The sequence below is a fragment of the Humulus lupulus genome, chromosome 1, assembly GCF_963169125.1.
Source record: "Humulus lupulus chromosome 1, drHumLupu1.1, whole genome shotgun sequence".
In the NCBI taxonomy this organism is placed as follows: domain Eukaryota; kingdom Viridiplantae; phylum Streptophyta; class Magnoliopsida; order Rosales; family Cannabaceae; genus Humulus; species Humulus lupulus.
Genome location: NC_084793.1, coordinates 306181510 through 306247581, shown reverse-complemented (window position 1 = coordinate 306247581; position 66072 = coordinate 306181510). Strand labels below are relative to the sequence as shown.

At 36.1% G+C, this 66072-nt stretch overlaps 4 protein-coding genes across 5 annotated transcripts; 1 reads left to right on the top strand and 3 right to left on the bottom strand.

Moving 5' to 3' along the window:
* The first annotated feature begins 7393 nt into the window (after nt 1-7393).
* Nucleotides 7394-10483, top strand: LOC133812687 (uncharacterized). Its single transcript, XM_062246484.1, has 7 exons — nt 7394-8033; nt 8161-8303; nt 8439-8710; nt 8838-8992; nt 9308-9570; nt 9653-9715; nt 9840-10483. The coding sequence occupies exons 1-7, from the start codon at nt 7775-7777 to the stop codon at nt 10095-10097; spliced, it is 1413 nt and encodes a 470-aa protein (XP_062102468.1). The 5' UTR covers nt 7394-7774; the 3' UTR covers nt 10098-10483.
* A 208-nt stretch (nt 10484-10691) lies between these two features.
* Nucleotides 10692-12006, bottom strand: LOC133812688 (uncharacterized). Its single transcript, XM_062246485.1, has 3 exons — nt 11862-12006; nt 11351-11574; nt 10692-11091 (listed from the first exon to the last, which is right to left on the bottom strand). Exons 2-3 carry the CDS (start codon nt 11516-11518, stop codon nt 10888-10890), a joined length of 372 nt encoding a protein of 123 aa, XP_062102469.1. The 5' UTR covers nt 11519-11574; nt 11862-12006; the 3' UTR covers nt 10692-10887.
* A 17929-nt stretch (nt 12007-29935) lies between these two features.
* LOC133812686 (dehydrin DHN2-like) lies at nt 29936-30804 on the bottom strand. The gene is made up of 2 exons (XM_062246483.1): nt 30506-30804; nt 29936-30428 (listed from the first exon to the last, which is right to left on the bottom strand). The coding sequence occupies exons 1-2, from the start codon at nt 30734-30736 to the stop codon at nt 30201-30203; spliced, it is 459 nt and encodes a 152-aa protein (XP_062102467.1). The 5' UTR covers nt 30737-30804; the 3' UTR covers nt 29936-30200.
* Nucleotides 29936-61204, bottom strand: LOC133812685 (dehydrin Rab18-like). Of its 2 annotated transcripts, XR_009884012.1 has the most exons (3): nt 60898-61198; nt 60526-60820; nt 29936-30175 (listed from the first exon to the last, which is right to left on the bottom strand). XR_009884012.1 is itself a non-coding variant. In XM_062246482.1 (2 exons), exons 1-2 carry the CDS (start codon nt 61129-61131, stop codon nt 60593-60595), a joined length of 462 nt encoding a protein of 153 aa, XP_062102466.1. In that variant the 5' UTR covers nt 61132-61204; the 3' UTR covers nt 60299-60592. The 2 variants fall into 2 exon arrangements, 1 of the variants encoding a protein (XP_062102466.1); XM_062246482.1 differs by lacking the exon at nt 29936-30175 and having other exon boundaries at nt 60299-60820; nt 60898-61204.
* Between the last annotated feature and the right edge of the window lie 4868 nt (nt 61205-66072).

Below are 66072 nucleotides of genomic sequence, written 5' to 3'. Positions count from 1 at the left end.
ATTTGAGTGTACATATCATTACTCTATTAGTATCCATGGAACCATATTAGAAGTCATAGCCACCAATCACTAAGGCAATTGGAAGAAATGAATATATTTTTTTTGAAGTTTTTAGGTCATTGGCAAAAGATTAATTCCATCATCAATGGCCTGAAAATTCACCATTGGTGCTCCAGCACTGTCTAGTACTTATCAATATATCTACCATATCACTTGGCTATGGGATAGGTAGCTCATGTGAAAAACAACCTCTAGAGTGCCACAACTGCCATGAAATAATAGAAAGAAAAACTCCTCTATGGAAAGAGACTGAGACATTTGTGTGAAAAGAATAATATCAGAGTTGTCCTCATCCTGAATTTTTTCTTTCAGCAAAGTCACTTCTTTTTCAAATCGACCCATTTGTCTGACATTTCCACTATGCATGATAAACATCTTCATGCATAAAGTGTTTGAATAAAACACCTATAACAATAGATATTCCTAGAAACATTCAAGTAAAATAAAACATTAATTGTTAGTGGGAATCTTCAAATGATTCACTTTCCACATAAAGTGTTTGAATTTTGGAGTGACTCTCATGTGTTCTATTAATACTTCTACCAATCTTTTGTGGTCCTCATCTTGGAGGCCTCTTCAAATTCTCTTTCCCAAAGGGCAACTAATTTGTAACCACCCTTTGACATTAAATTTTCTATCTTTGGTAAAATATCAAACTATTCTATCTTGGTGATCAAAGGAGGCTCAGAATAAGGTCGAATTATTTTCATTAAGGTCATGTGTTAGATGGTGAGATTATATCAGTTTTATAGTGTAATTTTGTTATAAAATTAGAGAGAATATTAAAAAAACTAACCCAATAACCTAAATAATCCTCCTAATATGAAATAATTTAATCCTATTGAAAATTTTGGGATAATTATTTTATCCAATCTCTATCTTCATGTATTTTCATAGTAAGAAAAAAGAATAACTACTTTGCATTTAACATATTTTCTTCAATTATTATTGGAAAATGATAAACAGGTTCACTTTTCTATATTTTTTAATCCAATCTAATATCTAAATTAGATCTAAAATCATTCTGAACGAAATTATTATCCCATTACTCTAAGACCTTCTAGGAGGAAGGAAAGGAAAGGAAGTACAAAAAAATTTCAATTACACAAAACAATAAATCCATTTATCATTCAAGAAGACTAACATTCTCACCCGAACCAATCCTCCATCTCGAGTAACGAAGTATAGTCTATATTTCCCATAAAAGACTTCTCCAAACCCTTATTATAACCTAATTTAGCTTCAACTTCAAAGATATTAGATTTAGGGAAATAATTAGCTTCAACTTCAAAGATTTCAGTCTCCAAATTTGTTTAGCCAGAAGAGCCTTATTGGAAAGCTCTAAATCTCTTAAACCAATCCCACCCTCTTCTATTGGCCAACATAAAAAGACTCCATTTACACCAATGAACTTTACTTGTGGATTCACCAAAACCTGGCTATTATGATATGCAACAATTGAATAAGGCTTTTTAACAACCTAAAATACCCCATAGTATACCCAAAAATTACTTGAATAAGCCTTTGTGTCTCAGATATAAAAACTGACTTAATAAGCCTCTCGTCTAAGGAAATAATAGATTCAACAATCATTAATGGAGTTCATCTTGAAAATAAGAAAATATACTATTTTAGTACTATGTTCTTTGTCCGGAGACCAACTCAATACCATATTATTTAATTAATATCATTTTAATATCTTGGTATTTGTCTTGTAACCAAATTAGTACCATATTATTTAATTAATACTATTTTAATATCATGTTATTTGTCTTGGAACCAACTTAGTATCTATTATATTTTAATTAACACTATTTTAATATCTTGTGTATAATAATTAATAAGTTCAAGATTGTATATTTCCATCAATTTTAGTAAAAATATTTTCGATTATAATCAAAATCACCCTAATTTATTTGATTAAAACTCTTTTTACAATTACATTATATGCATAAAACAAAAAAATAAAATAACAATTAAACAATAGGGTATTAAATTCAATATATATTTTTGTTATGTTATGATACCACGTAGCTTTCAAATTGAAAATTCAAGACAATTTATTATGTAAAGAAGATGTTGTTTTCATCTAGAATTGATTCGACATCGACTTATGACATCAAACTAACATTCTTCAAATGTAAATTGAATCTAAACATAATTAAATATTTTATAATTTAGGGGTGCATGCGTGTAATATCCAACATTTTCATAATACATTTATTTATTATAAATCAGAGTTTTAATACATAAAAATGTACAAGTTTACAAATTTAAGAAATAGTAATGGAAAAATAGTGTTTAAAATATGATTTTATGTTTTTAATGAGATTAAAGAGAGATAAACTTGAGTAGTCAAGTATTGGACCCAAATGTCATATAATTTTAATTGGGGATTTTTATAAAATTAAGAAAGTTTTGCTAAAGGGCTTATTTGAAAAGAATTTTAGTATTTTGGGTCCAAGTGTAATTTTAAAAATAAATTTAAAAAAAAAAAAAAAGGCTTCAGCCTTTCTTTTTTACCCGAGCCCCTCTCTCTCTCTCTCCTCAGAAAATCTCTCTCTCTGCGTGCTACTGTTGCCGACGACGCAGGAGTACTTTCCGCCCACCACTTTTAGCCACGCGCCGGACCGTTGGATTCAGAGGCCTCCGAACTATCGTCCCACGCGGGAATCTAGAGCTCACTCGCCGATTAAACGCCTCAACCACTTGATTTAAGTTCGGCCACCCCGCGACTTCAAAGTTGCGATTCGGCCACCTCGGGCATCCGTTTGCTGATCCGTCACCACCATCGTGCTCCTCGTGTTGTGGGCTTCAAAACCCAATAACTTGTTCCTACATCTACCATAGTTGGGTGGTGGGCCCACCACGAGCCACCGTGATCCACCGTAGACCGACGGTCGAAACTTAGTGTTCGAGGTTCCGAAGTACGTTTTGAGTTTCAGAAAATCACCGTTTGACTTGTTGTGGAACCCGATCATTGTGGTATAATTTCTTTGACCTATATTGTGATTTAATTGTGATTGATTAGAGTAATTGTTATTATGTGTATTTATAGTATATAATTATATATTATTGATATATGGAATATTTTCTGTAATTTACTGGCTGTCTGGGATTATATGTATTTTTTATACAGGTTTTGATTTTGGGATTGTCCACTTTATAGCCGTTGTGCTGTCCAATTTTCTAGAAAATATTAGATATTAAATAAAGTATAAAAATACATATTTAATTGATTTTATATTAATATGGAAATTTTTATGATTAAGTAATTTTAATTATTATTGTTATTATTTTGTTAAGTAAATCAAGAATATAGTTTCATATATATATATATATATATGAAAAGTGTGATTTATAGTAAACCTATTATTTAACAATTATTCTTATATATTAATATTTTGTTAATATTTGAATATCAAAATAATATCAGTATTAGTTTCTTACAGTTATTGATATTTGTAAGACCAGTAAATTTTGGATAAAGTATATTTATTATATCACTGGAATTGATATTATGACTAATTAATAATAATATAAATATTTATATTTATATTATTATCATTATATCGATTATTACAACTTTATGTTAAAAATATGATTTCTTTTATAAAATGACTATTTGAATATATATATTCATATATGTATTGTTATTGAAGTATTTTTGTTATTAATATTGAAGTAAGTTTATTTATAGACGATAATTATTATTCTTGTTATTATTATCATAAGAGTACATTATCTTATGAGTAAGGTTTAAAGCATGATTTTATATGAAGAGTTATTTGTATTACGTTGATAATAATTATTATTATCATTCATATAGTTTATGGTATTGTTAATATACACTATCAATAGTGTATATATACGATTTTGATAGAATTTAATAAATGATGTGCCTTGAATAGGATTTGTATGGATTTGATTGATTGACTCTTGCTGAGCAATTTTAAAATAAGCTAAGGACCTAAGGTAAGTAAATCTCACCTTTTGTGCTTAAGTGTAAGATGCATGACTACATTGATTGTGTACATCTGATAAGTTAAGTATGGTATGATGATGATGCATATGATAAGTATGTGAAGAATGGTTATATGAACACCATAAGGGTGTTGTGTGATATGTAATTGATGAATTCCGTGATATGTGAAAGATGTCTTACTTGGTTAAGAATGATATGAATTATGTGCAAGTATGTGTTCTTATGTTGATGGATATGTGGATTACTTTATGTTCATGATTTGTTATATGTTATGATATATGAAGCGTTTAAGTTTTTAGGCTGGAAACCTTAGACCTGAGCTATAGCTCTACGTTAAGGTATAACAACGCCACCAACCCAAAGCTTCATGTATTATGACTAAAGATGTTTTGAGTTATATGAGATGTGATACAATGCCTTGATTGAATACCATCAACATGAATCATGAACATGAACATTGGCATTTCAGCATCAGCATGTATGCATGGCATGTACAGTTATGTGATACATTATTATGTGATATAAGACCATGCATATGAATATGAGAAAAGTTATGAAATGCCTTGAAAAGTCTTATGTAAAATTTAACATTTTAATGACACAAGACTTAAGCAAAGTGATAATAATATGTTTAAAAAGGGTGCCACTGTTTTGATGAAGCAATTAAGTAAGTTCAGCAAAGAAGACGGAGGTCTATAAGACTAATAGTGGCTGCCCACTAGTACGGGCTAGGTCAGAGTTGACCATTCAGACATGCTTGCCATGTTCCCGTCTTTCTCCTCCATATGTGTAATAAGTATGGCAGCTATGGCGACGATGAAATGAGTGTTATGATGAGCCTAGCTGAGATGATGGCTAGCCGGAGGAGAACCCATGGGATTCTATATGATATGTGTAACAAGCCCTGCAGACATTGGCCGAATCAAACAGTGTGCACAAGTGATATTGGGCCCATAAAAATGTGAAACTAAAAGAAAGAGCATAAAAGTAAAGTTTGAAAGTGCATGAGCAATAAATGAAATGCATAAGTATATAAGTCAGCATATTAGTATATGTGCACTACAAACTCACGACATTCATGTGTATGTGTATGCATGAGATTTGCTTACTGAGCGTTAGCTCATTATGTTATTTTCCAACATTTTTCCAGGTGTGGCTTTAGCTGTTGAGCAACTTGTGGAGCACAGACTCAGTAGCAATGCAATAATGGTTTAGAGTTTTCACATGGCTGTCTTAAATTTAAAGTATTCATACGTGTAATAATTTCTTCTAATAAGTTTATATAAAAGTTTTAAATTTTTTTGTATTTCTTCGTATCATTTTATTTAATTATTTTGGTCAAGTGCCTTACATACTCGTAAACCCTAGAATTACGAGTATGTGGCAGACGTACCCTACCTTAGGGACGTTATAATGCGAGTCAAGTTTTCCAGGTTTTAGACTTGAGAAAAGTGTTAATGAAACCCATCCGAAATAAATTCGAATTACCTTGGATGTGGATTTTGGGTTCCAGGAAGTTAGGTCGAGTTCAGAACAAGTTAGGACACACAAAAAAAGAACTAAAACAAAGTAAGGATAGCTCACAAAAATTTGCACAAAATAGATCCCAGCCTTTAAAAATACTCACAAATGTCATAAAACTTCATTTCAATATACAAAAAGCATAGATTCAACACACCCTCAACATACAAAGATACTAAAAAAATTAGTTGCATTAGAATTGAACATCAATACCAAAAAGGAGAAAACAAAACAAATATCCAAAACCAAAACGAGAAGAAAATAGCTCATGCCATGAGTATGGCCATCGACAACGAAAGTGAGGTTGTTGCGATTGTGTGTAGTGCTACGCTTCCCGTCCCTCATGCATGACATGACAATGCTCAATTTGCGAAGAAAAAGATGACTGCTAGTGTTGTTAGGTAAGTTTGGTTAGTTAGAGAGAAAAATCTTTGTTGTGAGAGAGAGACACGAATGACAGTGAGGTTGTGAGAGAGCTTTGTTGGCTCTTAGCTAATGAGTTTGTTCGTATGAGAATAGAAATATGAGAAGTTTGAAATTGAAATGAAAGAAGTATAATTGGGAAATTAGGGTTTTGGTAATTGGGTAAGCTTTATATTTTATTTATTTTGTAATTTTTTTAAATTATAAAAATAACTTGAAACTCGAAATCCTCAAATATATATTATGAGCTCGGTCCAAAACACATTTAGATCGGTCTAGGTGTTACCCAAATGACATGGGCTAGGTGGCACCTGCGTTTTTCGAGCATGATTCAAGCTCGGGCCTTAGGTTGGAGGCTCAATATGAAGGCCTAATTTATTTAAGAACAAAACTAAAAGTATATATATATTTATATTTAGCATTATATTGTTCAATTAATACAAATTGTTTGATAATAAATTTATGAATATATTTTAATTAAATAAATTGTGGTTGTTTTGTCATAATAAAAATGATTTCTACCAAAATTAGTGAAAAAAATATTTTTAAATTGATTTATATATTATATACAAAATAATAAATATTTTCTTTTTTAAAACTATTTTTTTATTATTTATGCTACAAACATTAAAAGTTAAGTATTTAAGTGCAATAGTTATATAAATTTAGAAATTCATATTTTCATATCCATATTTAAAAAGTTTGTTCCTCTAGACTTAAAGATATTTATGTAACAAAAAAATAAATTAAGTATTTAAGTACAATAAAAATATGAACTTAAATATTTATGGTACTAATATCTTAATTATTTAAAAATATTTTTTTTGGGTCAGAAATAGTGTACTAGGTTAGTTATAAGACAAAAAATTTAATACTAAAATAATAGTAATTAAACGATAGGATAGTAATAAAATTTTAGGACAAACAAAATAATACCCATCTAATAAATAAAAGCATCGAAAGTCACTCAAAATGTATTGAAAATTGAAAGGTTCACATTTGTCTTAAATTTGCAATTTCTTTATATTTTGATGTAAATACATATAAAATATAAATTGAAAATATACTTAATACAAATTTTTATGGAAGGTTATATAGTGAATATGAACGAGATTAAAAAAGTGAAGAAAAAATTTATATATTTTCTCAATTATAGAAAATCAATATCTATCTTAAAATGGGAGTCTAGATTTTAAATATGATCTCACAGTCACTATACATAAATAATTTTCTTCAAATTTTCCATATAAAATGAACTTCAATAAATTAATGTCAATACAAAAATCAAAATAATAATATTTTTCATATTTTTATTTAAAAAGAGAGAGAAAAAAGAGTGTTCTCGGAAAGTATTTTATTCCAGCGAAAAAAACAAAAGAAAAAAGAAAAAGTTAAAATAAAATGATTACACAAAATTGAGATCTTTTAACGAAAGAGGAATGTTCGTTCTCACAGACTGCTTCGACTGCGACTGGGGCTTCCTTTAAATCTCAAGGCAGTTGAAATCAGAACTCTTCTGGCGCATGTTCTGCTCTGTTCTATTCTATCAAAATCAAATCAAATTTCATATATTTCAATCTACCGTTAACCATATTTAATCCAAAGTTTCGATCTTTAACCCCAAAACTCATCTGAAAAGCCGTTCATTTTCAGTTTCACAACTATCTCAAACCCCCATTCAGCCAAATGTGCAAGACTCACCATTTCCACTCCCAAATCCAAGCCCTAGAATGCGGAACCTCGGTTTAGGGAGAAGCTTTGTTCCGTTTTCGATTTCTCACACACATGGCGAAGCACTCGGTTGGTTGGGTCGCCTCGCAGAAGCGGTGGCTCCTCGCGTTCCTCGTCATGCTTTCGGCCTCTACCCTGATCGCCTTCTTCATCAGAGCCGCCTTCGATACTTGCGATCGGAATCTTGACGTCGTTGACAAGAGGCCCAGTACGGTCCCCTCCTCTGGTTTAATCGTCGGAGCTACTCCAAACCCACTTAAGTTTATGAAATCTAAGCTGGTTCTATTGGTTTCGCATGAGCTATCTCTTTCTGGTAATTTCGATTCAATGACATTTTGCGTCTTGTTATTATTATGGGTTTTTCGTTGTATGATTTTTTTATTAGGAAAGGTGATGAATTTTGTATTTAAAAGAGAAATATATGTGGATTGTTCTTACAGGAGGGCCCTTATTGCTGATGGAGCTAGCATTTTTGTTAAGAAGTGTTGGTGCTGAAGTTTATTGGGTTACAATTCAAAAGCCAGTTGATACAGGTGAAGTGGTTTACAGTTTGGAGCATAAGATGTTGAATCGAGGAGTTCAGGTAACTAAAAACTAAGCCATTTCAAACCTGGTGTTTGATTTGAGGGTTTATTATGTTTTTATGTCTATGGTATTGGAAAAGAAGGATGTTACCTTGGTTGGTTTTAAATTTTTAATTATGTTATTGGTATGATAGGTGTTTTCTGCAAGGGGTCAAGAAGCTGTGGATACAGCTCTCAAAGCTGACTTAGTTGTTTTGAACACTGCTGTTTCTGGGAAATGGTTAGACTCAGTTCTCAAGGAACATGTTCGCCATGTTCTCCCAAAAGTCCTATGGTGGATCCATGAGATGCGAGGACATTACTTCAAATTAGATTATGTCAAGCACCTGCCTTTAGTTTCTGGTGCTATGATTGATTCCCATGTAACGGCAGAATATTGGGAGAACAGGACCCGAGAGCGTTTGAGGTTCGTGTAAAATAGTTTTGGACTTGGACAATCTTAGTAGTTTGGTTCATGAATTGTTTTTCTCTTACCTTGTCCTCTGTTTAATCAATGGTGGAACAATATTTGGACGATCATATTTTCCTTGCAGGATCAAAATGCCTCATACATATGTTGTTCACCTTGGAAACAGCAAGGAACTAATGGATGTTGCTGAAGATCGTGTGGCAAAAAGGGTTTTGCGTGAGCATGTCCGGGAATCTCTCGGTGTGCGAAGTGAAGATATAGTCTTTGCCATCATAAACAGTATGTATACCAAACTGACAACATTTATTTTACTTCGACATAGAACATTCTCTTCTATTACTTTGATCAAGACACTAGTTAAGTTGCTACAAAATTGGAATAATCTTGTTGGTGACATTAGTAGTTAATTTGGTTACTGTACAAGTGAACTTGAAGGCTATATAGTTTAAGTGACTCACCATGTTACTTGTATCTTTTTTCTAATAGAAAAATTCTCTGATTAGCTTCCACCGGCCGGAAGTGATATTGTGTGATGTTAAGGTATTGTGGCTGGTGTGGATTTGTCTTGTCAGTACTAATAGTACATCAATACAGGTGTTTCACGTGGAAAAGGGCAGGATCTATTTCTGCGTTCCTTCTATGAAAGTTTGCAAATGATTCAAGAGAAAAAGCTGCAGGTGCCAATGATGCATGCCGTAATTGTGGGAAGCGACATGAATGCTCAGACCAAGTTTGAATCAGAACTACGTAATTATGTAATGCAGAAGAAAATGCAAGATCGTGTTCATTTTGTGAACAAAACTCTGACTGTTGCTCCTTATTTAGCTGCAATTGATGTTCTTGTTCAAAATTCTCAGGTAGGCTGCCTATGCTTGTATCATCATTTTAGTTCTTGCAGATTCATCTTCTTATTTACTTCTTTTACTCCACAACGCGTAGGCACGAGGCGAATGTTTTGGCAGGATAACCATTGAAGCAATGGCATTTCAGCTTCCTGTACTGGTAATGGACTTGCCACTTACAGCTTTTGTCATCTCTGAAAGTAATAAATGTTAATGCGAGGTGTCTGTCAATTTTGTTAATCATTTAATTTCCTTATCCTGTTTCGAATAATCAAAATCATCAGGGAACAGCAGCAGGAGGCACTACAGAGATTGTAGTGAATGGAACAACGGGTTTTCTGCATCCTGCTGGGAAGGAAGGAGTTACTCCTCTTGCAAAAAATATAGTTAAGCTTGCTACTCATGTCGAGAGAAGGCTTACGATGGGGAAGAGAGGCTACGAAAAGGTAAAAGAGAGGTTCTTAGAGCACCACATGGCAGATAGAATTGCGACTGTTCTGAAGGAAGTCCTGCGGCGGTCAAAGAGCCACACAGATTCTTAACTCTTTTCCCTTTATACTAGTGGTGACTGGTGAATGCTACAAGTTTCATCTGAAATGTTAACTATACAGAAAAATCAGATATACCATTATGGTCCTTTCATGTTGGCTACTCTTATCGGTACTGAAAGGGTTGTACATCATGTACATATAAAGAGATAAAGATAGTAGCCTGTTGATAGAAGAGGTGATGCAACTAGAAGTAACACAAATTTTCCTTGCATAGCGTTGACTGACTAGTTAGACATTATATTTGCTCGGTAATTAGATGTTTACAAAGCATCCAAGTGACAGTTCCTTTGAACAAGTTTATATGATTTTGTTGTAATTTTTTTCTTTGTGGGATAGTTTCTTTTTTCTATGCATTGTAAGCATTTGGTTTCTCTCTCCATTTTTTTTTCCTGTTGTCACCTTAATGATAGCAAAAAGATCTAATGTAATCAGTGCGAAAGTTAAAGCCATGTCTAAGCATCTGGTTTGTTAGTATTCTGTATAGAAAATACATTGCAGTGCACACAGCTTGTTAAGTCTAGTTTAATGGTTGTAACAAAACACTCATTATGGTTTGAATTGCAGGCTAAGCTTCATAGCGTCGACTTAGATTAGAAGACATCATATAACTTTACTAGCCCTTTTGGGAAAGTTTATATGGTTTTATTATGAATGTATGCAATTATGTCCAACTGATCAAACGACAAACACGAAAATTACATCAAAGTTCAAACACTCAGCAAGTCTAATATATAATGGATGTAACAAGAGTCTTTATTGTTTGAAAAGTAGTAGACAAGTTTCAAAGAGACTTGGGTTTTGGAGGATCATTTACTGTTTTAGTGTGGTTGACGGTGGTGTTGTGTTTTGTGAACCAAGTTGTATAAAGAAACTGCTTGTGAGGTCCAACGTGGTTGCATATCTGTCTGAGCTTCTGCCTCTCTCTCATCCATCTCAACACTATCTTCATATGCCTCTTGCTCGTCAGTCCTCTCAGCCCAACTTCCTGAAACCAAGTTGGATAACAATCGTTCTAAGTGGACTCCATAATATGAGCTGAGCTAGCTAGAAGATACTTAAAGACATGAGAGTGAGACCCAGAAACGGTAAACGACACATAAATGGAGCAAAATACTTATTCCCAAGTCCAGCTATTCAGATATGTTGCAAACCGGAGAACCCACATACCAAAATCCTTACCCCATATTGAAGATTACTTTTGAAAAAGTAAAGAGACACGGTAGTTGATTAAAAAGCAAAAATACCTTAACGTGATCCCAAGTTTCTGCAATAGTGAGTGGGCCATGCTCCTTAACAATGTCGAAGATGACTCTTGTGATTGTCTGGGTCTGCTCAGGTGGTGTTTTGAGCTCGATGGGTTTCATCTTCGGCTTTGGTTTTGTGGCGAAATACCTTACCGCAGTCCCAAACATGATGCCCCCTCGTTTGTTCTCAGACGGACAGTAAAAGGGTCAATAACAAACCAAAACTAGAAAGAAGAAAAATGAGTGCTTTGATCAGTAATCACAACAATCAACTTTTAAACATGTATATATATTATGAATGTATCGTCTTCAAACTTTAACTAGGGAAAAACATTAAGTTACAAAGGTGCATATATAGAGTTGGTAAATGAAGCTTAAACATTAAATTGTGAGTCAGGCATTTCATCGAACAGGTGAAAGGGCATTATCTCCAAACGTCATTTCTCTGCAATTGAATACATGGAAGTTAGAAAATATATGAATTAGGACAAGGGAAGGGAAAGATATTTACAAGGTTGAATGGGAAGACAAAAATTGGTGGAAACTCAAGGAGACCCGAGAATTGGTAATGGAGGTGTAAACATGGTCGATTTTGACAGTAATCCAAATCAAACCAGTGTCCACTGCAAGGAGACGTGATCAGTTGGTTTTGGCAGTTTGGGCTTAATGGGCTTAATATGATTTTTTTGGGCTTTTTTCATATATACACTTATACTACCCAAAAATTACATTTATATAGTTATCCTAATTTCTAACAATTATACGACAATACTTTTTTTTTTTACAATAATACGATTTGTTCTAAAACCTCCCTTTCACTACAGCCAATATCTCTTTTAGGAGACCCATACTATCAACAACCAAAAACAAAAAATCAACAACAACCTTGAAAATCGCTGGCTAATCGCCAACCATCAAGCAAGGGAAAATCAAGAGAAATTCAGATCAAGTGAAAAATTGTTGAGGGTCTAATTTATTAATCAAATTTCGTTGCTGTCTGGTTGACTCACATAGTTTAGTGATATTTGTTCCATTACTTTTGTTGCTTTTTCGTTATTTTTTAAATTTTGAATTGAAATTCTGGGTATTATGATGAGAACATGAAGAGTGTTTTAAAATTTCAATTTAAAACACTGTTGATGTCAGGTTGTTGGCATATTGTGTTGGCGTTGTTGTCAATGATCTTGACATTCAAACTGTATAAATACCACTGTTAACATTCTAAACTAAGCAACATACATTTCAAGGAATATAATCAATGCCAATTTTGATACAAAGCAATGCATACTTGGATGATTATGATGATTTTGAAGCTAGTTAAGAATTGATACAAAAAATTGAAAATATGAAGACATTGTTGAGAAACTGTATCAGCAACTACATCGCAACCCAAAAACAATGACCATTCAACTATAGTATCAAGTGAAAGAAGGATATTCGCCACTGAAAATACTAGATGACGACAATCTCGTTTGTTCATGCAACTGAAATTCAAAGAAACAGTTTCACAAGGTATCCCTTGTGTGTGAACATAGTTGAAATTAAGGTAACACAGTCAACCATTCCCCTTTTCACCTCTAGAGAATCAATAATAACATAAAAACATGGCACGCATAATGAATTAATTCATGAATATGAAAAACAACACAACATTGATCTCAGATAAACACTATAACAACTATGGCTTACTCCAAAAAACGTATAGTCAACGCAAGATCAACACAAAATAAAAAACAAGTTAACATTGTCGTAGAAATTTGAAGAAGAATAAGAAAGAGATGGAAAGAGAGGTGTTGGGCATGAGAAACGATAAAAAAAAAAAGAATGGACAATTTATCATGAACAACATATTGAGTCATCTCATCTAAAAATGAACAACATATTGTTGCTTGAACAGTAGGATCACCATTTTTTATCATTTGCAACCTTAAAAAAAGAAACAAAACAAACTTAAAATCTGAAAGCAACTAAACAATAACAATAAAACATCTAAAACCAAATATATCTTTATAATAAAAAAAATGATATTGATATGCTGAAATGAAAAACAACAATTAAACAACATCAACAAGTAAAAAAATAATAAACAACCCAAAGTTAATTTGCATAACAACAACATTAAGACAACTAACAAACAACACAACATAAACTTAAAAGAAACAACACAAGAATCAGAGTTTTATTTGCAAATGGAGAGGTAGAACTAGAACTTGATCGAGTAGTAACCATTATGAATAATATAAGATCAAAAATTATATTGATCTCCGAAAAAAAAGAGGAAAAATGCAGAAGATGAATAGAAACTGAAATGAGTATGATGTATTGGGCAACGAGCAAGAAAAGTAAACAAAAAAATAATTAAAAGGTGTAGGAAGAAGAAGTAGGTACGTAGGGTGTCATTATCAATTGTCTTTTTTTACAATCTCACATTATTTTATTAAATTACATTCTACACATCATATAATAATAATAATAATAATAATAATAATAAAGTGTGTGTTGCTCCAACCTCCAAGAATCATAAACATTCACATAATAATAATGTTATACCCAAATTTGGTATAGCCACGTGGGAATCCGCGTAGCTAATGACATGTCAAAACAAGTGGTGAGATAGCGAGACACCTTAATCACCGTCGCTCCCCAAGAGGGTGATCCTCATCACTCCATCGACACTTAGGCAAAAATGGACTTCATCAACAAGAGTCTACTTCTCCAATTACACGAGTCAATCAGTCCTCAGTTGTATAGGCCTCGTCGCCATTGACACTAGGTCGTTGCCAATCACAAGGACAAGGGGCTCCTCGCCAATCCCCCATCGTCAACGACCCTAGCCAGTCACCAGTGGCCTTCGCAAGTGGCTGGCCCTCATTGCTCGCTGGTGGCCCTCACCACTTGAGCCTTCCTTAGCACTGAAATGTGCACATAACCTCTTCATGCAAATGACACACTGGGTTGCCATTTTTGGAGAGACACAAACCTGGCCTTCATCCGAGTGTCTTTGAAATTAGTTGAATTAGGAAACAACTTGCCACCGTCGGCTCTTCCTATCTCCGCGACTATAAATACTACAAATTGAAATGTAAAAAAGGTTGGTCATTCATCGTAAATACTATTGACTAAAGTGGCCGTAGGTCATTTTTTTGGGGGCCGAGCCACTATAGACTCGTGCCTCTTTCATTTATTACCACATTTATTTATCTGTCTTTAGTTCATCATTCACAACAAAGAATTCACTTATGATTTTATACACAAAATAACTTTTTATTTATTACTCTGTGTAAGTTTACGAAAAAATCGGTTAACAAATAATAATAATAATAATTTGTGAAATTGAAAAAAGAAACAATTGGAAAGAGATTATGATAGGAAAATTAATAAAGAGAGATGTAAGAAATAAAAAAAATTAGAATAATATATATCACATTTCGTGTCCCATGATCGTGGGTTGAGAAAGAGTAGAGTAACTCGAGAGAGATAAAGTATAGTAATTTTGAGAGTGTAAAAAAAAAGTGTAGAGAATGATAGTAAACGTCAAACACTTGGTAGTATTTTTCTAAGAAACATGCTAATTTTGGCACTTTGTTTAATATTTTTTTTAATGTTTTATTTCCAATTGAAACGTTCTTTAAACTTTTTTTTTTGTTTTTTTGTAATTTTATGCTAAGGAGAGCTTTTTTTATTTTTATTTTTTTATATATAAATAACGAACAAACATAACATTACATCCTCACACAAAATAATAACAATACTATACTACATATCACACTATAACACATATATTTTCTTAATTTGTTTAGTTAATTTATTTCTCTTATATTTTTTTTATTAATATTAGAAACATAATAAACAAATAAGTTACAATGATCCATATAAATATTTTGGAAATTTATACGACTTTTTAAATGAATTATCAAAAAATTGAAAAAAATATAATTGTGTGTGATATGAGAAAAATCACACATGGAATTGAAATATATTTTTAGGAGTGTATATAAATTGCAAGTGCCATGCATTGGGGTGTCCTCCAAGGGGTACTCAGTTTTGTACGCATGGGTGATGACTCACACACTTGACCACTGTCCGACCGAGCTGAGCTGGCGTGTGGTGTCGTATTTTAATTTTTGTTTTTTGTTGAAAAATTTATTCAATAAAATAAATACTTTTATTATTTTATTAATTAAATTAATCTTAAAAACGGTTATTTTTTTGAAACGGTTTTAATAATGGGATCCGAAATTTCCTCCACAATTCAATGGAAAAAATGTTTTTTGCCGTTTTATGAGATCAAACATTTTTTGTTGTTGTATAAGTCAGATCAAATATTTTTTTGAAAAAGAAATTTTTTTTTACTCGTTCTCAACGAATTTTCTCAGAGCTTTTTGAGGGTGTACAAGAGCGAATCTTCTCAATGGAGGGAGGAATCGTATAGAGGTTATTTTATTCTGGAGGCGGCGTGGTTGATAGACTGCAGTACACACTTAGAACAGAGCTACGAAATGTCTTAAAAAAAACAACATTGTCCGTGACTCAACCAAAAAAATTAATCGGTAATTTTGTTCCAATTTTATTTTCTATTGAGGAACTTCATCTTCAAAAAAAGACTTATCAATAAAACTATTTTATGTCTTCAACCCGGCAATAATTTTCGTATACCAGAATTCTTATTATTTATATTATGATCAAGCCAGAAAGTCATCATTTTCACCTGTTTATTTATTTATGTATTTTTTGTCTTACTTGTAGAATTGTGATAAACTCTCTCCCCCTTTTCTTCTTTTTTATCGTCTTTCTCGTTTTTTTTTAATAAGATTTCTTTTCTTTGTCTTTATTTCTATCCTGTACACACAATTAATCACTTATAATTTTGTCTTTCTCATCCTCCATTGTCTATACGATAATAATTATTTAATAATCTTACAAAATATTAATGTTAAAGAATTAGTAATTATTATTGATAAATTCTCAATACTTCATGATTGTTTAAATATACTTATATATTTAATCAATCAGTTGAAAATACTATTTTTTTTTAGAATTAGCTCAACTCAATTTTAATTCAAATTCATTTTAATAAGATAATAATATTTTTATTTCATATCAACATAATTGAAACAAATTATTTAATAATTTTTTTATCAAATTTATATAAACCCTTTTGAAATAGAATTTTATTCAAAAGCAAAATAATATTTTTTGTTTATATTTGAATAAAAAAATGAATTTTAAAATATAAAAAAAGATAAGTAATTTTAAATACATAAATTAAATTTTATATTTCTTTACAAATAAATTTTATATTTATATAATTATTATTTTCTAATAATTTAAAAAAAACTAAGAAGAAATATATATTTTTTAAATTAAATAAATATTGACGCACTAAAAAAAATTTAATGTCTAAAAATTATTAATTTAATTAATTAAAAACCTAACAAGTAATAGTATAAGTTAATTATTTTATTATATTTAATGTATCAAACATTTAAAATATAAATATTTTGGTAATATAAAAAAATAAAAATAAAAATCGTTTTTTATTACGTAATTGAGATTTTTTTGTCAATTATATTTTAAAATCTAGAAGGATTAAGTTTTTTCTTGAAAAAGTCTAGCAATGTATTTATGACTTAATTTATACATATAATTAATTGTTTTAAAATAGAAGACACGTATCTATTACTAGTATATTATACAAATGTGAATAAGCAAATTGAATGTCATCCATCTTTTTTGTCTTTTAGGCATGCCTTTCATAATAGCTAGTATTGTAATATATATGCCCTATAAAATTATGCACCAAAATACTATATCAACTCAACTAACTTGTCAGTATTTTTTAAAACAGCAGGTTCCGCTTGAAATAAATTTGATTGGTTAAATGAAACTGACACGTCAGTTAGAGTAATATTTTAGTGCGAATATCATTACACGATATATATATGATAATTATTCTATAGGGCTTTCACTTTAAGCTCTATTGGTAGGGCTTTCAGTGTTTCTCAACCCGTGAATAGTTTTCGGCGCGTTTTTTATAACCGTGTATATTGTAACTATTTAGATCATCCTGCAAATTTTCAGAAAATTCCGAATAGTTTACAGTACCGAAAACTAGGTTCAAATATGTTGTTTTCCACGCGCATAAAAAAAATTAGTCACGTGTGCAACAACATGTTTGAACTTAGTTTTCAATACTGTAAACTATTTGGAATTTTCTGAAAATTTGCAGGATGTTCTAAATAGCTACAATATACATGGTCATAAAAAAATCGTACAGAAAACTGTTTATGGATTGAGAACACTAAAAACCACACCGATAGTAACTATTTAGATCATCCTGCAAATTTTCAGAAAATTCCGAATAGTTTACAGTACCGAAAACTAGGTTCAAATATGTTGCTTTCCACGCGCATAAAAAAAATTAGTCACGTGTGCAACAACATGTTTGAACTTAGTTTTCAGTACTGTAAACTATTCGGAATTTTCTGAAAATTTGCATGATGCTCTAAATAGCTACAATATACATGGTCATAAAAAAAATCGTACCGAAAACTGTTTATGGATTGAGAACACTAAAAACCACACCAATAGGGCTTAAAGTAAAATTCTTGTAGAAAAATTCTCCTCTATATATACATATTTGTATCTCAATGTTCACATTGGTACTCCTATCTTTCCTTATTAGTGGGGATGAGCTAGGTGTCTTCTTTTATAATGATTCTCTCTAAGATGATGCTGAAAATGTGCTACCGTTAGTGGGCTGATATTGGGTTGAAGATTTCAATATGTATTGGGGTTGATCATTCACATCTTATATATTATAATATGTGTATTTATAATAACACCTAACAATTTCAAATAATATATACATATACTAGTTCTTAAAATGAATATATATATATTTGGATTATTGCACCATTAAGATTATGTAGAATCTTTGAATTAATTAGTATATGTGGTGAGTTTTAAATCACGAGAGAGGGAGAGATCGTGATTGTAACGTGAACAATATGATGAAAATTTCATCACCATTTTTTTTTTATAACGAGACATTATGCATTTGTATATATAGGGAAAATTTGATACAGGGGCTTCAAAAAAAAAAACTCCGTTGGTGGGGCTCGTGGATTTATACTCGTGAACAATTGTTGATTCAAATTTTTGTATAATTGGGTATATTGTAGTTATTTAAAACATCTTGTAAATTTTTAAATTTTTTTAAATAATTTATAGTGCCGAACATTAAGTTCAAAACAATTTATTGTACTTCGTAGCTAATTTTTTATATGCGTAGAATTCAACATGTTTGAACCTAGTTTTCAACATTATAAATTATTTGAAATTTTTTTAAAATTTATAGGATGTGCTAAATAACTATAATATACATCATAAAAAAATCACACCGAAAACTATTCATATATCGGAAATACAAAAGAGCACCACTAGCAAGGCTCTTTTTAAAGCCCCTAGAGCATAATCCCCCTATATATATTGGACAATTTTTTTATAGGAGCTTCACTTTAAGCCCTACCGATATGACTCTCAGTGTTTCTTGACTTGTGAATAGTTTTTGGCGTGATTTTTTTTTATGACCGTGTATATTGTAGCTACTTAGAGCATTTTGCAAATTTTCAGAAAATTCGGAATAATTTACAGTACCGAAAACTATGTTCAAACATGTTGTTCTCCACGCGCATAAAAAAAATTAGTCACGCATGCAACAACGTGTTTGAACCTAGTTTTCAGTACTGTAAACTATTCGGAATTTTATGAAAATTTGCAGAATGCTCTAAATAGCTACAATATACATGGTCATAAAAAAAATCGCGCCAAAAACTATTTATAGGTTGAGAACACTAAAAGCCATATTGATAGGACTTAAAGTGAAGTGCTACAATAGAATTCACTATATATTTATGTATTATATTCACTATATATTTATGTATTATATTCTTAGTTATTAAAGAGGTCGGCCCTCAAAATCCAAAATCTGTACCGACATATGTATAGGATGGGTAAAGTTAATTGTGTTCTCAAGAATTGATTACTTATGCTTTGTGGGACCCATTTGAGGCTGTCACTTATATTCTACTGCTACTACAGGGTGGTTGAGGAAAGAGGTATGTGATCTACTTCATCTCTTGGAGTAGCTCAACAAAACCCAATTTTTTTATTTTATTTTATATTTTTACATTATATTATACATCAAATTTTTTATATATTTTTTAATATTATATTTAAATAAAAATAAATAAATTATTTAATAAAAATAAAATATTTATTTCAAAATTTATACGACATTAATAAAAATAATTAATAAATTCTATAAATAAAATTAAGCAAACGTGTATATTTTAAATTACTTATATTTAGGATATATATATGTATGATATGTCTATACTGGTGCGGTGAATAAATATTGTAGTGCATGCTCTAATTCATACATGTAGATAAATTACGATTTCAAATTTTTTTATAAGACAGTATTTATTATAATTACTATCAACCTTTATACGTATTAGGAAATTTTGAAAAATTTAGATTACCGAAAATAAAATTCAAATAAAATATTGTGTGTGTGGTAGTACTGGAAGTCTGAAACTCTATTTTTGACACCTTAAATTATTCAGAATTTCTAAAATAGACATCGTCTTGTAAAAAAATCATAACTTACGTGTATATAAAAATGTATAATTTACTATGATAGGGTATAAAAAAATATCCACTACATGATGATTATCGTAAGGATGAATTAATAATGGGACATATATAAATGCTCATGTGGTAACATTGGTGATTGAACCAGTGGGTGAGATTATATATCGTGACAATTTGTATATATATATAGTTGGGAAATGTACTATCTATTAAAATAAAATCCTATATTATTATATTTTTTAGGTGGTTCAAGAGTTTAAGAGAGGTTGGCCTCAAAATCCGTACTGGTTGAGATATAGGACCTGTTAGAAATATCGACCTTGCAGCCCAATACAACCAGGCCCAATCGACTGTTGCAAAACCTGCAATCCAGGATAGTAGGAAAGAGCCGTTGGAATCCAATGATTAGGAAATAAATATCTCCCTCAATTTCTGTACCCTATAACAAACTCTGAGCTGTCAATCATGACGTGTAAATGCTCTAGAATATTCTTTATGTAATAATCCTTCTCTATAAATGCAATCTCACAATCTCAGCAATGATTTTTGAGCTGAGCTTTCATTCCTTATTCTCTGTTTTTGTTTTTTCTTATTTTGTCTTGGTATCAGAGCCAGGTTGCTTGGAGTGTGTCGTGAGCCATGGAGGGCGACGGAAATTCTGCAACCAGTGTAGAAACAACTACACCTCAGTCTACAAACCAAAACTTAGCTCCGAATATAATCGTGCCTCATTTTGGGAGCACCTTAACCAGCCCTTTGCATTGAAGCTGGATCGTAATAATTTCTCCCTATGGAAAACAATGGTTTCGGCCATTGTTCGTGGACACCGTCTAGATGGTTACCTCAAAGGAACCCTCTCTAAACCCCTTGAGTTCTTACCACCCACAACTGAGTTTAATGGCACTCCTAGCTCTGTTGTGCAGGTTAACCCAGCGTTTGAACAGTGGATCGTCAATGACCAACTTCTTCTCGGTTGGCTGTACGGGTCCATGACAGAAGGAATAGCGTCAGAAGTGATGGGCTGTGACTGCTCTGCGTCCTTGTGGAAGGCTCTTGAAGATCTTTTTGGTGCTCATTCGAAAGCGAAAATGGACGAGTACCGCACAAAGATTCAGATAGGAAGGAAAGGGCCCCTGTCTATGCCAGATTACCTTCGCCAAAAACGGCAATGGGCTGACATTCTTGCCCTTGCTGGGGAGTCGTACCCTGAAAATCAGCTGGTGGCTAATGTCCTCTCTGGTTTGGACATTGATTATCTTCCCATAGTTATCCTTATAGAATCTAAAGGCTCTACCACTTGGCAACAACTCCAAGACATGCTTCTTAGCTATGACAGCAAAATGGAGAGACTTCATTCATATTCAGGTACTACCAAAATCAATGCTCCTACAGCAAACTTTGCTAACAAGAATACATTTCCTGGATCTAGCAGGGGAATGAACAATCGAGGTGGCTCACACAACAACAATAGAGGCTCTAATCCTAGATCTAGAGGTCGTGGAGGAAGAAATGGTGGACCGCGACCAACCTGCCAGGTCTGTGGGAAGTACGGGCATTTCGCTGCCTATTGTTACAACAGATATGATGAAACATTTATGGGAAATCCACCTGGTGGTACTGGTGCTAATCAAAAAAAATCACAGACTAGCGCACCAGCCCTTACAACTTCATCTGAGTGTTTGGATCATGATGCTTGGTTTACCGATAGCGGCGCAAGCAATCACATCACTGCTGAAATCAACAAGATGAAACTGAAGGAGGACTATAATGGTAAGGAAACTGTAACTGTGGCTAATGGTAATAAGCTTCCCATCCACCATGTTGGCATTGGCTCTCTACATACTCTATCTTCATCACCATTGATTTTAAAAGAAATTTTACATGTTCCTCAGATTACTAAGAATCTGCTCAGCATCTCAAAACTTACTTCAGCTAATGATGTTTATGTTGAATTTTTCTCTGATTTGTGTTTTATAAAGGACAAGGGGACAAGGGAGGTGGTTATTGTTGATCCCAAAAGAGGGTGTTTTAATAATTAAACTCGCAAGTGCACGAATCGTTTCGGAATATAATGTTCATGTAAGTACGAGGTCGAACCCATGGGAGTTGACTAACATCAAAAGAAACTATTTCAAACAAAGCAATAATATTCTAACCTAGTTCCAAATATTTGATGAGATTTTGTTTTAGAAAAATAAAAGACAAGTAATAAAAAGATTTAAGATTAAATAGAAAAATGGTTTTCAAATGATATATGTAAAATAAGATTATTAAGATTTTAGAATCCACAAAATGCAAGTTCAATAGTATTTATAAGTATATTGATTCCCAAGTTTTGATATAGTTGAAATAAATCACACTATACTTTTTTTCAAAATATATTTTCTTATTCAAGCACAAGTTACTCTTTAAAAAATGTAGGATTTTTCTTCACTTATATAAGATATAATTTCTAAGCATTAGTTGTGTTACAATCTAATGAAACTACAAAAAATCAAAGAGATTATGTTTAGGCAAAATATGATACTTATGCTCTAAGAATTAGATGTGAACAATTTAATGAAAAATATTTAATCAAAGAATATCATATTTTTGCATAATGAAGAACTAAGTGTAATATGCTTTAACAATCAATAATAGATGAAAAATGCATATCTTTGATAGAAAAATCCATAAACAATGTTGTACAAATGGGAAATCAACATACAACAAAAAAAATACTATCTAGTTACATTTTGCTTCATCATCATCTTAATAACCTTTGAAAAAGATTAGAAGCTCATAACTAGATAAAAATTACAAAATAACATACTTGACATGCTCTTGAAAAGATGAAAATGGTAGATAGAAAATAGTGAAAAGAAGAGAGAAAAATGTGTAGAAGATGTTGAAAAATATGAAGAAGAAGAGCTGCCCAAATGGTCTTACAAGACTCTATTTATAGGCAAAATGTGGAGATTAAATTAATCAAATTAAAATAAATAAATTGATTAATTTAATTGTGTTGGGAAGTGGCAGGATAAATAGAGTAAGTGTAAGAGTATTGGAAAGATGAAATGTTTAGTTGGGTAAAAGATTAGTGAAAAGCTAGGGTAAAAAAAATGAATTAGGAATATTTATTTAGGTAAGAAAAATAGGAAAAAGTGAATTGATATTTTGGTGAAAAATATTGGGAATAAAAATGTGGTTTTTGGCATTTTGGTGGCTATTGGCAGAGTGGGTTCGGCTGAGATGGTGTTGGGCCTGGAATGGGACTGCTGGCTACTTTGTATTGCTATTGGGCCTTGGCTGTGGAGTGAAGTGCAAATGGGCCTGGAGCAATTTGGCGTGGGCCCAGGAAGGAGATGGCAGATTGATGAACTTGTTGATGCTGGGCGTTGGCTGTTTCAGGGTGAGGTGATATATGCTGAAGGCTGGGCATGTGCATATGTGCATATGCTGAAGAAGACTTAGTAATTGCTTGCTTCGGTGTGCAGGCGGATGACTTCATGAGGGAGTGGTGTTGGGCCTGAGGTGGAGGAAGCTTGGAGAAGCTGTTGGGCTTGAGCCCAAATGAAGCCTTTTTTTTTTTTATAAATGTCAACTCTTTGTCTTGCTTTCTTGAAAATGCCATATTGTCCTTCATTTTTCTTTATTTTTAAGAGCATACATTCCCTACAAAATAAATATAAAATAAATCATAATACAATATTTTCAACTCTAAAATAAATCAATTTAATTCTTTGAAAATATTAATTATAACTTAATTTATATTTTACATTTAAGTTCAATAATATAACATTTTTTTACCACTAACTTAACAATATTAATTTTAAATAATTAAACTATAATATTTTACAATAATATAACTATAAAAATACACAAAAATCTATAAAATTAAAATAATACTAATAAATTCAAAATTACTTAAAAACTCAATAAATCAATTAAGAACTCAAGAATTAAGCAACAATTAACACATAAAAAGTGGTAAAATAACTCTATTTTGTAGAGTTATCAGTTATCAAGGGGAAGCTTAAAGATGGGCTCTATCAGTTTGACATTCCAAATTCCTCTGCTGCTGCTGCTTCTCACCACACTAAACTTCAACTCAATTTCTCTTGTTTTTCTGGTCTTGTTGTGTCTTCTAATTCCAATGTAACGCAGCCTACGGCTGCTCACTCTGTTTGTTCAATCAAAGATCGATGGCATAGGAGATTAGGCCATCTGTATACTCGTGTTCTTGATGTTATTTTAAACAAAATTAATATAAGAAATGTTTCTCACAAACTAGCTTCTGTGATGCCTGTCAACTTGGCAAATCTCACTCACTTCCATTCAAAACTAACTCAAATAGAGCAACCTCACCACTTGCACTTGTACACACAGATATTTGGGGGCCATCACCTATCATGTCCAACACAAATTTTAGGTACTACATACACTTTATCGATGATTATAGCAGGTACACTTGGATTTACCCTCTAAGATCCAAGGATGCAGCCTTTGCTGCCTTCACTCAATTCAAAGCTTTAGCTGAAAAACAATTCAATTGCCACATCAAACGACTACAAACCGATTGGGGGGGGGGGGGGGGGGGGAGAATATCAAGCCTTCACTCAGTTTGTTAGTGATCATGGGATTGAGTTTACCCATTCCTATCCTCATACCTTAGCTCAGAATGGGAGGGCTGAGTGTAAACATCGCCACATTGTAGAAATGGGTCTCACCCTTCTCGCTCAAGCCAATGTACCACACAAATTCTGGTGGGATGCTTTCCAAACCTCGGTATACTTAATAAATAGATTACCAACCCCGGTCCTCAATATGAAAACACCTTTTGAAATACTCTACAAGAAACAACCAGATTACATGTTTTTAAAAATATTTGGTGTTGCATGCTTCCCTTGCTTGAGGAAATATCAAAATCACAAATTCCAATTTCACTCAACCAAGTGTGTTAACCTTGGTTATAGTGAAAGTCACAAATGGTACAAATGCTTGTCAAGCACGGGTAGACTTTATATCTCTCGGGATGTTATCTTCAATGAGGAAGAATTTCCCTTCAAACACGGTTTCTTAAACACTCATAAAACTGAAACACCAGTATCTGTTCTTGTGCCTTTCTGGTCAGCTTCCTCCATTCCTCATTCATCTCGTGATGGACCTCAAACTGTGTCTCCCCAAAGTCGAACTGATGGTACTCATCTTAGCTCACCAAACAGAACACCAGTTGCTGAATCCCCTCCGAGAGTCCATATGCATGAGGTAAGTAACACAGACCTTGATCCTGCTGATATTGATACATCTGGAAACACAGCAGATGCATCTGCTCAACAAGATCTCAATGCATCCCAATTTGATACATCTGTTAGCACTGAGACTTTGATTGTAGATAACACCAGTACTTCCAAACCTCTACAGCCAACTCATCCTATGGTGACAAGAGCTAAGGCAGGAATTTTCAAACCAAAGACATACTTAGGACACACTAAATGGCCAAGCACTTGCAAAATACCGAGTACTGTCGAAGAAGCTTTGCAACACAAAGGTTGGAGAGGTGCCATGGATACAGAAAATGCTGCTCTAATAAAAAAACAAAACCTGGGTTTTGGTACCACGAACACCTCATATGAATGTTGTTGGAAACAAGTGGGTTTATAAGGAGAAGAAAAATGCTGATGGATCATTTCAAAGGTACAAAGCGAGATTGGTTGCAAAAGGTTTTAATCAACAACCTGGATTTGACTTTGGTGAAACATTCAGCCCTGTTATAAAGGCTTCAATTGTCCGAATAGTCCTTACTATAGCAGTGTCAAGATCGTGGGAAGTACGACAACTCGACATCAATAATGCGTTTCTTAACGGACACATTGTTGAGGATGTGTACATGAATCAACCCCTGATTTTTGAAGACAAAGACAAGCCGAATCATGTGTGAAAGTTGATCAAATCTATATATGGTTTGAGGCAGGCCCCAAGGGCATGGTTCGACAAACTAAAAGAAACCTTAGTTGGCTGGAAGTTCAGAAATTCGAAAGCAGATTCTTCACTCTTCTTTCTCAAAACTGCCTCTGACATAATACTTGTGCTAATATACGTTGACGACATTATTGTTACAGGGAACAATCCAATGAAGCTTCAGAAGTTTATCGAACAACTTAATCTGAATTTTGCCCTTAAGGACCTCGGACCTCTCCACTATTTTCTGGGAATCGAAGTCCATCGTGATACAACTGGGATATACCTCAGTCAACCAAACTACATTAAAGAACTTCTCAGGAAGATGAACATGCTGGACCTTAAGTCGTGTCCCACACCAATGGCAACAGGGAAAGTTTTGTCTCTCTTTGATGGGGAACCTATGAAGAATCCTACTGAGTACAGAAGTATAATAGGGGGTTTGCAATATCTAACCAATACTCGTCCTGACATAAGTTTTGCGGTGAATAAACTTAGCCAATTCCTGAAAGCACCAACAAATGTTCACTGGAATGCTGCAAAGCGCATTCTTAGATATCTAAATGGAACCCTTCATCACGGCTTACACATCAGATACTCAGAAAGACTTCCATTGACTGGTTTTTCGGACGCTGATTGGGCCTGCTGTCCAGACGATTGCAGATCAGTTGCTGGTGTGTGCGTTTATCTCAGAGACACTCTTGTCTCGTGGTCTTCAAAGAAACAACATGTGGTTTCTCGCTCTAGCACAGAATCGGAGTATAGAGCACAGGCTCAGGTGGCTGTTGAAATTTTGTGGATACAAGGGCTACTGACTGAACTCGAACTTCCCCTGCCTTCAACTCCAATTACATGGTGCGATAATATGGGAGCCAGCGCCTTAGCTTCCAATCCTGTCTATCACGCTCGAACTAAACATATAGAACTGGATGTTCATTTTGTGAGAGATAAAGTCCTGGAGAAGACCTTGGAAATCAGATACATCCCTTCAAGTGAACAAGTGGCCGATTGTTTAACTAAAAGCCTCTCACATGGACAATTCAGGTTCTTGATCGAAAAACTTGGAGTGGTGTCCACCCCACTCAGTTTGAGAGGGGATGTTAGAAATATCGACCCTGCAGCCCAATACAATTAGGCCCAATCGACTGCTGCAAAGCCTGCAATCTAGGATAGTAGAAAAGAGCAGTTGGAATCCAATGATTAGGAAATAAATATCTCCCTCAATTTCTGTACCCTATAACAAACTCTGAGCTGTCAATCATGACGTGTAAATGCTCTAGAATATTCTTTCTGTAATAATCCTTCTCTATAAATGCAATCCCACAATCTCAGCAATGATTTTTGAGCTGAGCTTTCATTCCTTATTCTCTGTTTTTGTTTTTTCTTATTTTATCTCTGTATTTTGTCTGGACCAGTATATAGTTGAGGGTTGCTATTTGACATTTTAAGGTATTCAACAACACATGAAGTGACATCCTATGATTAGTTAGCGATACCCTATAATACTTATTAAATTTAAATATATGAGACCCGATATTTGATTGTATTAATAGCTATATGCTATCTCCTTGTACCCAACACCACAAGAAGATAACATATTGTTATTGATGCATTCTAATATTAAGTATCACTAATCAATAAGGTTCCACCTCATATAATTCACTCTATCATAATGGGTCACCAAAACCAGTGTTGTGTAGTTGTCTGGCTACACTACAAGCGTATATGTGGTGTAAAATCCTCCACCAGTACACAGTTGCATCTGATCTATACATATATAAATAAGCGATAATTAGGCAGTGTATCTTTTCAGTCTTTATCATCACTCCTACACGTACGTGTTTAATAATATATAATAGTACACACACAGTTTTGTATTTTATATATTCAGATAATTCATTAGCATTTGATTGTTACGGGGCTGATTGGTAGTTAATTCAAAAATATAGTTTTAGAAAATTATTTTTAAATCAAATGGTTTGAAAATATTGAATTTAAAAATAAATTATAAATTTTTTAGATTTAGAGTGGTTTAGTGTTTTTTAAATTTGAAATTCATGAAATACAAAGAAAACAACAAATTATTGTTTTCTCTTTTGCTGAAGGATTTTAACTCAGTTTTCAAAAATAATTTTTTTTTATTTTCTAAAACAAGTGTGCCAATCAAGTTTTCATGAGAGTTTTCATTTTTTAAGTTTTGAAAATGATAAAATCATTTTTGAATCTCTTACCAATCAAACCCGTTTCTCTAATAATTCACAAAGTACAAAGTGACGTCCCAAAAAAAGACAAGGGAGAACTACCCAACACTAGTTTTTTCTTTTATGTTTTTTTATTTTTTATTTTTTATTTTTTGCTTAACTTGGTCATCCCTACATATTTGGTAGGAGGAATTAAAAGAAGGATTAAAGTTGAATAATTAAATTTTAATTTTCATTTGTTTGATAAAAAGAAGAGAGTGATAAAAGTAAAAAGAATAGAGTGAGAAAAGTATAGGTTACCAATTCACTTTAGCCCACCAAAAATTATTCTTCTTAGAAAGGATTAAGAAAAATTAAGAAAAAGAACAATAAACAATAGAAATAAAAATAAAAATATATAGTAAATATACTATTTAATAATTATTTATTATTCTCTTCTTTATTTACTAGAAGAACTAAGAAAGAAAACAATAAAAAATAATATAATAAATGAGTATTATTCGGTACACTCCCCAAAAACGGTATATTGGTGCACTCTAGTTAGTGTTTTCAGCTCTGAAAGAATTTTGGGAAATTTTTTTTTATGACCATATAAATTGTAGTTATTTAGAGCATTCTACAGATTTTCAGAAAATTTCGAATAATTTAACGTGCTGAAAATACATTTTAAACATGTTACCTCTTACGCGTTATAAAAAAATAATCATGCGTGTAACAAGCTATTTAGTAAAGTAAAAAATCGAAACAAACTATTTTGTAAAGTCAAAAACTAGAAGAGTGTTGCTATTTGGTACTTAAGATGTCTAACACCACATAAGGTGTCGCATCATAATTAATTAGCGATACCCCATAATCCTTATTAAATTAAAATAAGTAGGACCCGATATTGAATTGCACCAATAATACTATGCTACCTACTTATGCTGTTGGGCATCAATAATGTCCCTTAGCAATTCCCAAACATTAGAAGGGTGGTGCACAATTTTTTTTTTTTGGGTGCGAATGACTACCATATAAAAAATATGTTAATAATTATTTATTATTCTCTTTTTCTTTTTTAATACACCTTTTAACTTTATAATTAGAAACCAAATCTCCATATATAGTCATATACAATTCATCTATAAAACCCTATCCCATCCTTGTTAATTTTTCCATTCTTATCAAATAAGAGGTTCAAGGACACGTATATGATTTTTAATTACATGTACCTACCAAATAGTTTACTTCCAACAAAAGTTTTAGACTTATTCTATAGACAAAATGTGAAAAAGACTTTTAGAAGAACTCGAGGATACCGACAAGTGAAAAGTTACGTACTCACACGAAACAGAATTTCGTGAAAGATAAAGATGATTAATCAACCATAAAATGGGTCCCTTTCATTCGCCTTCATTTACATCTTATATATAAATTAAGATACAGTAGTCAATTATTAAATTATACTTTTGTCTAGAGTTTTACTGTCTTCGAGAGAGAGAGAGGTCTAATCTGTTAGACGTTTTTGTTTGAAATCTGTTAGACGTTTTTGTTTGAATCTTGTGTTTTATATTGTTAGTGTCAAGTTCGGGTAATTGAGTTACTTTTCAAAAAATTTAGTTTTTATAGTGTATTATTTATCTAATTACCTTGTATTTTCTCGCATAATCTCCGAGCCAGTGAACCAGTGAGTATCATATAGGCAGAGGTACGCACCCGATGACATGTATATATAAAATTAGACCACGAAATAATTAAGCTGATTAAAAAGAAGGGAATTGAATTATAAGACCAGGCATTGCCATCATAACAATAATCAAAGCACAACATATATTACTGGAGAGAGAGAAGAGTACATATATATATACGTACTATCTATATATGCATATATTATAGTAGTACGTATGAGTACACAGATTGAAGACACGCGCTTTGATCATTTATTACAACATTGCAACACACTCTAAACTCAAGCAGAGACACACACCAACTCTGAAGTTACAGGCGCTTCAAATACCCTTCTTATATATATATTATATATATATATGTGTGTGTCTATTCTATAATTCTATTCATGGTGCCCCCTTTCCAGGCAGCTTTTCCTTGATCTTATCCATCATTCCTTTCTTCTCCTGGCTCTCAGTCTGGTGAAGAACACCCCCTGGAGCTGTGTTAGTAGCTGCAGTTGAACTTCCATAACTCGGAGCACTGCCCTGATCATGGTGCCCACCTGGCAGCTTCTCCTTTATCTTCTGTGTCAGTCCCTTCTTTCTTCTTCCTCCTTGCCCATCATCCTCAGACTACACCAAAAATCACTCACAATTAGAATCAACAATATACATTTATAGGCCAGAAAGAAAGGGTTAAAGCTACTTACTGAACTGGAGCCTGAGCTCCCAGAGCGGCGATGCGTAGTGTGTGGTTGCTGGTGTGCATCAGGACCGGTATCGAAGGTCCCGGCGCCAGTGCCGGCACTGTCGTGCTTCCCTCCGGTTCCGTGGCCGCCGGTCACGTGGCCAGTTTTAGCAATGCCGTGTTGAATCGGGTTGCCGTACTCGTCGACTTGAGGTGTCGTAGTAGCGCCAAGTTTGTTTGGGAATTGCGACATTTTTCAAGAAAGTATAGAAATGGATCTGAGAAAACTGGCTTTGTGTGGATTATGTTTTGGTTTCGAGTGAGTTGTATAAAACTGGGTTGGGGTAAGGGTTTATATATAGGCGGGTGGGACGTATACTAAAGAGCTCAACGCGTGCATGTTTCGAGCTTCTTCCACGTCCGAGTAGAAGAAAATATTGTACTGTACATCTGTGAACTGACACGTGGCGTAATGGGTGTGTCGACACGTGTTGTTTGAGGTCGGTCACGATGAGATGGGTCATTGTCTTGACATTAAAAGCTAGTGACACATCATAACCCGTTTGGATTAGCTAGTTGGAAGTGTTTTATTTAAAGATAATAATATGATCTTATAATTCATATATAAGAGGAGACAGACATATGGATGGTCAGAATTTGTCCGATTTCTATCCTCGATAGTATATGTTCTAGTATTGTTTGATTTGGGAATAACATACTCGTATATCTCATTAAGAATGATAGAGAAATTAGACAAACCTTGTAGAACTAGGTTTCTTGACATAGTTGCCTTCAGGTAAAATAGTCCTATCATCACGGATAGTACGAGGCGTACCGATCAAAATTGAGGACGTAGATCTAGAAGGAGACCTGATAGAACCAGAGATCAAAGACTTCGACATGATATTATGCATGGACGGGCTAGCAAGGCATGGTGCAAACTATCGATAGCAGACGTAAGCAAGTGATGTTCAAGACTCCTGACGATCAGAAACGATGCTATATGAGAAAAAATTTAGGACTGCATACGCTGCTTATTTCATATCTCAAAGCTCAGAGGATGATAGAAAAATGATGTCACACATTCTTAGCCAACGTTATGAATGTGGTAAAGGAAACACCACTAAAAGTTGAAGACTTCCACATTGTAAAGGAATTCCCAGAGGTATTTCCTCGCAACTAGCAGGATTGCCGCCGACACGGGAGATAGACTTCACAATCGAACTAGTACCGGGCACTGAGCCATTCACTATGGGGAGCACCGATTCTATTTGTGAAGAAGAATGATGGAAGTATGCATATGTGTATAGATTATCGCGAGCTGAATAAGGTGACAATTAAGAATAAGTACCCGCTACCCCGGATTGACTAAATGTTTGATCAACTCTGAGGAGCGACCGTGTTTTCAAAGATTGATCTACGGTTTGGGTATCATCAGCTCAAGGTACGGGAAGAGGATATTCCCAAGACGGCTTTTAGAACTCGTTATGGGCATTACGAGTTTCTAGTTGTGTCTTTTGGTCTTGTCAACACTCCATCCGCGTTTATGGATTTAATGAATAGGGTCTTTATGGATTATTTGGACGAATTCGTCGTAGTGTTCATTGACGATATCTTGGTGTACTCAAAGGAAGAAGTCGAACATGAGGAACATTTAAGGTTGATCTTGTTACGACTAAAGGAGCATCAACTTTACGCCAAGTTCAAAAAGTGCGAAATTTGGCTTTCGCAAGTAACGTTCCTCGGGCACATAGTATCCAAGGAAGGAGTTGCAGTAGACCTATCTAAGGTAGATGCTGTAATGGATTGGCTAAGACCAAAGAACGCGTCTAAGGTAAGAAGTTTTCTGGGACTAGCAGGTTATTATTGGAGGTTCGTAAAAGACTTTTCTAAGATAGCCACTCCGTTTACCAACCTAACCCGGAAACAGCAAAGGTTCAACTAAATTGATAAGTGTGAAGAGAGTTTCCAGTTGCTTAAGGATATGCTCAACACCAGTACTTTATGTACCGACACCCAATGATAAGTTTGTAGTCTATTGCGATGCGTCAAAGCAAGGATTGGGTTGTGTGCTGATGCAGAATGATAAGGTGATAGCCTAAGCCTCAAGACAAACGTAGTTGTTGATACGCTAACTAGGAAGAATTACAGAAGTCTAGCATCATTAGCTGGAATAGAAAAGCCGCTACAGCATGAGCTGATCAATGCTGGAATAGAAGTAGTCATTGGTAACCTGACGAACTGGTCCATCCAATCAAGCCTGTTAGAAGATATACGGAATGAGCAATTGCATGATGACACGTTAGTAACACATATGGATGCAGTTAGAAAAGGGAAGGCCAAAATTTTCTCAATATCAAGTCAAGGGTTATTAAGATATAAGGATCGGGTATGCGTGCTAAACGATCAAGGGATTAAGATGACGATTTTAGAAGAAGTGCACAATACACCATACTTAGTTCACCCAGGGTCGACCAAGATGACTCACGACCTTAAAGTGTTATATTGGTGGCTAGGAATGAAGAAAGATATAGCAGAGTATGTGTCTAAATGCTTGGCATGTGTCTAAATGCTTGGTATGCCGGCAAGTGAAAGCAAAACATCAGCAACCTGTAGGATTATTGCAACCACTTAGCATTCCAAAATGGAAATGAGATGATATAGCCATAGATTTCGTGATGGGTTTGCCACGAACAAGTAAGCAGCATGATTCGGCTTGGATAGTAATAGATAGATTAACCAAGTCAATTCATTTCCTGTCTGTTAAGACTTCGTACACAGCAGATCAAGACGCAGGCGTTTAAGTCCAAGAAATAGTACAACTGCATAGAATCTCTAAGACAATAGTATTCGATAGAGGATCGGTGTTTACATCGAGATCTTGGAGTAAGTATTTGTTGCTGATAGAATTCTCCTACAACAATAGCTACCAGTCAACAATCAGGATGGCACCCTACAAGCTACTTTATGGAAGAAAGGTCGATCGCCGTTGCATTAGGACGAGGTAGGAGAAAGGAAACTACTTGGACCTAAAGCTGTTAGAGGAGCTCAGGATGTAGTAGTGCTGATTATAAAGCGTATGCTCGCTGCTCAAAGCCGTTAGAAAAGTTATGCGGATGCCAAGCGGCGTGATGTGGAATTCAAAGTCAGAGATCAAGTTTTCTTAAGAATATCTCCTATGAAAGGTGTGAAGCGGTTTGGGAAGAAAGACAAGCTTAGTCCCAGGTTTATAGGTCCTTCTGAGATATTGGACAAAATGGGAGCAGTTGCATATAGATTAGCCCTACCACCAGCTCTAGCAGATAGTCACAATGTGTTCCACATCTCGATGCTGCGTAGATATGTGTCAGACCCATCTCACGTCCTCAAATATGATACGATGGCACTCCAGAAAGACTTGAGTTACGAGGAACGACCGGTTAGCATCCTAGATAGAGGGATGAAATAATTACGGTCTAAGAGTTTTCTGATAGTCAAAGTCCTATAGAGAAATAGTTCTGAACATGTGGGAGTTGGAGGAAGACATGTTAGATCGGTATCCGGAATTGTTTGATAAGTAAATTTCCGGACGAAATTCTTTTAAGTAGGGGAGAATTGTAGAGTCCCAGAATTTTACTTAGCTAGTTAGATAGTAGTAGCAGTAGCAATATCTAGTATTAGTTCGTAGTATGTTAGATTTCGTGGATTTTGGTTCAAACCAGGACTTAGTTGGAAACTCCCAGCAATAGTTATGGATTTTATAAGTTTAACCTATAGTTTAAGAATATTAATTATAACATAAGATTTGATTAATATTGCTGGTTATTAATATGATAATTATTATAACCTAAGGTTTAGATAGAGCCAATAAGAATATGACAGTTGTCGTGTGCATGTTTATTTAAGGATTTGATTATAGTTTAAATAAAAGAAAGTTCAAGAAAGCTCTAGAATCTTCCAAGACCATTAGGAGCATGACATTTGTCACAATCTTGTTAATTTGTGGATTAGGTTGTTATTTAGATAATAAAATAGATTTTCCCGTAACTTTAGAGTAATGTAACTTCAGACCTATTTTTGACCTAGTTATGTTATGAATTTCGAAAAATAGTATTTCTAGAAAGTTGTAGATAATTTAATTATATTTCTAACGGTATAAAGATAATCTAAATCGGAGTTCTATAACTCTAGTTATGTTGATTTTACTGCAGATGAGTTTAGAGTTACGAGATTTAGGGAGTTAGAAGTTAGGATTCAATTTGTTTTTATTATTTTTATTTTTTAATTTTAAAAATCAAGCTTTTACTCCCTCAACCTCTCTCTGAAAAATTTGACCAAGTCCTAAGCCTTTGACTGAGAATATTCAAATATTTTCAATTAAATTCATTATTTTTATTTAAAGCCAAAAAGAAGATTTTTATTCCTAAAACTCAACTCTATAAATAGGACTTAGAACCCAGCCCTTCTCCTCACTCTTCAGCTGTGATTATACTCCAAGGTGTTAATGAGAATATAAGAGTGATACACTTGGGTGGGAAAGGAAAAAAGCTTTGCCATTCTTAAGCTTTATAAAATACTTGGGAAGTGAGGTTTAGTATATTTCGGTATTGGAGTTAGACCAATCCATAAGGTCAACTAAGGTACTCTTATTCTTTAAGTTCATTCCTTTAAAACTCTTTAGTTTCTTTAGTCCTTTTATTCAGATTCGAACTTGTGATATTGGTTTTGATTGGGCTCTTGAAAGTTAAAGATCTTTCTTGGTAAGTTTCGTCTTGAAGGTTTAGTTTCTACATTTATTATGTACTCTTTAGAAATGCTCATTATTCTTATTATTGGTTTAGGAGTGTTCCAAGTCCCACATTTGTTCTCATATCCCGGTTTTGGTAAGAAAAATAGGCTAGATCTTGTATGTTTGAATGATATGTTATGCTTTTATGTTATGTTATGTTATGTATAATATGTTATGATAAGTTTATGTTTTAATATGTTATGTTATGATTTACTCTACCTCAAATATTAGACAGGGGACGTAGATGGGTTATCATACACTACATATGATCTAACCTACCTCAAATATTAGATAGGGGACATAGATGGTTTATCACTTGTCATAATGACCATTATTAGTATAGTCTTATATGGAATATGTTATAATATGTTTATAGTATATGTTATAATATGTTTTTAGTATATGTTATGATATGTTTATAGCATATGTTATGATATGATTTTATGTGTATGTTTATGGTATTAGTAGTTTTTCCTTATTGGGTATTAGGTTCATTCTTTTTTTTTAGTGTGATGCAGGAAACTAGATACGGAGGTGGAAAGATTCTTGGTAGATTGCTTGTGTGTTGAGGATGGATGGAATGTGTGGACTGCGTGTTGATCGATGATGAAGTTATTTATTTTTAGTCTTTTAAATCATGTTTTTCCGCATTTAGTTCTTTAATTTAAAATTATCTTTTATGTTTTAAACAATGGGTACCCATGCCATATAATCTATTATTATGTATTTGATACAATATTTTGAGATTTAATAAAGTTATATTATTTATTATGTATCTTTCCCAAAATAGTAGCTATGTATAGTAGATCTAATGATCCAATGTCTTAGAAATAGTTGGGTCATTACATTTTGAGATATTTTACAATAATAATTATTTAAAAATAATAAAACTATATATTTTATAACTTAAATAAAATTTAATTAAACTTAAACTTATTATTATATTAAACATATAATATATTATCTTTTGTTGTCAGTGCTAAATTCAAAAATTAGAACAAACATAAACTTAAACAAAAATAAATAAATAAATTAAAATAATATATTTTAAAGATATTTTATGATAATTTAAATAATTAAATTATATTTATTTAAAAATAATAAAGGCATACATATCATTTTTTTATCTTATAAATTTGTGTAATAGTTTATTTTTTATTAAGTGATTAAAGTTTTTTTCTTCATCAAATTCACCAAAGGATATTGTGAGATATATTAGAAATTAAAAATAATTAATGTATGTATAATATTGTCTACACTATGACTTTTTATATTCTTATTTTATTTCTATTATTAAATTCTTTTTAAATATTATTGTATTTTATATATATATCATGTAGTCATGTAAATCTATTATATATAAAAAGTGTGTAGATAATGGAAATTCTTGGTTTTAACGGTTTTTTATTTTTTTAATGTTAACTTTAACGGAATATTCTTATATCTAACAGAATATTCTTATATTTAACGGTAGTTTGTAAACATCTCTTAAACTTAAATAAAATAAAATAAATAATTAAAAAAATTAAGATAAGATATTTTTTAGATATTTTACAATGATAATTATTTAAAAATAATAATTAATTAAATAAATTAAAATATGATATTTGTGAGATATTTTACAATAATAATTATTTAAAAATAATAAATGATTAAATAAATTAAAATATAATATTTTTTAGATATTCTACAATGATAATTATTTAAAAATAATAAAATCATACATTTTAAACTTAAATAAAATTTAATTAAATTTAAACTCACTTATTAGAATAATATCATATTAAATATATAGTATAATCTAATGTGAATTAGTAACAAATTGTTTTTTAAAAAAAAAAAAACTAACCACAAACTTAAATTTAAAATACACGTATAATATTTAATATTACATAAACATATAATATATAATCTCTTGTTGTCACTCCCAAATTCAAAAACTAGAACAAACATAAACTTAAACAAAAATAAATAAATTATTTAATTAAAATAAAATATTTATTTCAAAATTTATATGACATTAATATAAATTTAATAAAAATAATTAATAAATTCTATAAATAAAACTAAGCAAACATGCATATTGCACGTTGTTTGTATCTAATATATATATGTATATTTAGATGTTATATACATATATGTAGAGATTTTTGATATAAATATTTATATATACTATAGAACTATAATTCATTCTATTATATATATATATATATTTAAAAAATAAGTGAATAATTTTTTTATTAAAATTATAGAAAATGATTATAATTTTAAAATTAAGCAAACAAGTGCATTGTTTGTTTATACCTAATGTATATAAATATTTATGTATTATATTCTTAGTTATTAAAGAGGTCGGCCCTCAAAATCCAAAATCTGTACCGACATATGTATAGGATGGGACCCATTTGAGGCTGTGACTTATATTCTACTGCTACTTCAGGGAGGTTGAGGAAAGAGTTATGTGATCTACTTCGTCTCACGGAATAACTCAACAAAACCCAATTTTATATCATTTTTTATATATTTTTTTACATTACGTAAATATTATATTTAAATAAAAATAAATAAATTATTTAATTAAAATAAAATATTTATTTCAAAATTTATATAATATTAATATAAATTTAATAAAAATAATTAATAAATTCTATAAATAAAATTAAACAAACATGTATATTTCACGTTATTTATATCTAATATATATATATATGTATGGTATGTCTATGGTGGTGACGGGAGAATAAATATTGTAGCGCATGCTCTAATTCATACGTGTAGATAAAATATGATTTCAAATTTTTTTATACGACCGTATTTATTATAATTACTATCACCCTTAATAAGTATTAGGAAATTTTGAAAAGTTTAGATTACCGAAAATAAAATTCAAACAGAATATTGTGTGTGTGGTAGTACTGGAAGTCTGAATCTTTGTTTTTGACACCCTAAATTATTCAAAATTATTTCTAAAAACATACAGAATATTTTGTGACTACAATAGATATCGTTTTGTAAAAAAATCATAACTTATCCACGTGTATAAAAATGTATAATTTACTACGATAGGGTATAAAAAAATATCCACTACATGATGATTATCACAAGGAAGAATTAATAATGGGACATATATAATATACTCATGTAGTAACATTGGTGATTGAACCAGTGAGTGAGATTATATATCGTGACAATTTGTATATATATATATATTTAGTTGGGAAATGCACTATCTATTTAAATAAAATCCTATATTAATATATTTTTAGGTGGTTCAAGAGATTAAGAGAGGTTGGCCTCAAAATTCGTATCGGTCGAGATATAGGACCGGTATATAGTTGAGTGTTGTTATTTGACATTTTAAGGTGTCCAACACTACATGAGGTGACACCTTACGATTAGTTAGCGATACTACATAATACTTATTAAATTTAAATATATGAGACCCGATATTTGATTGTATTAATAGCTATATGCTACCTCTTTGTGCCCAACACCACAAGAATGTAGCATACTGTTATTGGTGCATTTCAATATCGGGTATCGCTAATTAATCATAAGGTACCACTTCATATAGTATTGGACAACTTAAAGTGTCAAATAACAATACTCAATCATAATGGATCACCAAAACCAGTGTTGTGTAGTTGTCTGGCTGGCTACACTACAAGCGTATGTGTGGTGTAAAATCCTCCACCACGACTCGGTTTCATCTGATCTATACATATATAAATAAGCCTTAATTAGGCAGTGTATCTTTTCAGTCTTTATCATGACTCCTACACGTGTTTAATAGTATATAATAGTACACACAGTTTTGCATTTATATATAAACGTTGTAGATTTGCCTTATCCTATCTATTCCACCATTATATATATTCAGATAATTCCTTTGCATTTGATTGTAACGTTTCTCTAATAATTCACAAAGTACAAAGTGACGTCCCAAAAAAAGACAAGGGAGAACTACCCAACACTAGTTTTTTCTTTTATGTTTTTTAATTTTTTTTTTTTTTTTGCTTAACTTGGTCATCCTTACATATTTGGTAGGAGGAATTAAAAGAAGGATGGATTAAAGTGGAATAATTAAATTTTCATTTTCATTTGTTTGATAAAGATAAAAAAGTGACAAAAGTAAAAAGAATAGAGTGGAAAAGTATAGGTTACCAATTCACTTTAGCCCACCAAAAATTATTCTTCTTAGAAGGATTAAGAAAAAGAACAATCAACAATAGAAATAAAAATATATAGCTGTTGACGGTTCTTCGGCAACAGATAATTATATGAATAAGGAGAATGATTAGTGCTAAATGATGAACCGTAATAGATGAATGATCTCAAAGGAAGATTATAACTCGAATACTTTTTTAGGTGGTTCGAAGGTTAAAATCATTCTAGTCCACCAGTCAATATTATTGATATATCTCTGATATTCCTTACAGGGTATTTCTTTACAAATTAGAAGCCAACCATTTGCAACTCCCAGGTCCATATTTATAGAGAGAGGACACCTGGGTATTAGCAAAGGAGGTCATCCCATGACCTTCTTACCCATCATGTCACTTCTGTGACGTTCATGATTAATTCCTAAAACCTAACACTGAAGTGTAGTCTAATCAATAGGTAAGGGGGATAATGGGCCGCATGGCCCAAACCAGTCGTGGGGTGCCTGAACGTGCACGTTTATGCTGCGTGTCCGAGAATTCAGGAATGGGGTAGACACGTGATGTCTGATATATGCACGTTTACATTGCGTGGTTGACTTTATAAAGGGTCGGAGGTGGCAGCTCCAGCCCGTACCCCGAGCTTGATGTAGTCTCAGCTCGTGGTGTCCATACTGCTGATCCGATGCCTTAGTAATCTCACTAAACCTTAGGCTATCTCGAGCTAAAGAGGTAGAGACTTGTAACAGCAGCTCCGGATAGGTGGCTTCCACGTGGCTGATAGAATTATGCCCTTTTCCAGCTCGCTAATAACCCGTGGATATTTAGGGTGTACATTTGCCCCCCAAGCTCCTGCTCGTGGCATATGACGTCACCTGTTGCCACAGTGGGGGCTTTTAGGCTTCCTTGTGGACTCTTCATATCCCGCCCATTACATTGGTATCGGATACGTGGAGCATCGTGGTTGGTTACGGTCCGTCTTCCGAGAACCGCATTAAATGGCCTAGCCTATCTTCAGCTGTCGTTTCATCTTTCTAGTTGTGATCCTCGTATCCCACATCAAGACAATCGAATGACCCTCATCCTTTGGCCTTTTACGTATATATAAGGCTGGCCACCTTTCGCATGAGCCACCCTTTTATTTGAAATTTTTCTCCTCTTCTTTCTTCTTTCTTCTCAGTCTCAAAACCCTTTCTTTCTTCTGGTCACTATTCCCGACGTTCCTGAGTTTCAGACACGAGGGCTCTTTCGTGACTCAGGTACCAGCGATTCCAACGGGACTTCAACCCAGACGCTCCTTTCAGTCTTTACGTAGCAAAAAATTTCCTGTAAGTCCTCCGTTTGTTGCATGCTTTAAACGTTTTCCCTTTTCCTTGCTTAGGTAAACTTTCTTCTTAGTCGCATGCAGTAGGTTGTTTGTCTTTTGTTTTTCTTTGCTGGTATTTTGTGCGTAGGTTTTTATCCTAGGGGTATCGACCGTAGGAAAGAGAATGCTTAGGAGCATGACTCATAGGATACAACTTTGGGGTGATTTTCTGGGTAAAAGTTTTTTATGCCTGTTTGGAACAACAAGTTTCTAGGGTGCAAAAAACGGGTAGCAAAGGGGACACGCTTCACAGGCGGTTTTGCCTTTCGAAACTTTCCTTCTAAGACAAACTTTATCCTGACCCTCCTGACACACAGATCCCGAGCAATTGGGGACTCGTTGGGAGCACAGGCACGTGTTCATAGAACCGCGTGGTCTCACTCGCCGCGGGCTGAGATTACCTCAGCCCGTGTAATGGAAACCCTTCTTCGCGCTAGATTCTTTCTTACGCTTAGGTCACCTTTTCTAAACTTTCTTCTTTGTTCGTTAGGCGACCAGATGGGACCCAAGAAGAGCGCATCCAAGAAGAGTGCTGGCAGCTCGTCTTCCTAACAAGCCAGCAAAGGGAAAGAGGTGGCAACAGACTCCCTGATTCCCCACTTTGGTCCCACAGTGGAGAAGGAGGTCGAGGTGGGGCCCGACGCCTTTTTGAGGCCGAGAGGATTGCCTCGAAGGTCACCACCCAGGGGAAAGTTAACAAGATAATGCTTTCCCACAATATAGAGATAGGGAAGGGCGCCCTGGACGCCCGACCTCCTCTTGAGGGGGAGCGGAGCTGCGCGCCGCTCGACGAGGAGTTCGCAGCTTGGAGCGACGAACATCTCAAGGCTGGGGCCTTTCTTCCCCTGGACCAGTATTTCGCGGACTTATTAAATTACGTGAAACTGGCCCCCTTCCAGCTCCCTCCTAACTCCTACCGTCTGTTAGCGAGGTTGAAGTATTTGTTCCTGAAGCAGGAATGGGAGGTCCCCACGCCAGCGGACATCCTTTACTTCTTTTGCCTCAAAGACAACCCGGAGCAACGGGGGCGAGATGAGGGGTTCTACTACCTGACCCATTTTCCCAATTCGGTCGCGATCATCGAGCTGCCCAGCCACCCCAATGACTTCAAGGATCAATTCTTCATGTCAAAGGGGTTTCGCAACTGCGAATACCATTACTTCAATCGTCCTCGTAAGTTCCTTCTAACTTTAGCTCGCAAGCTGGCCGCTGATTAGTCTCTTTTCATTCGTTGCTGACTTGAAAACTATCGTGCAGTTTTTTTCGCGAGGACGGCTAAGTCGGTGACCCTTGGGGGTCAGTACGAAACCTTGGCGGGGCTTCCCCCAAGTGAAAAAGACTACTGCCAGCTCGTGTCTGATGAGACGATGCTGGCGTGTAAGTTAATTTCCCCGGGCCAGACTCTGGCCTTGAGGAGGCCGCGGACCATCCCCGCTGCTCGCGAGATGGCATCCATCCCCGAGGAGGAGGCCGCGGATGAGGACGAGGACGAGGTGCCCCTCGTGTTCCGGAAGCGGGCTCTGGAGGTCGCCTAGGAGGTCAATGCAGAGAGGACCCAGTCCGGGGCAGCAGCCGGCCCCTCCGGCCAAGGTAACCCTTACCTATTTAGGGACTTAGACAGGGCCGCCGCAGACCTACGACTTCCTAGGTTTAACCCCAGCCAACTCGTTCACCACCACCAAAACGACCCAGATCGCAACATCACTCTACTCCAGTGTGTTGACCAGCTCGTGTTGCGTTATGACATGGGCCACCCTAGCGGTACTGTAGTAGTAGATAATACCCTGACCTTTAGGTCGGCATTTTTTGAGGACTACAGGGCCAATCTTAGGTCGTGGCCCTCCCTTCTGGAGGGTGTAGTAGCTCCGGGTCTTAGGTAGCATGTAGAGGAGTCTAGTCCTGAGGCGGATCCGGACCTAGAGCCTTTTCTCACCCGCGAAGTCATTATCTTAGACTCCCCCGTAGAAGCCCCGGGGCCAGAGGTCGTGACAATAGATTCCTCCTCTAGTTCGGAGGGTAGGACCCTTTTCAATACATACTTTAGCTTTTTTGTTATCAAAGTATTTTTACATGCATATTAATGCTTTGCTGTCTTTGTTTCAGACGAGGAGATGTCGCAGCCCGGGGACAATGTTCTGCAGTCTATGTTCCTAGGGGGAAACCCCTCCTCCGGGTCCTCCGGGCCCTTGGTGAAGAGGCTCCGGGTGACCAAGAAAACTCCTCCCCCCGGGATCAGCTCCAAGTCTCCTGCCAAGGGGAAAAACCAGGGTCCTGCTGCCATGGGGAAGGTGCCTCCACCCCCTCCTGCAGTGGAGAAGATGGCTCCACCTCCCCCGCGACGTCCTGTCCCTAATCGGGAACAGGAGGTACCAACCGGGACCTTGTCAGCCCCGACTCCCGACGTGCGCATCCCAGTCAATCCTCAGGCCTTGGAGAAAGTCCCCGAGGTCTTTAGGGGGACGGTTTACGAAACCGCGACCTACATGGTGGACCATTGTTACAATGCCACCTCAAGGGACTTGCGGGAGATCGAGACGAGGAGCCCCGAGCATGTGATGGAGTCTTCACTGGGGATGACCCTCACGGTAAGCTTTCTTTACCACTGGTTCTTTATGTTGTTTTTTTTTTCTAAGGCACTTACCTTATTATTGTTTTGTCTTGCAGGCGACTTTGGCTCTTCACCGGAGCATATCTCGGTCTAGGGCCAGGATCGACAAGATCAGGGGCGAGCACCAGGCTGCTCAGGTCGCCCTTGCGTCCGCTCAACAACAGGAGCAGGATGCCAAGGCGGCCCTGGCGACTGCCCGAGAAAATGAGAGGGTCGCGCAGACCGAGCTGGAGGCATCTCAGGCCAAGCTGCTGGAGGCCGAGGCTACCAAGGTTGCCTTAGATGCTGCGAAGGTCGAGCTCGAGGAGGCCAAGACTGCTCTGGTGGCGGAGAGGGCAGCTTCCAGCTCCTCCATGGAGGCCATGCTGTACCACTGCTGGGCCTTCAACCAAGATGGTGACTTTTCCTTCTTAGGGCCGGACGTGTGGGGGTCCTTTTTGGAGAAGTTTAAAGCTCGCCTTCAATAAGAGGCGCCCTCCTAGACCGAGGAGACTTCCACTGCCACCGAGCAGGATGGCGAGGGGGTGACTTCATCAGAGCGGCCTGGCGGGGCTTAGGATTTTTCTCCTTTTCTTTTGTTATTTACTTTTTTTTTTTATTTGTAACTTTTCATTACGAGGTTTTTATCCTCGAAACAATTGGTATCCCCAAATTTATTTCAATCTATTTACATATTTTTGCCTCGACCTTACTGCTACTTCTCTTTAATGCATTTGGTGAGAATTTAGTTTCTGTTGGTGTTGTGATTGACATCTTATGCTTTTTAGGAAAAAACATCTGGTAATCAATTTGAACCAACTTCTAAGATTTAGGACCTAGTTGTATCGAGGATATTAATTTGAAAACTTAGTTCGCATTAATCCTTTATCGATATCTCGTGCTTTTTAAGAAAAACATCGATCAATCAATTTGAACTAACTTCTAAGTTTTTGGACCTGGTTATGTCCAGGATATTAATTTGAAAACTTAGTTCGCGTTAATCCTTTATCGATATCTCGTGCTTTTTAAGAAAAACATCGATAAATTAATTTGAACTAACTTCTAAGTTTTTGGACCTGGTTATATCCAGGATATTAATTTGAAAACTTAGTTCGCGTTAATCCTTTATCGATATCTCGTGCTTTTTAAGAAAAACATCGATCAATTAATTTGAACTAACTTCTAAGTTTTTGGACCTGGTTATACCCAGGATATTAATTTGAAAATTTAGTTCACGTTAATCCTTTATCGATATCTCGTGCTTTTTAAGAAAAACATCGATCAATCAATTTGAACTAACTTCTAAGTTTTTGGACCTGGTTATATCTAGGACATTAATTTGAAAATTTTGTTCGCGTTAATCTTTTATCGATATCTCGTGCTTTTTAAGAAAAACATCGATCAATCAATTTGAACTAACTTCTAAGTTTTTGGACCTGGTTATATCCAGGATATTAGTTTGAAAACTTAGTTCGCGTTAATCCTTTATCGATATCTCGTGCTTTTTAAGAAAAAACATCGATCAATCAATTTGAACTAACTTCAAAGTTTTTGGACCTGGTTATATCCAGGATATTAATTTGAAAACTTAGTTCGCGTTAATCCTTTATCGATATCTCGTGCTTTTTAAGAAAAACATCGATCAATCAATTTGAACTAACTTCTAAGTTTTTGGACCTGGTTATATCCATGATATTAATTTGAAAACTTAGTTCGCGTTAATCCTTTATCGATATCTCGTGCTTTTTAAGAAAAACATCGATCAATCAATTTGAACTAACTTCTAAGTTTTTGGACCTGGTTATATCCAGGATATATGCCCCCCAAGTAATTAGGAAAGGGTCTTTCATGGTTACTTGAGTTTACACCCAAAAACATATACAATAATGTAACAGATTAGCTGTTATTACTTAATAAACAAAAGATGGCCTTTCCAATTAAGCCTTATAAAGATATTATTGATAATATTTCTTCAAGTGGATAGCGTTCCAAGTCCGTGGGACTGCTTCTCCATTAAGTCGAGCTAGCTTGTAGGTTCCTTCTTTCACGACCTCGGTTATTTGGTAGGGCCCTTCCCAGTTTGGTCCCAACACTTCATCCTTGGGATCTTTACTGGCTAGGAAGACTCTTCTGAGTACCAGGTCGCCAACGCTAAAGACGCGTTTCTTGACCTTTGAGTTGAAATAACGAGTGACCTTTTTTTGATAATGTGCGAGCTGCAGTTGTGAATCTTCTCGTTTTTTGTCAATCAGGTCGAGGGATGCGCAGAGCAATTCATCATTCCGATCTTGGTCAAATGCCCAGACTCTATGCGAGGCTACCTTTACTTCGACAGGAAGGACTACCTTACTCCCGAAAGCCAGGGAGAAGGGAGTATGACCCGTCGGCGTTCGATGTGAGGTACGGTATGCCCACAGTACCTGGGGGAGCTGTTCTGGCCAGAATCCCTTGGCTTCGCCCAGTCTTTTCTTAAGGCTTGCCTTTAGTGTCTTATTGACGGCCTCGACCTGCCCATTGGCCTGGGGATAGGCCACGGAGGAGAAGCTTTTAACAATGCCGTGATTCTCACAGAATTCGGTGAAGAGGTCGCTATCGAACTGAGTTCCATTATCTGACACGATCTTCTTTGGCAGCCCGAATCGGCAGATAATGCTCTTGACCACGAAGTTGAGGACTCTTTTTGAAGTGATCATTGCCAGGGGCTCTGCCTTTTCCCACTTGGTGAAGTAGTCGATAGCCACCACCGCGTAACGAACTCCTCCCTTTCCAGTAGGGAAGGCACCAACCAAGTCAATCCCCCAGATCGCGAATGGCCACGGGGACGAGATCATCTTCAGCTCAATCGGGGGAGCTCGGATAATTGTGGGAAATCGCTGGCACTTGTCACATTTTTTGACGTAGGAGATCGAGTCCTTTGACATAGTGGGCTAGTAATACCCTTGCCTCAATATCTTCAGGGCCAGGTTTTGCCCCTCAGTGTGATCTCCGCAAAAACCCTCATGCACTTCCTGTAAGATGGTCTTCGCCTCTCCTGGTAGAACACACCGTAGGAGAGGTAAAGAGTGTCCACACCGATATAATGTCCCATCTATCACTGTATACCTTGGAGCCTGGTAAAGTACCCTCCTTGCGTCATTTCGCTCCTCTGGTAACTTTCCTGCTGTGAGATACTCGAGGATGGGAGTCATCCAAGTCGGTCTGGCGTCAATCATCTTGATCTCCGCCCCGACTTCCTCTATGCTGGGCCATTCCAAGAACTCTACCGAAACCAGCCCCAAAGTCTCCGCCTTCCCAGAGGTAGCAAGCTTCGCGAGGGCGTCCGCGTTGGCATTCTGCTCCCGAGGTATCTGCTCGATTGAGCCACGCTCAAATGCGGATAGCTCGCTCTTTACCGTGGCCAAGTAAGCAGCCATCTTGGTTCCCCGTGCTTGGTATTCCCCTAACACTTGGTTTACCACGAGCTGAGAATCGCTGTAACACTGGACGGAGCTGGCCTTTAGCTCCTGGGTCACCCTTAGCCCAACCAATAGAGCTTCGTATTCAGCCTCGTTGTTGGACGCTTTGAATCCGAATCGCAACGCCGAGTGGAATCGATGTCCTTCTGCGGATATCAATACGATTCCAGCCTCAGAGCCACTCTCGTTAGACGAGCCATCTACGAAGACCTTCCACGAGGCCTGGGTTAAGGAGGCCTAGACTGACTCTTCTGCAGGATCTTCTCGGAATCCTGTGCACTCTGCCACAAAATCAGCCAGGGCCTGGCTTTTTATTGCAGTTCGCGGTATGTACAATATCTCAAATTGGCTGAGTTCAATAGCCCACTTCAATAGGCGTCCCGATGCTTCAGGTTTTTGCAAAACCTGCCTTAAAGGCTGATCGGTTATGACGTGTATTGAGTGGGACTGGAAATATGGCTTGAGCTTTTGGGAGGCCGTAATGAGACAGAAAGCCATCTTTTCCATCAACGGATACCAGGATTCAGATCCGAGAAGCCTCTTGCTGATGTAATAGATTGGATTTTGAGATCGGTCTTCTTCTCGGACTAATACAGCGCTACCTGCATCTTCCGTGACAGCTAGGTAAAGGAAAAGAGGCTCTCCTGCCGTTGGTTTGGATAATACGGGATGCTCGACTAAATGTGCTTTCAGGTCGAGGAAGGCACGTTCGCATTCCTCGGTCCACTCGAATTTCTTATTTCCCCGGAGCAGGTTGTAGAATGGCAGACACTTCTCGGTAGATTTAGAAATAAACCGATTAAGGGCCGCCACCCTTCCTGTTAGACTTTGAACGTCCTTTCGCGGCCGGGGTGAGGGCATCTCTAGTAGTGACCTGATCTTATCGGGGTTTGCTTCTATTCCCCTGGTATTGACAATGAAACCCAGGAATTTTCCTGACGCGACCCCGAAAGTACATTTTTGGGGGTTAAGCCTCATGCCGTATTCTCTCAATATCTTAAAGCATTCCTCCAGATCAGAAACATGGTTATCGGCAGTTTTTGACTTGACCAGCATTTCGTCAACATACACTTCCATATTCTTCCCGATCTGGTTGGTAAACATCCTATTTGCCAACCTCTGGTATGTAGCTCCGGCGTTCTTCAGCCCGAAGAGCATGACCTTGTAACAATAAATGTTAGTTGGGGTCATGAAGCTAGTTTGTTCCTGGTCTGCTGGATTCATGGCGATCTGATTATAGCCCGAGTATTTTTATTGGCGCCAAAAACTTGATAGACCCAAAACAGGTATGTTTTAAATATTTATACTCGCAAGCGCACGAATCGTATTATAGAATAGTGTTCGTGTAAGCACGAGGTCAAACCCAAAGAAGTTGTCTAAAATCGGAAAGAAAACTATTTTAAACCAAAATTAATAAATTTTAACCTAGTTCCAAAGATTGATGAGAATTTGTAACAATAAAAATAAAATAAAAGATAATAATAAAGAAATTAAAGACAATATATAAACATAAATTAATAATTGTAAACAAGATGGTAAAATAAGATTATTAAGGATTAGAATCCACAAAATATAAGTTTAATAATATTTATAAGTACATTGATTCCCAAGTTTTAGTGATAGTTAAGATAGATCAAACTATCATTTTCTAAATAGATTTATAATTTTAAGCACAAATTTCTTCCAAAAAGATAGGATTTTTCTTCACTTTTCAAAATTATAATTTCAAAGCATTTAGTGTAAATCAATCTAATAAAATAACAAATAAATCAATGAACATTATTTATAAGGCAAAACATAATATTTTTGTTCTAAGCATGGATGTGTACAATTTAATGACACATCTTACACAAAGAATATTATGTTTTAGCACTAATGAAGAACAAAGTGTAAATATGTGCTAACAATCCAAAATACATGATATTTAAGATGAAAGAAGATGTTTGAAGAAGAAAATTCCATAAACTTTGTTGCACAAAATGGGAAATCAACATACAAAATAAATACTATCTAGTTACATATTGTTTCATCATCACCTTAATAATCTTAGAAAGATTAGAAACACATAACTAGAAAAGCAAATACAAACTAAAAATTACAAACATAAATAAGAAAATTTGGAGGATGAACCCCCAAATTTGTCATCTAAAAATACATAGAAAATAACCAAAAATAAGAAGAAGATGGAGAGAATTGAGAGGTTTTGAATGTGTAGAAATTATGGTATAGTAACCTCGCCCTAAAAATGGACACCCTAAATGGTCTTGAAAGTCCATATTTATAGCCAAAGTGAGTTTATTAAAATAGTCAATTTAAATTAATTAAATTGATTAGATTAATTAAATAAAATAAATATGGTATGTAGAGGTAAATTATAGGGTGTAATGATGATGTTGTGGTGAAAATGTGTAGACAAAAGGGTAAAAAATTGGCATTTTTTGTCATAGGGGACAAATGAGCAAGTTGATGGGCTCAAGGGGATTTTGGTGAAGGCAATGTACGGCTGGGTGCTGTGGACAGTCGGCTGCAGGGAGTTGGGCCGGTTGGGCTTTGGGCTGGGCAGGAGGCCCATGGTGATTGGGCCGAAGTGGAATGAAGCTGTTGGCGCTTGCTGAATGTGGTGGATTCGTGATGTGCCAGGGAGGGAAGACTTGAGGATCATGCATTTGGGGGTGAGGTGGCAGCTGAGAGCTCTTTGTTGATGCAGCTGGGAGATGGCACGCTGCTGAGGAAGGGAGGCAGCAAAGGAGACAGGCCGTGGAGGTGTTGTTGGGCTTTGGCTGGCAGCTGGGCATTTGGAAAAATGCCACTTTTATTTCTTCTTTTCCTCACTTTTCAAAGCTCAAAAATACCTTAAATTCCCTACAAAATAAATATAAAATAAATCATAATAAAATATTTTCAACTATAAAATAAATCAATCTAATTATTTGAAAATATTAATTATCACTTAATTTATATTTAACATTTAAGTTCAATAAAACAATATTTTCTTACCTCAAACTAAACAACAATAATTCAAATAATTAACTACAACATTTCACAACAAAATAACTATAAAAATACACAAAAAAAATCTATAAAATTAAAATAAAGCTACTAAATTCAAAATTACATGAAAACTTAATAAATCAATTAAAACTCAAGAATTAAGCAACAAGTAGCAATAAAAAGTGGTAAAATAACTCTATTTTATAGAGTTATCACTATGTTAGAATTTATTATTTTTGATTTAAAATAGTTTTCTTTTTTATTTTAGACAACTTCTTTGGGTTCGACATCTTTGCTTACACGATCACTATTATATATGAACGATTCGTGCACTTGCGATTTATAAATATTTAAAACATACCCATTTTGGGTTCATCATGGATCGATGCTTACCTCCTCAAGCTCTTCGATGGCCTGGAGCTCGGATCTATCCTCACCTATTCTGGGGTCGATATCATTATTTAAGATGATATTCTCCCCTTTGGCACTCTGAGGTTTTTCAATCTCAGGACTAGGCACAAGTTCATGAGATTCCTCATTCCCGCCCTAGATGGTCATCGTTAACTGCCCGGGTTTTGATTTTCCCTTCATAGAAATGTTGTAGCATTCCCTGGCAGCGAGCTGATCACCTTGGACCGTGCATATCCCCGAGGAATAGGGGAATTTTAGCGCGAGGTGGCGGATGGAGGTTATGGCTTCAAACGCTATCAATGTAGGTCGGCCCAAAATAGCATTGTACGTGGCAGGACAATCGATGACCACAAACTCGAGGAGTTTTGAGACAGTCCGGGGTCCCTCTCCTAGGGTGATCACCAGCTCGATTGTTCCTATTGCTGCCACCCCTTTTCCAGAGAATCCATCTAGCATCATGGAGGTGGCTTTCAACTCGGTGACAGATAAACCCATCTTTTCCAGCGTAGACTGGAACAGCAGGTTCACCGAGCTCCCATTATCAACCAGTATTCTCCTAACTCTCCGATTAGCGAGCTGAGCGGCTACGACCAGAGGGTCGTTATGAGGGAACTGGACGTGACTGGCATCTTCCTCAGTGAATATGATTGGTTGCCTCTCCAATCGTTGCTGTTTGGGTAGATGTTGCTCAGGGACGAACTCCACTACATTATGAGCCTTAAGTTCGTTGACATATCTCTTCTGGGCACCTCTACTCGTGCCAGCCAGATGGGGGCTTCCGGAGATCGTGGAGATCTCTCCTCCTATCACAGGAGGAGGGACGTCCAGATTTATCCGAGACCCGGGCTGACTTATCGGAACTTCCGGAGCTGGTTGGCCTGCGGGAACTCTATTCCGTGCATACTGAGCCAAGGGTCCGGCTCTGATGAGAGTCTCGATCTCATCCTTCAGGTGCCTACAATAATTAGTGTTGTGTCCAATGTCGTTATGGAATCGACAAAACTTGGAGGGGTCTCGCTTACCCTTCTGGTGCTTCAACGGTTCCGGCTTTTTCCAGGGGAGGCGAGCAGAGTTTCTAGGAAAATGTTCTCCCTAGTATGTGTGAGCTCGGTATAAGTCGCGTAGACTGGCTTAAATTTTTCCACGGACTTGTTCTTCTTCGAGCTGTGCTGGCCGCCCTCGCTGCTTCCTTTTCTCTTGCCTCCACCAAACTGGTTATTCTGTGTAACGGTTTGTGTCACTGTCACGACATCCATTCGCACTCCAGCGGGCTGTTCAGGGGCCTGGCTGGTTCTCGCGTCTGATGCTCGCGCCTCTTCCAGGTCTATCCATCCCTAGGCCCTATTTAGGAATTCGTTTACGGTGCTGACACCCTTTCTCTGTATCTCTTCCCATAGTCTGCCTCCGACGAGGATCCCAGTCCTCAAGGCCATGAGCTTGGAGCTGTTGTCTGCGTCCATGGCTCGAGCAGCGACGTTTGCGAATCTGCTCAGGTAAGCTTTCAAAGGTTCGTCGGGCTACTGTCTTACGTTCGCCAGGGTGTCGACTTTGACGCGGGCAGCCTGAGAAGCTCGGAATGCCTTCTTAAAGTCGGCAGAAAAGGTTTTCCACGAGTTGATGGACTGCTTTTTACTTTGCTTGAACCATTGTCTGGCCGGCCCAGTCAAGGTGGAAGGAAATATCAAACAACTCAGCTCGGGACCAATGTTGTGGGCCATCATTAGGGTGTTGAACATACCCAGATGATCTAACGGGTCCCTGTCTCCATTGAACTTGGACAAGTGAGGCATACAGAAACTAGGTGGATACACCATAGCTGCTATGCTGGGGGTGAAGAGCTCGAGTTCGACCCCTGAGTCGTACTCATCTTTTTCTTTTTCTGATAAGAGCTTCCTCATCAGCTCCTCCATCTGAGCCAGACGCTCAAGGGTTTGGCCCTGACTTCCTTGGTTGTTCTGGGGCTGTTCAACAGCTCCGGTTCCATGGTACGCGTTAGGCGGGTTATTGTCCCTCCTATCTTGAGATAGGTTATATGGGACATTCTCGCTGTCACGTACTTCAGATAGGCCTTCCCCTTGGCGAGCATGACTGCCATTTCCAACTGGGTCTCTCTGAGAGTTTGGACGATCTCGGAGGTCGCCCCTCGGGGCGGCCTGAGGGCTTTGTGCCGTGCTCAAGCGATGGCGCAGGTCTTCGCCGGAGATGTCACTTCGACGACTCCCGGTCTAGTAACTTTCATTTGAAAAGCTCGGAGCCCGCCGCTGAGGGTGAGGGTCCGAGACTTCCCTTGGCGCCCGACTACGATGGGAGGGTCCGACGGAAGGAGGATTTCTCCTGCTGCTCCCATGAGCTGGAATGTCTTGGACTAGACGGGCAGGAGATGGGTATCTTATTGGTGAAGGAGGATGCCTGACTGGGGACGCGATCCTAGTCCCGTCAGGGAGGATTAAGCTAGGTCGCGGCCGCTTCGCTCTACCATCCTTCGCGTCCTGTGCTCGGCGGTCTGAGTGGGGTGCAGGACGGCTGGCTGGGGCGGGCTGTCGTCGCGAGCTCTCCCCAGATCTCCTTCGCGAGCTTCCTCGAGCCCTCCTGGGTGCACTCGAGGGCGGAAGTAAGATAGAAGTTGAGGTCCGGACCGATCGGCTAAATTGCTGCTAGGCCCGAGGAAGTTCCTCAAATGCGGTTTCCCGGTGGTACGACGTGGGAGTAGAATTTGATGTTGAGGGTCTGACCGTCCGACTGGGCCTGGACCGGTTATCCCGGCAGGACTTATGAGTCTCACCCTGCCTATTTTCGACGTTAGCGTCGGTTGTAAGAGGGGGTAGTCGGGCCAAAACTTCTTGAATCTGCTTGTTTGATTTCGCCAGCTGACTCCTCAACTGTGCATTCTCCATTTCTACCGCCGTGTAGAAATTCGGGTTCGAGTTGGGTAGCTGGGGAGCCGAACTTCTGGTGTCGTCTTGGCCCATTGGCTGCTTCCCTGGTTGCTGCTGAACCTCAGGGTTCTGCTCATCGGACATGGCGGCATGGTGGGCCTCCTGCCCATCACGTTGGTTCGCCTCATTACTATGTCTTGAGCGAGTAACCACCATGGTTGGGTATTTGCGATAGCACCAATCTAAAAGCTCTAAATGAAAGCACCAAACTGTTGACGCGGTTCTTCGGCAACAGATAATTATATGAATAAGGAGAATGATTAGTGCTAAATGATGAACCGTAATAGATGAATGATCTCAAAGGAAGATTATAACTCGAATAATTTTTTAGGTGGTTCGAAGGTTAAAATTCTTTTAGTCCACCAGTCAATATTATTGATATATCTCTGATATTCCTTATAGGGTATTTCTTTACAAATTAGAAGCCAACCCTTTGCAACTCCCAGGGTCTCAATATTTATAGGGAGAGGATACTTGGGTGTTGGCAAAGGAGGTCATCTCGTGACCTTCTTACCCATCATGTCACTTCTGTGACGTTCATGATTAATTCCTTAAACCTGACACTAAAGTGTGGTCTAATCAATAGGTAAGGGGGATAATGGGCCGCATGGCCCAAACCAGTCGTGGGGTGCCTGAACACGCACGTTTATGTTGCGTGTCCGAGAATTCAGGAATGGGGTAGACATGTGATGTAATGCCCCGAATTTCTTAATAAGGTTTAGGACCTTGATTAGGAGGCCGGGAGGGCCATAATTGCTTTATTGTATTATTTAATGATAATATGCATGTTTAGGTGTATTAAATATGCATGTGAACCCATTTGTGATGAATTGGGTGATTTTCATATTTTGGCCATTTCGGGCATTTTTGGCATATATGTGAAATGGGTGTGGTGCTTGTGGCTCGTTTACTGGTAAACTGTGCTTGGACCAAAGGTAAGAAAATTGCACCCTGTGTATATGTGTCATGCATGGCTATTCTTGATGCATGTTGGTTGATTATTAAACATGACATGCATGGCTATTATTGGTGCATGTTGGACTGTGAAGTGTTATGCATATGATGCATGAGAAACATGTGATTAGGACATGCTTTGTTTACTGGGTATGATATCGTTCAGAGCTTGAATCTCTGTGTTTATGCATGATCCTAATTGTACTAGTACTTGTTTAGTGAGCATGCTGAATACCTTGTTTATGGATATTGAACATGTGATATATGTTTGGTGGCATGGCTTACTTGTGTATGTCACTGACTAGTCAGGGATACTGACCTAAAGGTCAGAAATGGCAAAGCGTTATGAACGCCGGGCCAAATGAAGATTAGATCTAATCGATATCAGCATTGAATGGCTCTATGGCATTAATGCTGGACCGACCCTAAAGTCGATGAACTTGCATTGAATGGCTCTATGGCATTAATGCTGGACCGACCCTAAAGTCGATGAACTTGCATTGAATGTCTCTATGGCATTAATTATGCTGTTTGGCTTTGGTATGTATATAGAGAAGGGTATAAAGATGGTGTATATAGATCACATGGTTATGTTGTGATGGGAAATGTAGTATGGTATTGGCAATCTAAGAGATGAGTTGGGTTATGATAAAAGGACTCATAAGTAGTTTTCATGAGTTAGTTATGACTGGCTTTGGTTGATCCAGGGTATGGATTGGTTAAGTAATTATGGAGCAATCTTGAATGGCAAGGAAAGTATAGTAATTCTTGGGCTTGAGAGCGGAAAGCCTTGTGATAGTTGGTATGGTGCATGGTTCTGTATGCTTATGATACCAGTTGTGAGAGCTAGAGTTTTGTGCAGGGAGGTGCATGGAACTCTTAGCTAGCATGGTGGATACCATTTAGGTTGTGCCAGTGAGATCAGGACAGACTGGATTAGTCTGTGTGTTCTGAATGTGTTACCAGATGGTTTGTTAGGGCTTCTTGTTATAAAAGAAGATTAGGATGGTGATTGGTTTAGTGCCAGAGATGGAATTGGATGTAAACATTGCTTTGAGTGGCTCAGCGGAGTTATAAGAATTAAAGGTTTAGTTGTGGAGTAAGATGGAATCCCTTAAGGTGGATCTTGGATCTGGTTAGGACCAGTTAGAGATCAGAGAGAGGAAATTATATAAAGGATTGTGTTGGTATTAGATTAGAGCACTGCGAGTGCTGAATATGTCTTGAGAATTGGTTTAATGTTAAGTGTTTGTGAATTAGATGAATAGTGCATTCAAAGGTTTATTTGAATGGGATTTGTGATCGTCTTGGACGATGATATTGTGGTATTTTCTCTGCGGAGATTTGCCAAGGTTGAAGAGTGCCTTAGGGACAGGAGTGTCCATGGGTGGTAAAGATATTTCAGGTGCCTTGGGAAAGTATTTTGGGTCTTTTATGGACCAAGATCAGTTAGTGGATTGTTATGACATCCCAGTAATAAAGAAAAGTGATTGCCTATGCATGTTGATTAAAGAATTTGACTAGGACTGTAGTAAAGTTTCTGGTGGGACAAGTGGCCAGTTTATTGTTTGAGATTATTATCTCACGAAGGATAAAAAGGAAAGATAGTTAATTGAACCACAAATAAGAAGGATTGGATAGAAAGTCTTAGCTGGATTAGCTAGAAGTTGTACAGTGATAGATATGAGTTTATGACGGTATAGAGATCGGACTTGGAATCCGATGGATATCGGGATTAATTGGGAGATTCTAGATGAATCTCATGCTATTTTTATTCGTTTCATTCAGGCATCGTGAAAGGGTAACATGATATGGAAACTTTATAGTGATGGCCTGAGATAAGGGGAGATGTAATAGGATGTGTGAAAAGTTCTTAACCTGTTAGCAGGTCAAGACAGAGTATCAGGAGTCAGCAAGGCCATTATAGCCATTGAGAATTTCATAATGGAAATAAGGTAGCATCGCGATGGATTTCGTGGTGGGATTGCCCAGGTTAGTGGGTCAGTGTGAATTGACATTGAGTCATTGTGGACCAGTAGTCCAAGTGAGTATACTTTTGTGTCATCAAGGATTAATAGTACAGCTGATCAGTATTCATATCTCTTTGTGAAAGAGATAGAGCGCTTTCATGAGACTCAATGTCTTTTTTATTAGATGAAGACTTTATTTTGACTTCCATGTTTTGGAAGGGTTGGAAGGCCATGAGAACAGAGATAACACTCAGTACAGTTTATTACTCTTAGACTGATGGCAAATCAGAGAGAGAGGATTATCCAATTATTATTGGAGGAACATCTTATAAGATGAATGCGTTAATGTATATCTGAATCCTGAGGTGGTTCAGGGGATTAATGAGATTGTTGGAATTTGAATCTTGGTTGCTTATTTCTCAGAATAAATGGAAAAGTTTTATTGAATTGAAAAGCAGGAATGTGGAATTCCAGGTGGAAGAATATATCCTCTTTAAAGTATCACCATGGGAAAAGAGTGAGGAATTAAGGCAAGTTAAGCCCTAGTTCATTTCGGCAGTTGAGTCCTGGATAGGTCTGGATAGGTTGATTCTGGATCAGTTATATCTTAGCACTGGCAGCTGTATACAGTGTGTTATGTACTTCCATGCAGTGGACATGGGTTAAAGGAATTTATGAATTGAGTTATGAGAATCTGAAGTTTAAGGTTAAGTATTCCGGTAAAGAATAGCCGGTTCAGATTGTGATAGAAGTAATAAGGTAATGCTATAGAAATGGTGAGGTTGAGGAAGCGACCCGGAGAATTGAAAATTTATGTCAAGTGAGTGGAATTCTTGTTCTGAGCTGTTGAGTAAATTTCGAGGACGAAATTTCTGTAAGGAGGGGATAGTTGTAATGCCCCGAATTTCTTAATAAGGTTTAGGACCTTGATTAGGAGGTCAGGAGGGCCATAATTGCTTTATTGTATTATTTAATGATAATATGCATGTGAACCCATTTGTGATGAATTAGGTGATTTTCATATTTTGGCCATTTCGGGCATTTTTGGCATATATGTGAAATGGGCGTGGTGCTTGTGGCTCGTTTACTGGTAACCTGTGCTTGGACCAAAGGTAAGAAAACTGCACCTTGTGTATATGTGTCATGCATGGCTATTCTTGATGCATGTTGGTTGATTATTAAACATGACTATTATTGGTGCATGTTGGACTTGGACTGTGAAGTGTTATGCATATGATGCATGAGAAACATGTGATTAGGACATGCTTTGTTTACTGGGTATGATATCGTTCAGAGCTTGAATCTCTGTGTTTATGCATGATCCTAATTGTACTAGTACTTGTTTAGTGAGCATGCTGAATACCTTGTTTATGGATATTGAACATGTGATATATGTTTGGTGGCATGGCTTACTTGTGTATGGCACTGACTAGTCAGGGATACTGACCTAAAGGTCAGAAATGGCAGAGCGTTATGAACGCCAGGCCAAATGAAGATTAGATCTAATCGATATCAGCATTGAATGACTCTATGGCATTAATGCTGGACCGACCCTAAAGTCGATGAACTTGCATTGAATGGCTCTATGGCATTAATGCTAGATCGACCCTAAAGTCGATGAACTTATAAGCGCTTGCCTGGTTTAAGACCAGATGTTCAGAGCCAGGGCGTATGGCCCCGGTGACTGTTTGTCACATGGCTAGGGAACGTTGTTCCGTAGTTACGACTCTAGAGTCGGGAGGAAGGTTATGTTGGTGACCAATCACCATGCACCTATCCTGCTGAAGCTAGCGAGATGCTCACTCGTTTGTTAAGCCCTAGTGATCCTATCATCACATGGCTAAAGGGTGTTGTCCCCACATTTGTGACTTTTGTGATAGTCACCTTTTTGCTTGGGCTGTTAGTTCTAAACAATTAATGCAATTACTGTTGATATTATATCATGTTATATTATGTTTTCTTGCTGGGCTTTGGCTCACGGGTGCTATGTGGTGCAGGTAGAGGCAAAAGGAAGCTGGACCATCCTTGAGTTGGTAAGCTTAGGTGATGACGTGTACATATGCAGCTGCTCGTCCGCCACTGTCGAGGTTTAAAGTGGAACTAGGGTTAAACCCTGTTTTGCCGCATAGAACGACCTGTTGTAAATATTTTCTTGTAGTAGACTCTGAAATTATAGTTTTGGGATCCCAATGTACATATTATTCATTCTAATGAAACGTTATATCTTAACCAAAAATTTTAATCCCTAAACTGCTAATCATACTTAGTTACATGATTTTGGCCAAACAACTCATTTAGCGAGTTTAGCACTATTTACAAGGCACACCGTAACGGTCCCTGGAGTTGGGGCATTACACGTGATGTCTGATATATGCACGTTTACATTGCGTGGTTGATTTTATAAAGGGTCGGAGGTGTCAGCTCCAGCCTGTACCCCGAGCTTGATGTAGTCTTAGCTCGTGGTGTCCACACTGCTGATCCGATGGCTTAGTAATCTCACTAAACCTTTGGCAATCTCGAGCTAAAGAGGTAGAGACTTGTAACAGCAGCTCCGGGTAGGTGGCTTCCACGTGGCTGATAAAATTATGCCATTTTCCAGCTCGCTAATAACCCGTGGATATTTAGGGCGTACAAAAGTAAATATACTAATTAATAATTATTTATTATTCTCTTTTTTATTTACTAGAAGAACTAAGAAAGAAAACAATAAAAATAATATAATGAATGAGTATTCTTCGATACACTCCCCAAAAAGGACATATTGGTGCACCCTAGCTAGTGTTTTTAGCTCTGAAAGTATTTTTGGAGAAATAGTTATCACTGTATAAATTGTAGTTATTTAGAGCATTCTACAAATTTTTAGAAAATTTTGAATAATTTAACGTGCCGAAAATAAATTTTAAACATATTACCTCCTACGCGTATAAAAAAACAATCACGCGTGTAACAAGCTATTTGGTAAAGTAAAAAACTGAAACAAACTATTTTGTAAAGTCAAAAACTAGAAGAGTCTTACTATTTGGCACTTTAAGGTGCCCAACACCACATGAGGTATCGCCTCATGCTTGGTTAGCGATACCCTATAATTCTTATTAAATTAAAATAAGTTGGACCCGATATGCACCAATAGCGCACCAATGATGTCTCTTCACAATTCTCAAACTGGAATGGTGCACAATACACTACAAATAAATATATCTTTTAGTGACAACCTTTTAGTCACAACATATGTTTTGTGTAACTAAATGTCACTTTTAGTCACAACAAAAAATTATTTGTGCCTAAAAAGTCATACTTAATTACAAGTTGTCACTAATGTAGTTTTTGTCACAACCTATTATTTTTAGTGATAAACTTTGTTGTGACTAAAAATACATTTAGTGACAACAAATTATGATTTTTATGACTAATACTTTTAGCCATGGACTTTTTAGTGATGACATAAGTAAGATGGATTTTCTTTAGTCACAAAATTTTTACTTGTAGTCACAAATTTTATTGTGACTAAAACTAAGATTTTTTGTAGTGATATGTTTTTTTGTTTGGGTGCGGATGGCTACCATATAAAAAATATGTTAATAATTATTAATTTCTTCTCTTTTTCTTTTTTAATACACCTTTTAACTTTTTAATTAGAAACCAAATCTCCATATATAAATTAAAATATGAAAAAGACTTTTAGCCGAACTCAAGGATACCGACAAGTGAAAAGTTACGTACTCACACAAAACAGAATTTCTTGAAAGATAAAGATGATTAATAAACCACAAAATGGGTCCCTTTCTTTCGTCTCTTCATTTCGATCTTATATATAAATTAAGATACAGTACGTAGTCGATTATTAAATTATACTTTTGTCTAGAGTTTTACTGTATTCCAGAGACAGGTCTAATCTGTTAGAAGTTTTTGTTTGAAATCTTATGGAAGTTTTCGTTTGAATTGAATTGAAAAAAAAATAAGATTAGTGACAGATAATTCTTAATGTGTTTGTGTTTTATATTCTTAAAAAAGTTCATGTATATTTAGTTCAGCAAATTAATTGAGATAGTATCAACACTTAACTTCCGCTGTTTTAAAGAAATTGTGTGATACGTTGACCTCAGTTTTATGTAATGTCCGAGCTATAGCCAGAGGCATATATAAAATTCGACCACGAAATAATAAAGTTCATTAAAAAGAAGGGAATTGAATTATAAGACCAGGCATTGCAATCATAATAATAGTCAAAGCACAACATATATTACTGGAGAGAGAGAATAGTACATATATCTATACGTACTATCTATATATATATATATTATAGTAGTACGTATGAGTACACAGATTGAAGACACGCGCTTCGATCATTTATTACAACACTGCAACACACTCTTAACTCAAGCAGAGACACACACCAACTCTGAAGTTACACAGGCACTTCAAAAACCCTTCTTATATATTATATATATATGATGTATATATGAATCTCCGGCCACCATATATATATGTGTGTGTCTATTCTATAATTCTATTCATGGTGCCCCCTTTCCAGGCAGCTTTTCCTTGATCTTATCCATCATTCCTTTCTTCTCCTGGCTCTCAGTCTGGTGAAGAACACCCCCTGGAGCTGTGTTAGTAGCTGCAGTTGAACTTCCATAACTCGGAGCACTGCCCTGATCATGGTGCCCACCTGGCAGCTTCTCCTTTATCTTCTGTGTCAGTCCCTTCTTTCTTCTTCCTCCTTGCCCATCATCCTCAGACTACACCAAAAATCACTCACAATTAGAATCAACAATATACATTTATAGGCCAGAAAGAAAGGGTTAAAGCTACTTACTGAACTGGAGCCTGAGCTCCCAGAGCGGCGATGCGTAGTGTGTGGTTGCTGATGTGCATCAGGACCGGTATCGAAGGTCCCGGCGCCAGTGCCGTAACCAACTCCAGTGCGGGCACTGTCGTGCTTCCCTCCGGTTCCGTGGCCAGTTTTGGCAATGCCGTGTTGAATCGGGTTACCGTACTCGTCGACTTGAGGTGTCGTAGTAGCACCAAGTTTGATTGGGAGTTGCGACATTTTTCAAGAAAGTATAGAAATGGATCTGAGAAAATTGGCTTTGTGTGGATTATGCTTTGGTTTCGAGTGAGTTGTTTGAAACTGGGTTGGGGTTAGGGTTTATATAGAGGAGGGTGGGACGTATACTAAAGAGCTCAACGCGTGCATGTTTCGAGCTTCTTACACGTTCGAGTAGAAGAAAATATTGTACTGTACACGTCTGTAAACTGACACGTGGCGTAATGGGTGTGTCGACACGTGTTGTTTGAGGTCGGTCACGATAAGATTGGTCATTGTCCTTACATTAAAAGCTAGTGACACATCACGGGTTTGGATTAGCTAGTTGGAAGTCTTTTATTTTTATTTAAAGATGGGAATATCTGTTGTAAATTATGTAAATCACAAATTTAAATTTAATTATATAATGACCTATTACTGATTGTTTTCTGAGTTTCTAAAATAATACTTTACAAAAATATAAAATAAAATAGCAAATAAGTATATTCCTTTCAAGAGAATAATATGATCTTATAATTGATATATCAAAGGAGACAGACATATAGATGGTCAGAATTTGTCCGACAATACGTGGCGGGTTGAGAGTCGTTGATTTGAGCTACTCGTAATCTGAGCCTTCTGATCTGATTGGTAGAAGAATTTTTTTTTTAATAGACAAGCTGCGTAATCCATATCTGATATCTATATATGCTATTATCCTAAGCAACTTCTAGATTCATCTGTTTTTTTTGTTTTATTAAAGTGTGGAAAAAATGCAAAGAATATCTCAGTCTAGAATAGATCACTGATATTTTTTGCTATGATACTAGTACGTATTTATGGCAAGTCAATCAATTCTCAGAGACTGGCCTGGTTTGGGGTATGATGACTTTTGGTCAATTTTCATGCCGACATCAGGAGATTTAGATTCGATATAACTTGACAAAATATAAGAAATATTACATTTTAGTTACCTGATCACAAATCTTCATCACAATAAATATACTACATACCATATATATTCATCAAACGATTCACCAAGTTTTAGATTAGATTCAAATGTGCGAGACAAACAGCCATAGCCATATGTCACTTTCTTGTGCCCAACAAACACAAGAAGATAGTTGTTATTAGTATATTTCAATATTAAATATTGCTGATCAACTATAAAATACTACCTTCATATAATATTAGATACCTTAAAATATTAAATAACCACACTCGTTCATAATCGGTCACCAAAACCAGTGTTGTGTAGTTGTCTGGCTACGCTACAAGCGTATGTGTGGTGTAAAATCCTCCACCACCACCACACAGTTGCATCTGATCTATACATATATAAATAAGCGTTAATTAGGCAATCTTTTCAGTCTTTATCATCACTCCTACACGTGTTTAATAATATATAATAGGACACATACAGTTTTGTATTACACATTATATATATTCAGATAATTCCTTAGCATTTGATTGTTACGTTTCTCTAATAATTCACAAAGTACAAAGTGACGTCCCAAAAAAAGACAAGGGAGAACTACCCAACACTAGTTTTTTCTTTTATGTTTTTTTTGTTTATTTTTGCTTAACTTGGTCATCTCCTTAATTATATATTTGGTAGGAGGAATTAAAAGAAGATGGATTAAAGAGGAATAATTAAATTTTTATTTTCATTTATTTGGTAAAGAGAAAAAAGTGACAAAAGTAAAAAGAATAGAGTGGAAAAGTATAGGTTACCAATTCACTTTAGCCCACCAAAAATTATTCTTCTTAGAAGGATTAAGAAAAAGAACAACAAACAATAGAAATAAAAATATATAGTAAATATACTAATTAATAATTATTTATTATTCTCTTTTTTATTTACTAGAAGAACTAAGAAAAAAAACAATAAAAATAATATAATAAATGAGTATTCTTCGGTACACTCCCAAAAAGGGCATATTGGTGCACCTAATCTAGTGTTTTTAGCTCTGAAAGTATTTTTGGAGAATTTTTTTTACAACGGTATAAATTGTAGTTATTTAGAGCATTTTATAAATTTTAAGAAAATTTCGAAAAATTTAATGTGCCGAAAATAAGATTTAAACATGTTACCTCCCACGCGTATAAAAAAACAATCACGCGTGTAACAAGCTATTTGGTAAAGTCAAAAACTAAAACAAACTATTTTGTAAAGTAAAAAACTAGAAGAGTGTTGCTATTTGGCACCTTAAGGTGCCCAACACCATATAAGGTGTCGCCTCATGATTGATTAGTATTGAGATATTATTGAGATATTCTCTTAATGTTTTGTATATATGGATAACCGTGAGTTTATGAATTAGATTAGAATTACAGCTCTAGTTTCCTTTTTTCTAGTTTCCTGTTTTCTATTATTAGGAATTAGATTGGAATTACAGCTCTAGTTTCATTTTTTCTAGTTTCCTGTTTTCTATTCTTTTGTATATATATACGACTAAAATATATCAATAAAATCAAGCCATTTACGATTTCTTCATGGTATCAGAGCCACACGGCTACGATACACGATCGGCAATGGCTGACGGTAACGATACCACTATGGTTGGATCTTCGGTCAATGGGCAAAGAAACTCTTCCAATGATGCAGCCACCACGTCAAACATTGTTGCCTCTCTTCCTCGCCTAAGTGCAACACAATGGTAAACTATCGCTACTATGTTTGGTAATACTCATTCCTTTACCGACCGTTTACATGGTGAATTTTCCAGGATTTCTTGGATTATTGATACTGGTGCTTCTAATCAAGTGACGTGGGATAAATCTTGTTTGTTTAATGTTCATGATATTGCCGCATGTCCCGTCAGACTCCCTGATGGCCAAAAATTAATTGCTACTAAAGAGGGAAGTGTGAGACTCTTGGAAGGATTATTTCTTAAAAATGTTATTTATGTCCCTAAATTGCACTGCAACTTAATTTCGGTTACACAACTCATTGATAACATGCACTGTTTTGTACAATTTGCTTTTAATATGTGTGTTATACAGGACCGTCATTCGAGGAAGCTGATTGAAAAGGGTGAACGGAGAGATGGACTTTACTACTTCCGGCCACCGTCTATAATGCAAGCTATCTTAGTGGATGGTTCTTCATCTTCGTTGGAACTTTGGCATCAACGTCTTGGACATCCTTCAGAGAAAGTAGTAAAGTCATTACCTTTCCTACGTAATTCTAGTGATAAATTAAATAAGGCATGTGATGGGTGTCCTCGTGCCAAACAAACTCGTGATTCTTGTTCTCTTAGTGACCATAAGGCCTCCCGAATTTTTGAATTAGTACATTGTGACTTATGGGGTCCTTACAATACTGTTTCTTCATGTGGGGCTCATTATTTTTTGACTATTGTGGATGATTTTTCCCGAGCTATATGGGTTTATTTGTTGATTGATAAATTGGAGGTGTTTAAAATGTTTATGTCATTTTTTGCTATGGTTGATCGACAATTTGGTCAAAAGGTTAAGATTGTTCGGAGTGATAATGGGACATAATTTAATTGTTTGCAAGATTATTTTCTTTCAAATGGGATTTTCTTTCAAACCTCTTGTGTGGGGACTCCGCAACAAAATGGTAGAGTTGAACGTAAGCATCGTCATATTTTAACAGTGGCAAGGGCCTTACGTTTTCAAAGTCATCTTCCTCTTTATTTTTGGGGTGAATGTGTCTTAGCAGCTTCTCATTTGATCAATCGAACACCCTCAAGTGTTCTTCAGAATAAAACACCTTATGAAATTTTATTTCATACTTTGCCAATTTTTGATGAATTGCGAGTGTTTGGTTCCTTGTGTTATGCCCATAATCAACGTGCTAAGAATGATAAATTTGCAAGTCGCAGTCGAAAATGTATCTTTGTTGGGTATCCTTTTGGTAAGAAAGGGTGGAGACTTTTTGATCTAGAAAATAAAAGTTTTTTTGTTTCTAGGGATGTTAAGTTATTTGAAAATCAATTTCCTTTTGCTGAAAATGATCCTTCTACTATTAGCTCTACATATAATTCTGGCAGCGTGAGTTTAGGTGATGATGACTTTGATTTTAATCTTTTTGGTGATTCTGAACCATTGTCTAATGAACCTGAACCCACAAATGAATCCTCCCCACTACATGTCACCACCCAAATTCCAACAACTACCACTTTAGAGCCTACTCTCCCTTTTCTTGTAGCACAGTCTAGCCCGACTGCTGCACAGAGTCCTGTTCAGTCCACATCTCCACTCCAACATCCATCTACAAGGGGGGTAGCAGGGGCTGCTCCGAATTCTATCAATGACACTCACGTGGGACGTGGACTCCGTGAAAAGGTTCCATCCACTCGGCTTCGTGACTGTAATGCCCAAAATTTCCTAATAAGGTTTAGGACCTTGATTAAGAGGCCGAGAAGGCCATAATTGATATATTATGGTATTTAATGATTATATGCATGTTTACGTGAATTATATTATTATATGATGGTGGATGCATGCATATGGGTTCACATTTTAATTATGAGGGCATTTTGGTAATTTGGCCGCTGTGGGCGTAATTGTGTATTTTGGGTGTATGGTTGTGATTAATTAATATAGCCACATTATTAGGTGGATTGGTTCGAGCTATTCGGCATGAGACGATCATGAGATGTAAGTGTTCGGTCTAGTCATAACGGGTTTAAGTTCGGGGCTCGGTGTCACGACCCGAGCCCTAGGCCGTGGCAGATTTGTAATATCCATAACTTGGGTGGTCAAAGGTCAAACTTTGACCCTCGGTGGAAAATAGTCTTTATAAATGATCCTTTAATTTATATTAAATATTAATATAATTATAAGTCGAAACAATGGAATAACTCCTATAATTATATATGAAAATATTACGGATAAAAGTAGGATCATTTATCTTAATACATAGAATAATAATATCCCCACAGTTATGTAGTCACCAAACAGTTAAATTTTATAAGTCATAAAATACCTAAAATA

Bases quoted from the DNA above. Each gene is read 5' to 3' on its own strand.
- LOC133812687 (XM_062246484.1), top strand. From the start codon at position 7,775: ATGGCGAAGCACTCGGTTGGTTGGGTCGCCTCGCAGAAGCGGTGGCTC. The intron at 8,711-8,837 runs GTTCGTGTAAAA...TTTTCCTTGCAG, and splicing joins AGGACCCGAGAGCGTTTGAG to GATCAAAATGCCTCATACAT. The intron at 9,716-9,839 runs GTAATGGACTTG...CAAAATCATCAG, and splicing joins CATTTCAGCTTCCTGTACTG to GGAACAGCAGCAGGAGGCAC.
- LOC133812688 (XM_062246485.1), bottom strand. From the start codon at position 11,518: ATGTTTGGGACTGCGGTAAGGTATTTCGCCACAAAACCAAAGCCGAAG. The intron at 11,092-11,350 runs GTATTTTTGCTT...ACTTGGTTTCAG, and splicing joins AAACTTGGGATCACGTTAAG to GAAGTTGGGCTGAGAGGACT.
- LOC133812686 (XM_062246483.1), bottom strand. From the start codon at position 30,736: ATGTCGCAATTCCCAAACAAACTTGGCGCTACTACGACACCTCAAGTC. The intron at 30,429-30,505 runs GTAAGTAGCTTT...TTTTTGGTGTAG, and splicing joins GGAGCTCAGGCTCCAGTTCA to TCTGAGGATGATGGGCAAGG.
- LOC133812685 (XM_062246482.1), bottom strand. From the start codon at position 61,131: ATGTCGCAACTCCCAATCAAACTTGGTGCTACTACGACACCTCAAGTC. The intron at 60,821-60,897 runs GTAAGTAGCTTT...TTTTTGGTGTAG, and splicing joins GGAGCTCAGGCTCCAGTTCA to TCTGAGGATGATGGGCAAGG.